Genomic DNA, 72,089 nt, shown 5'->3' with positions numbered 1-72,089 from the left:
TGCTTTGAGGTGCCTGCTGTACATGGTCCATGTCTCTGAAGCATACAGGAGGGCGGGTATCACTACTGCTCTGTAGACCATGAGCTTGGTGCTGGGTTTGAGATCCTGGTCTTCAAACATTCTCTTCCTCAGGCGACCGAAGGCTGCACTGGCACACTGAAGGCGGTGTTGGACTTCGTCATCGACGTCTGCCCTTATTGACAGTAGGCTCCCGAGGTATGGAAATTGGTCCACGCGTCCAAGGCCTCGTCATGGATTTTGATAATCGGTGAGCAGTACTGTGTGGCAGGGGTAGGTTGGTAGAGGACCTTTGTCTTACGGATATTTAATGTATGGGCCATGCTCTCGTACGCTTCGGTGAAGGTGTTGACGATGGTTTGGAGTTCGATCTCAGAGTATGTGCAGACGCAAGTGTCGTCTGCACACTGTATTTCGATGACAGAGGATGGGACGACCTTGGATCTGGACTGGAGGTTGATCAGTTTCCCATTTGTTCTGTAGATTAGCTCCACTCCAGCTCTGTCATGAGTAAGGACACATATGAGAGCAAGTTTAATTAAATACCACTTACAAAGAGTACCGTAGATTTAAAAACATACTCCGGAGAAATCCTCGCGACATGTGGACAAATGGAATGTACAGTTCAGCACAATGGCCAGTCAGTAAAGCTGCCTATTATTGTACAACAACAGGCCAACCCTCATGGGCAAAGACTGGTTGAGAAAGTTGAAACTAGACTGGAAAAACATCTTCAGTGTAGATGCTTCAAAGAAGCGACTCGACACAATGCTGAACAGGTATAAAAGTATGTTCTCAGACAGTAAGAACATAAGAACATAAGAAGTAGGAGCAGAAGTAGGCCATACGGCCCCTCGGGCCTGCTCTGCCATTCAATAGGATCATGGCTGATCCGAATCTAGACTCACATCTACTTCCCTGCCCTCTCCCCGTTACCCCTAATTCCCTTATCTGCTAGGAAACTGTCTATCTCCATTTTAAATTTATTTAATGTTGCTGCTTCCGCAGCTCTCTGGGGTAGCAAATTCCATAGATTTACTACCCTCTGAGTGAAGAAGTTTCTCCTCATCTCAGTTTTGAAAGGGCAGCCCCTTATTCTTAGATTATGCCCCCTAGTTCTAGTCTCACCCATCAGTGGAAGCATCCTCACCGCATCCACCCGATCAAGCCCCCTCACAATCGTATATGTTTCGATAAGATCGCCTCTCATTCTTCTGAACTCCAATGAGTAGAGTCCCAACCTACTCAACCTTTCCTCATACGTCAACCCCCTCATCTCCGGAATCAACCGAGTGAACCTTCTCTGAACCGCCTCGAGAGCAAGTATATCTTTTCTTAAATGTGGAAACCAAAACTGCACGCAGTATTCCAGGTGTGGCCTCACCAATACCCTGTATAACTGCAGCAAGACTTCCCTGTTTTTATACTCCATCCCCCTTGCAATAAAAGCCAAGATTCCATTGGCCATCCTGATCACCTGCTGCACCTGCATACTAACTTTTTGTGTTTCATGCACCAGGATCCCCAGATCCCTTTGTACTGTAGCACTTTGCAGTTTCTCTCCATTTAGATAATAACTTGCTCTTTGATTTTTTTCTGCCAAAGTGCATAACCTCACACTTTCCAACATTATATTGCATCTGCCAAATCTCTGCCCACTCACTTAGCCTGTCTATGTCCTTTTGCAGGTTTTTTATGTCCTCCTCACTCACTGCTTTCCCTCCCATCTTTGTATCGTCGGCAAACTTGGATATGTTGCACTCGGTCCCTTCCTCCAAATCGTTAATATAGATTGTAAAGAGTTGGGGTCCCAGCACTGACCCCTGCGGAACACCACTAGTTACTGATTGCCAGCCCGAGAATGAACCATTTATCCCAACTCTTTGTTTTCTGTTAGATAGCCAATCTTCCACCCATGCCAGTATATTACCCCCAATCCCATGATTTCGTATCTTGATCAGTAATCTTTTGTGTGGAACCTTGTCAAATGCCTTTTGGAAGTCCAAATACACTACATCCACTGGTTTCCCTTTATCCACCCTGTATGTTACATCCTCAAAGAATTCGAGCACATTTGTCAAACATGACTTCCCCTTCATAAAACCATGCTGACTCTGTCCTATTAAATTATGTTTATCCAAATGCTCTGTTACTGATTCCTTAATAATGGACTCCAACATTTTGCCAACCACAGATGTTAGGCTAACTGGTCTATAGTTTCCAGCTTTTTGTCTACTTCCCTTCTTAAATAAGGGTGTTACATTAGCAGTTTTCCAATCTGCCGGGACCATTCCTGAGTCCAGGGAGTTCTGGAAAATAATCACCAATGCATCCACAATCCCTACCGCCACTTCTCTCAAGACCCTAGGATGTAGGCCATCAGGTCCGGGGGATTTATCCGCCTTAAGTCCCATTATTTTACTGAGTACCATCTCCTTAGTGATTTTAATCGTGTTTAGCTCCTTCCCCCCCATTGCCCCCTGTTTGTCCAGTGTTGGGATATTTTTAGTGTCCTCTAATGTAAAGACTGATACAAAATATTTGTTCAGCGTCTTTGCCATCTCCATGTTCCCCACCACTAGTTTCCCGGTCCCATCCTCTAAGGGACTAACGTTCACTTTAGCCACCCTTTTTCTTTTTATATAGCTGTAGAAACTCTTGCTATCTGTTTTTATATTTTTTGCTAGTTTACTTTCATAATCTATCTTCCCTTTCTTAATTAATCTTTTAGTTATTGTTTGCTGGCTTTTAAATGCTTCCCAATCTTCTATCCTCCCACTCGATTTGGCTACTTTATATGCCCTGGGTATGATGCGCATATCCGCATCAAGTCCAACGTGAAGCCTGTATATTGTAAGGCAAGGTCCCTATGCGTTGAAAAGTCAGGTGGAGGAAGAGTAGAGAAACTGAGAGAGAACGGAGTGCTAGTAAAAACTGATGAAAGTGAATGGGCTACCCCGATTGTGGTAGTGCCCAAAGCAGACAAAACTGTATGCTTGTGTGGTGACTACAAAGTTACTATCAACCAAGCAGTTGACAATGAGCAGTACCCATTACCTACATCCCAAGATTTGTATGCAGCACTCTCTGGGTCAAAGATTTTCTCCAAGCTTGACATGTTGCACGCTTATGCTCAGCTGAATGTTGACAAAGAAAGTCAACAGTATCTCACCATCAACACACACAAGGGACTGTACTCATACACCAAACTGCTGTATGGTGTAAAGTCCTCCCGCAAACTCTTCCAGGCTACGATGGATAAGATTTTGCAAGAATTCCAAATTGCTTATGCAATCAAGATGATGTGCTGATCACAACAAGCAGCGAGGAAGAAAATCTAGAAGTGTTAGATTTAATGCTTCGAAAGTTGAATTCCCACAATGTCAAATTGAAAAGGAGCAAATGTGCTTTTGTGCCGCCCAAGGTTGTGCACCTTTGTTTGGAATTTGGCTTGCAACCAGTTAACGAAAAGGTTGATGCAGCCATCAATGCTCCAAAGCCACAGAACGTGTCTGAGTTAAGATATTTCCTGGGAATGGCCCAATACTATGCACGGTTCTTACCTGAGTTAGCGACCATGTTAGCTCCATTGCACGAGCTCCTCAAGTAGGATGTCCAGTGGAAGTGGACAAAAGCGCAACAGGAAGCTTACAAGGCTTGTAAGAGAAGTCTCTCTAATGATGCTCTACTTATGCACTATGACACAGAGCATGAGCTTGTTAGTGTGTGATGCTTCCAGTTACGGTGTGGGAGCTGTCATAAGCCATGTAATGAATGACGTTTACATCGCAAACCCTCACAAAGAGTGAAAGAAACTACGTGCAAATTAAAAAGGAAGCACTCGCCATAGTGTTTGGAATCAAGATCGGCAGAAAATTTACTCTGATAACTGATCATAAACTGCTCCTAGCAATATTGGGGCCCAAATCTGCCATCCCTGCAATGGCTGCATCGAGAATGCAACGTTGGGCAGTGTTGTTGTCACAATATGACTACACTATTGAATATCGCACTTCAAATCAAAATGCAATCACAGATGCGTTGTCCAGGACTTGTGTTGGGAGTGATGGTGAGACTTTCCCGTGAATGCAACTGAGATTGCAGATGTGACTCAAAAGGACTCAGTACTGTAAAGAGTATATAAAAACACTTTGAATGGATGGACTAATCAGTGTCTGGACACAGAGTTGAATCCATTCCATTACCGTCGTACTGAATTGTGAGCAAGGTTGTATCAAGTGGGGAAACAAAGTGGTGGTACCTACTTCTTTGAGAGATAGGATTCTGGCCGAACTTCATACTGAACATCCAGGGATCGTTAGTATGAAATCAATTGCAAGAAGCTTTGTTTATTGGCCTGGGTTGGACAGTGACCTTGAAACGTTTGCCAAAATTGCAGTACCAAACCACCCAAAACTCCACTACAACCCTGGTCATGGCCAAGTAGACCTTTTCAGAGAGTACATGTAGACTTCTGTGAGAAAGCAAATGATTATTTCCTGGTACTTGTAGATAGTCACTCAAAGTGGATTGAAGTGAAACACATGGGTTCAAATACTACAACTGAATGTACAATAGATGAGTTGAGGTCTATCTTTGCATGTCATGGCTTACCTGAAGAGCTTGTTTCTGACAATGGTCCTCAGTTCTGTTCTGCTCTATTCCAAGAGTTCATGAAATGGAATGGTATCAAACACTCTCTTGTTCCACCATATAATCCAGCTTCAAATGGAGCAGCCGAAAAGTCAATCATCAGAATAGTAAAAGAAGCTCTCAAAAGGCAAGTGTTGCAGGGTTGTTTGGGACTCAGCATGAAGCAACTTTTGGCAAATTTCTTGCTGAAGTACAGAACTAGTCCGTACACTACAACTGGATATACCCCAGCAGAACTCTTGATGAAGAGGAGATTGAGAACACAATTGAGTCTTGTTGAACCAAATTTGGCCTCAAGAGTTGACCAGAAACAGTTGAGTCAGGAACGTTATTATGATAGCAATCAGAAAGAACGCAATTTCAGACAAAACGAGTCTGTTCATGTTCTCAGTCCCCCTGGCAAGTCGAGTTCACACAAGTGGGATAAAGGAACCATAATAGAGGTTGGTGGAACCAAGAGATGTTTGGTTGAAATTGGTGACAGCATCCAAAGTGTTCATGTAGATCAAATGATCTCTGCTAGAGATGAACCAAGACGTGATCTCGAACCACTTGATCATGAACACATACATGAGTTTGACTCCATTCAGACTTCAGAAACGGAAGTACCAGGTTCAAACAAATCTGAGATAGAAACAGGATCATCTTTGAGTTCGGAACCAGAACAAAGCAGCCTGAAAATTGGTTCAACACCAAATCCTTCTGTAAGGAGATCAGGAAGGCTCTGCAAACCTGTTATTAAATTGGATTTGTAGTTCATTTGTAGCATTTTTTTTAATATGATACATGTAATGCTAGGAAAGGTGGGACCATAGCTTTGTTGTATTTGAGAGGGGAATATGTACATTTTTTTTTAAGGGGAAAGCAGTGTAATATATTATCACATGGTTTGTCACATGGTTTAGTATGAGCATGCTCAATTCGCCCTGGCCTAGTATCATGCACATTGACTAGCAACACATTGTGTCTCTGTCCTTTAGTTGTTCTATCCACATATATTACACACTTCTCAGAAATCTGGCTACATATTTGCTTTTCTATCTCTCTCTGACTGTTTGGGCATTTATAGTACACACCCAGCAGTGTGATTGCTCCTTTTTGTTCTTCAGTTCAACCCATATGGACTCATTTGGTGATCCTTCTAACATCATCCCTCCTCACAGCTGTAATTGTTTCTTTAACCAATATTGCAACCCCCCTCCCTTTTTAACCCCCTCTCTATCTCATCTGAAAACCCTGTAACCAGGAATGTTGAGCCGCCATTCCTGCCCTTTAAGCCATGTTTCAGTAGTCGCTATGATACTGATCCCGGCCATGTTGAGGTGCAACCCGTCCAGTTTGTACAGGTCCCACCTCCCCCAGAACTGGTCCCAATGCCTCAGGAATCTAAAGCCCTGCTTAATCTGCTCTCAGATTCCCAACCCCCTGCCAAGCTAATTTAAACCCTCCCCAACAGCACTAGCAACCCCTCCCCCCACCCCACCCCCAGAGGATATTGATCCCGGCCCTATTTGAGGTGAAACCTGTAATGATCAGTAACATGTCATTCTAGAATGGTACACTAGGTGGAGCTGTATGTTTAGTAAGGGGCTACCCACAAGGCAGTAGTCAAGATGGATGCCTGTACACTAGTCCACATGGCTGAATAAATGACTAGCTCAAGCTAGCTGTTCATAATGAAAACGTTTATTTATTTATGAACATAATATGGTACCAGAAGTGGTAATATCTGCTGAATATTGTGAAACATGACATGGAGAATTTGAAGCCACCGGAGGGTTGAAACTCACGTGGAATGTCAACTGCAATTGGTGGACTTTCAAACAACAATTCGAACTCTACATTGCTGCCATCGGGTTCGGTACGAAGCCAGACGCAAGGAAAATAGCGTTACTGCTCACAGTTGTAGGCCCGCAGGTGATAGAGGTATTTAATATGTTTGTATTTGATCCAGAGGAGGACAGAGAAAAGATGGACGATGTGCTAAAGATGTTTGATACACATTGTTCTCCCAAAAAGAACGAGACCTATGAGAGGTACGTGTTCCGTTCACGGACACAGCAACAAAATGAGACTTTTGATAGCTTTGTGACCGATCTGAAACTGAAAGCACAGACATGTAATTTCTCTGAACTGAAATCATCCACGATTCGTGACCAGATTGTGTTTGGTATTCATAATAAAAAGGTCAGGGAACGTCTGTTGAGAGAAACCAAACTAACATTGGAGGATGCTGTGAAAATATGCCATGCCAGTGAGCTAGATCAAAAGCACACAAAGACTTTCAGTGAAATTAATAATAATGCGACTGTAATGAGTGACTGTGCTGCTGTCGGTGCTGTGTTCTGCAAGGGGAAGAAACAGGGGCAGAACAGAAATGCAAAGCAATCGGAGGATGGAATTTTTAATTGTAAACGCTGTGGTTACCAGCACCAGTCATGACAATGCCCAGCGTTTGGGAAAATGTGCACAAAATGTAATGGAAAGAATCACTTTGCCAAACAATGCTTTTCAAAAGTAAAAACAAAGAAAGGGCAACAAGTCAATGTGATTGAGGACACTGATTTAAGTGAGACATTTTTTGTAGGAATGGTGTCATGTGACAATATAGAAAAGGATACAGAAAATGTGCAGCCCTCAGGAATGGACAATGCTGACATACAGTTAATGCAGTAAAAGAGGACAAATGGATAATGCCACTGCAGGTAAATGGAGCATTAGTTACATTGAAACTAGACACTGTGGCAAAAGCAAACTTAATCAGTATGAGTGACATTAAAAATATGAAAGAAAAGCCCAAAATACAGAAAAAGTCAGTACTACTGAAGAACTATAATGGACAGAAAATAGATAGCTTAGGTGTATGCAGACTTAAAGTGACAGTCAAAGACAAAGTGCATCATCTCATGTTTTCTGTTGTGGCTGAAGGACTTGATTCACTACTAGGTGACTAAGCTTGTGAGGACGTAGAACTGGTCAAGAGAGTCTACCGTATAAACTGTGCCATAAGCAGACCAGATGACTCGGTGGATTCTGTAGTGAGTAATTTCCAGGATGTGTTCAAAGGATTTGGAGTTCTACCATCCACTTACAAGATCCAGTTAAGGAGGATGCTCAGCCAGTGGTACATGCTCCACAGAGAGTTCCAGCACCCCTGCGTGACCGGCTCAAGAAAGAACTGGACAGAATGATCACACTAGGAGTCATCAGGAAAGTCAAAGAACCAACAGACTAGACTGGGTTAACTCCATGGTAAGTGTAAGGAAAAAGAACAATGATCTAAGAGTATGCATGGATCCAAAGGACTTAAATGCAAACATAAAACGTGAACATTACCAGATTCCCAAGCGAGAAGAAATCACCAGTGAAATGTCAGGTGCCAGATACTTTACAAAGCTCGATGCCTCACAAGGATTTTGGCAACTAAAACTGGATGAAGAGAGCACCAAATACTGTACCTTCAACGTACCATTTGGCAGGTATTGTTTCCTCAGAATGCCTTTTGGGATAATATCTGCATCTGAAATCTTTCATAGAGCGATGGAACACATAATTGAAGGTCTGGAAGGAGTTCGGGTCTATGTTGATGACATCATCATCTGGGGCTCCACACTGAAAGAACACAATGAGAGACTGACTAAAGTGCTACAGAGCATACGCCGGAATGGACTGAAGCTCAACAAAGCCAAGTGTCAGTTTGGCATCCAGGAAGTCACTTTCCTAGGAGATAATCTATCTGGTAAAGGAATGGAGCCAGATATGGAAAAAGTAAACGCCATACTCAACATGCCCCGACCCACTGACAAAAAAGGAGTGCTACGCATCATGGGGATGATAAACTTCATTGGAAAGTTCATTCCTAACTTGTCAGCCAAGACAGCCTGTCTGCGAGACCTGCTGCATAAAACAAATGAGTTTGCATGGACAAAAAGACATGAACAAGAGTGGATGAATCTTAAAACAGTGCTGACAACCATACCTGTACTCACCTTCTTTGACCCAACAAAGAGAATCAAAGTGTCAACGGATGCATCAAAAGATGGCCTAGGTGCGGTCTTGCTACAAGCAGAGGGTGAAGATTGGAAGCCTGTTGCCTCTGTCTCCAGGTCTATTACTGATTCTGAGTGTCGATACGCCCAGATTGAAAAGGAATGTCTAGGCTTGGTAGTTGGACTAGAAAAGTTCGATGGTTACATATATGGACTTCCCACCTTCACAGTTGAGACAGACCACTGCCCACTGGTTGCCACCTTAAAAGAAAATCTGAATGAGATGTCTCCAAGGATTCAACGAATCATGATGAAGCTGCAAAGATATGACTTTGAACTGATCTACACACCAGGCAAACACATAGTGTTAGCAGATGCACTATCCCGAGCACCCACAATGAGTCATGTGAGCTCTACTGAGGAAGACGTGGATGTTCATGTGAGTATGGTCACTGCTGCGCTGCCTGTGTCAGACACAAAATCAAAGCAAATAGCAGAAGAAACAGTAAAAGATACAGGCCTAGAAATTCAGTGGGCTTTGCGCCCAGTTACCGCCCAAAGAGGGCTTCTGCGCCAGTCTGCAAACTTTGGGCAAACTTCATTGGCACGCTAATTGCGGCGGTAGCCGTTAGCGCTGCGCCGCCACCGATGATGTCATCGGTGTGCACAGCGCCCCGGTACCGCCCCGACACCGGCCCGACCCCTATCTTCAGTAGCGGCCGCCTCTTCCGTGGCGGCCGCTAATAACATTCGGAGACCGGGTCCGTACAGCAGCCTTAGTGGGGCGCTTTAAGGTGGAGGTGCGGCCGGCCGCTTTTTCGGCGGCCGCCTTCCCGCACCTCCTTCCCCGGACTCCTCCACCCCCCCCCGCGGCATTGCCAGCTGGTTTCCGGGAGCCCGGCACTTCTCCATTGTGCTGGGCTCTTTTGCCGGCACTCGCGATCGGGGCTCCGGCTGCTGCAGGCACCTCCCCCTTAAGAGAGGGAGGAAGTCCTGCAGTACTGCAGCCTGCCGCTCCGCTGCGGGTGGCACTGCGGCCACTAACGCGCCGATATTCAGTTTCAGCGCCCTAAGCGGGGGCGGCCACACCCTTGAACAGCGGCCGTCCTCGACTTTGGGCGCTGAAACTCAATATCGGCTGGGCGCGAGTGGCTCCGTGCCCAGCGGTAAATTCTGGCCGCCAGCGAGCTGACGGGGCTATAGCTAATTTCTAGGCCATGGTGTTACAAACAGTAATAGAGAACATTCATCATGGTTGGCCAAAAGGTTCCTGTCCAAAGTACTATCACATCAGGTCAGAGTTAAGTGTCGCAAGTGGACTATTACTAAAACAGAACAGAATAGTCATTCCACAGGCTCTACGTCAAAACATGCTCAAAAGGATTCATGAGGGACACCTCGGAATTGAAAAATGCAAAAGGAGAGCAAGAGACATTGTTTATTGGCCTGGCATAAATAAGGACATTGAGAACATGATAGGCATATGTGAGACATGTCAGAAACACCAAAACAAACAAGCAAAGGAACCAATGATAGTAGCTGACTTACCAACAGCACCATGGCAAAAAGTTGGTATGGACCTTTTTCGTTTGAATGGTAAAGACTATCTATTAGTGATTGTGGTGATTATTCTTTATGTTTAGTAAGAAGTATTGTGATTGGTTGTTTGTTTCCTGCCTTGGGATATATGCTGTAATCTCATTGGTAGTTGATGTCATGTGATTTGTGGTGGCCATCTTAAATTCAGTTCTTTCCAGCCTTTAGTTGGGACTGGGTGTTGAAAGATGTGCTATAGGATTTTTAAGTTAATAAAGCCTAGATTAGAAAGGCAAATCTATTCTTTATTTCAATTTATTAACTTTATGTCAGAATGGAGTGATATCTTCAACCAGAACGATTCAATGCTGACCCTAATTCTGCAGGAGTGGATGATAAATGGAAACACTGGTATTGTACATTTAAAAACTTTTTGGGCATGTTGGATCAAGAGTCTCTAAATAAGCTGAATATGCTGATCAACTACATTGCTCCGGATGTGTATAAGTATATTTTGGACTGTAAAACTTACAAAGTGGCTATTTCTACATTGGAAAAGATTTTTGTTAAACCAAAGAATGAGGTATTTGCACGTCACCTTCTATCTGCCCGTAGGCAGCAGGTGGGAGAATCTTTGGATACTTATTTACAAGCACTTCGGTGCCTTAGTGTTAACTGTAATTATAAGGCCGTGACGGCTGAAGAATATAAGGAAGAATCGGTACGGGATGCTTTTATTAATGGATTACTGTCTAGATCAATTCGTCAGCGGTTGTTAGAAAATAAGACTTTGGATCTTAAGAGTGCTTTTGAGCAAGCTTCTACATTGGATGTGGCTCAGAGAAGTTCGGATTCTTATGCTCTTTTTAATCGGCCTGTGACTGTGGTTTCGGCAGTTCCGGATGAAAAGGAATTATGTGGACTTAATAAGAGTGGTTTACTAGATTCTGAAACAGTTTCTACTTCAGCGGCTGTTGCCTCTAGGATTCAGAAGTGTTATTTTAGTGGGAACGTCCGGCACCCTCGTCTGAAGTGTCCTGCTCGGGAGGCTGTGTGTAGTAAATGCGGCAAGAGAGGTCATTACGCACGTGTGTGTAAATCATCAGGTTCAATTACCTCCTCTGTGACTATTCAGCCTTTAGATAGGGCGTTTATTGCATCAATTTCTGCTGCATTTGCTCATGGCCTAAACAAAGCTATAGTTACAGCCCAAGTTAATGGGTTGGAAGTGAAGGCCCTTATAGATACGGGCAGTACCGAGAGTTTTATAAGTCTTCAGTTTGCAAAGGAGAAGCATTTGAAAATTTCGCCTGTTTCCTATCAGGTGTGTATGGCTCAGACGACTCTCACTTCACAAGTAGCTGGTTGTTGCCTTGTGAAATTGATTCTTCTAGGTAATACGTATACTGATATACGCCTATCTGTTTTGCCTAATCTCTGTGCGGATATTTTGATTGGTCATGATGTGCTTCAGTTACACGAGTCTCTCAGTCTTTCATTTGGAGGGACTAAGCCACCTTTATCTATTTGTGGATTAACCTCTTTATCCATTTCTCCATTATCACTTTTTTCCAATTTGATGCCGGATTGTAAGCCAATTGCTACCAAGTCAAGAAGGTATAGCAGTCAGGATAGAGAATTTATTAATTCTGAAGTTCAACGTCTCTTATTGGAAGGAATCATTGAACCTAGTTGTTCGCCTTGGTGGGCACAGGTAGTTGTCACGACTAACGAGAGACATAAGAAACGAATGGTGATAGACTATTCCCAAACTATTAATAGGTATACTCAATTAGATGCGTACCCTTTGCCTAAGATTGATGAGCTTATCAATAAAGTATCTCAGTATAAGGTTTTTAGCACTATTGACCTAAAGAGTGCTTATCATCAGATTCCTATTGTTAAGAAGGATCAACCATATACGGCCTTTGAGGCTGGTGGAAAGCTGTATCAGTTTTGCCGAATACCATTTGGTGTTACTAATGGTGTTGCTTGTTTTCAACGGGCAATGGATGCTTTTATAAGTGATAACTCTCTCTCTGACACCTTTTCATACTTAGATGACATCACGATGTGTGGCAAATCAAGGGTGGAGCATGATTCTAATTTAGAAAGATTCCTTCAAGCTGCGGAAAAAGTTGGTTTAACTTTCAATAAAGAGAAGTGTACCTTTTCGACCACTGAGGTAAATCTACTGGGGTATATTATCTCGGGAAACAAGATTAAACCAGACCCAGAACGTCTGCGACCATTTATTGATTTACCTTGTCCTACTAATTCTAAGGCTTTGCAACGAGTTGTTGGACTGTTTTCTTACTATTCTAATTGGATTGCAAATTTTTCACAGAAGATCCGGCCTCTTATTCGGGTTACGACATATCCTCTATCATGGGAGGCCAGGACGTGTTTTGATAATTTTAAAAAGGATATCCTTGGAGCAGTTGTGCATTCTATTGATGAGCAGGTTACTTTTGTGATTGAGACGGACACTTCTGATTTTGCAATTGGGGCTACTCTGAACCAAAATGGAAGACCTGTGGCCTTTTTCTCACGTACCTTGAACAATAGTGAAAAAAGGCATTCTTCAATAGAGAAAGAGGCGTATGCAATAGTAGAAGCACTGCGTAAATGGAGACATTATTTATCGGGGCGACATTTTACGTTGGTAACTGATCAAAAGTCTGTGTCCTTTATGTTTGATGTCAAACATTTTGGAAAGATTAAGAATGATAAAATAATGAGGTGGAGGATTGAGTTGGCATGTTACCATTTTGATATAGTTTATCGTCCGGGGAAGGATAATGTTGCTGCTGATGCGCTGTCGAGGGCTTATTGTTCTGTGATTCACGGAGATACGCTTATTAATCTTCACAATGCCTTATGCCATCCTGGGGTTACGAGGATGATACACTTCGTACGCAGTAAGAATTTGCCCTTTTCAGTTGAAGACGTCAAGCGGATGACTTCATCATGTTCTATCTGTGCTCGGTGTAAACCGAATTTCTTTAAGCCTCAACGAGCTCATCTTATAAAGGCTACTTCTCCTTTTGAACGTTTGAGCATCGATTTTAAGGGGCCTCTTCCTTCAACTACTCAAAACCGATATATATTTACTGTTGTGGATGAGTTTTCAAGGTTCCCTTTTGCTTTTCCTTGCGCAGATGTATCAGCTGCTACAGTTATCAAATGTCTGACTCAACTTTTTGTCATCTTTGGGATGCCTGCGTATATCCATTCGGATCAGGGAAGTTCTTTTATGTCTTCCCAGTTGAAGGAATACCTTCAGAGTCGGGGAATTTCTACTAGCAGAACTACCCCGTATAATCCCCAGGGTAATGGACAGTGCGAACGATACAATGGGGTGATCTGGAAGGCAGTTATGTTGGCTTTGACATCCCGGAACCTTAAGAATACACAGTGGGAAATGGTACTGCCTGATGCCCTGCATTCCATTAGCTCATTGCTTTCAACGGCTACTAATGTGACCCCCCATGAAAGGCTCTTTAACTATCCACGGAGATCTACTATGGGATATTCGGTACCTTCATGGCTTACTATGCAGGGACCTGTGATGCTTCGACGCCATGTTAGATTGTCAAAATATGATCCTTTAGTGGAGGAGGTGGAGCTGTTGGAGGCAAATTCCCAATATGCTCATATTCGATTCCAAGATGGGAAAGAAAGTACCGTTTCAATTAAAGACTTGGCTCCTTGTGGTGGCCAGCCCTCTTCTGAGGATATTAACAATAGTCATGATTCAGATAATGTGGATGCTGTTACAGATACTACGAATATTTCCAATCCGACTGCAGATAATTATACTTCTATTAGTCAGCCCTCGATGGATGTTCATGACCGTCCCAGTTTACCTCCTGATGGGATTTCTAATCCGGAAACCGTTGAAAATCGGGATATGGATAGCCTTCCTGCAGAAGATACTTCTGTGTCTCCTGGTGTGGGAGGGCAAGGAATTTCACCAAGGTTAAGAAGGTCGACATGAACAAGATATCCGGTCGACCGATTGAAAATGGACTTTTAAATTGATAGTAATGTTTTAAAATTGTTGAAATATTATATTATATTGTTTTAGTTGAGAGATACTTAATACTTATGTGCAATGTTACTATTTGTTGTTGCTCACTTAGTATTGTGTCATGTTGAACAGTTTTATTTTGTCTGTGCATAGTTTTAGTTGTAAATAATTAATTATAAATTGTAAAGGTTATTTAGATTGGAGTATATTTTAAAAGGAGGGTTGAATGTGGTGATTATTCTTTATGTTTAGTAAGAAGTATTGTGATTGGTTGTTTGTTTCCTGCCTTGGGATATATGCTGTAATCTCATTGGTAGTTGATGTCATGTGATTTGTGGTGGCCATCTTAAATTCAGTTCTTTCCAGCCTTTAGTTGGGACTGGGTGTTGAAAGATGTGCTACAGGATTTTTAAGTTAATAAAGCCTAGATTAGAAAGGCAAACCTATTCTTTATTTCAGTGATTGACTACGATTATAACTATCCTGAGATGGCGCTGCTCTCAAGCACATCAGCAAGCAGTGTCATAATGCATGTTAAATCCATCTTCGCCAGACATGGAATTCCCAGGATTGCCATTAGCGACAATGGTCCGTGCTTCAACTGTAAGGAGTGGCAACAGTTTGCAGCACATTATGACTTTCAACACATCACATCCAGTCCTCTGTATGCTCAGTCGAATGGTAAGGCAGAGAAAGGTGTTCAAGTTCTCAAACAGCTACTGAAGAAAGCAACAGAAAGCAAGTCTGATCCTTATCTCGCCCTGCTGAGCTACCGAGCCTCCCCTTTAGACTATGGTTCTTCACCTGCTGAGCTCCTAATGGGTTGCAAGTTGCGCACCACGCTACCCTGCTGTGCAAAAGAAAAGCAGAGTAAGGAGCTAAGACAGAGACTTCAACTGTTAAAGCAGAAACAGTCATCCAAAACTCTGAAACCATTGACAAGGGATGATGTTGTCAGGATTGAGGATCCAAATGCATGGAACAGGAAAGCTACAGTTCTTGAGGAAGTAGGACCAAGGTCATACACTGTTAGAACTGAGGAAGGACAGATTCTCAGGAGGAACCGCCATTCCCTCCTGAAAACACAAGAAACTATCCAAGAGCAAATCGATGACAATGCCGCAACTGAATCTTGTCACTCACCACCAGACCAATCTAACACAAACACACATTCAGGCTCTCATGAGAACACATCAGACTTACCTGTGCTGAGAAGATCCACACGTGAAGTACAAAAGCCTGATAGACTTAATCTTTGAGTACAAAGAAAACTATAATAAAAGAATGAAAAGCTTAGAGTTCATAAAGTAAAGCTTTGAAAATGTGTTGACTGTTGTGAAGATGTTTATGTCGTTATGATTGATTGATATTGATTGATATTGATTTTGTTTAACCTCTAAGGAAGGGGGATGTAATGATCAGTAACATGTCATTCTAGAATGGTACACTAGGTGGAGCTGTATGTTTAGTAGGGGGCTACCCACAAGGCAGTAGTCAAGATGGATGCCTGTACACTAGTCCACATGGCTGAATAAATGACCAGCTCAAGCTAGCTGTTCTAAATGAAAACTTCTATTTATTTATGAACATAACAAAACCCATCCGGTTTGTACAGATCCCACCTCCCTCAGAAGCTCAGGAATCTAAAGCCCTCCCTCCTGCACCATCTCTGCAGCCATGCATTCATCTGCTTTATCTTCCTATTCCTGTAATCACTCACATATGGCACTGATAGTAATCCAGAGATTACTACCTTTGAGATCCTGCTTACTAATCGTTTTTCTAGCTCCCTAAATTTTGCCTGCAGGACCTCATCCCTCTTCCTACCTATGTCATTGGTACTGATATGGACCACGACCTCTGGCTGTTCACCCTCCCCTCTCAGAATGTCCTGCAGCTGCTCAGTGACATCCTTAACCCTGGCACCAGGGAGGCACATACCATCCTGGAATCACGTCTGTGGCCGCAGAAATACGTGTCTGTTCCCCTAACTATTGAATCCCCTATCACTATTGCATTATTAACCTTCCTTCTCCCACCCCCCATACAGCTGAGCCACTCATGATGCCGTACCCTTGACTCTGGTTGCACTCCCTAGAGGAACTATCGCCCTCACCAGAATTCAGTACTGGTTAGAGAGCGAGGTGCACTTAGGGGACTCCTGCACTACCCGCCTGATCCTCCTTGTCTGTCTGGTGGTCACCTATTTCCTCTCTGCCTGCAAACTCTTAAGCTGCAGGGTGACCACCTCCCAAAACACGCTGTCTATGTCGCTCCCAGCCTCGCAGATGCACTGCCGCTGCTCAAGCTCTGAAACCCGGAACCCGGAACAGGATCAATATCCTCCGGGGGTGGGGTGGGGGGAGGGGTTGCTAGTGCTGTTGGGGAGGGTTTAAATTAGCTTGGCAAGGGGTTGGGAATCTGAGAGCAGATTAAGCAGGGCTTTAGATTCCTGAGGCATTGGGATCAGTTCTGGGGGAGGTGGTGTAGTGTATGTAACGTTCCACCTTTAAGAGAACTATTTTAAGGGTTGCACTACTTTATCTTGGCTACTGTATACTGTAATACCGGTGGTGACCACACCGGTATATAAGTGCTGTGTAAGGATTTATTGGGCAGATTCGCCCTGACCTTCGAATAGTAAAGTCCTGTTAAAGTTACTCTTGTAGTCTGTGTATTAATTCACCATATAACCCACAGACTTTACAGTGGCGACGAGTTCGATCTTACCCTGCGGCAGCGATACATCCGAGGCAGTTAACGAGCGTCGAGAGGAGGCACCCGCCCTCGTCATTCTGCTGAGAGAAGACTCGAGTCTGCAGAGCAAGGAAGAAGGAAGAATTCAGACACGAAGCCTTCCATCAGCAACAGGCAGTGATCGTCCCTTCTGCCACGGTGGTGAGTGAGCCGATCAGCCACGAGAAGCAAGTTGGCCACATTGACTGTGAGTAGGGGGAAAATAAAAAAAAAAGAACGGAGGAAGGGCGGTGAACTCGACCACGGTCGGGGGGGAAAGGAGCCGGACAGAAGTCGGGCCCAGAGGCGCTGAGACTGGGGCAGCGTGGGGCACGGAAGCCGCGGTGCAAGCGGGAACGCAGCCGGTGTGAGAGACCGGGCTACCAGCGGGAACGCAGCCGGTGTGAGAGACCGGGCTACAAGCGGGCTGGGAGATGCAACAGCGTCGTGAGACAGCTCGACCGTGACCGGCGAAAGGCCGGGCAGCTACCGAGGCCGCGAGGCGCTGCGACCGGGATCGTAAGGCGCGGGAAGAAATAAAAATAAGAAACCGCGGAGAACTCAGCCGCAGCCGGGGGAGGAAAGGACCGGACTGCGAGAGGGCTGGGAGGCGCGATTGGAAGCCGCTGAGGGAGAGACAGAGCCCGAGCGAGCGGGAGAGACAGAGCCGAGTGAGGGAGACTGAGGAGATTCAGCCAGCGGCTGGAACTGTTCGCCGTCAACGGGTTGTCCCCAGCGCCGGTTGCCCTGCTGAGAAAAGGGAACACAGAACGCACTGAAGCCGGCGCGCAGGCTGCGAACCCTGAAAGCCAGCGGTCGTCGCCCGAGGGAAAAGCTTACCCCTCCCGCCAGTAGGCGGAGAAGAAGACAGGAGCGGGAAACTGCCATTTTGAAAGTGGGCGGGGAAGAAGACAAGCGCGGGAAACCGCCATTTTTGGAAAAAAAAAGTTAAAGAAAAATTTCGTTGTTGTTTCTCAGGAAGATTGTGAAGATGCCTAAGCATGGCAACATCAACGAATTCGATTCTGATGTGGAAGATTGGACCACGTATGTAGAATGCATCGAGATATATCGTAAGGTCAATAAGATAGCAAATTATGATAAAGCTCTAACCTTACTAAACTCAATGGGTGCGAAGACATACGGGTTATTGAAGCATCTTCTATCACCAGCTAAACCGGCGGATCAGTCTTTCGCTAATATTGTTGCTGTCCTGAAGGATCATGTGAACCCCACACCGCTGATGTTAGCGGAACGAGCTAAATTTTACGGGAGAACGCAACTAAAGGAGGAAAGCAACGCGGAGTACCTGGTTGAACTGCGTAGCCTAGCAAAATACTGTCAGTTTGGGGTAAATCTGACAGAGGCACTGAGAGACAAGTTCATGTGCGGGATGTCGAAGGAAGGAACACAAAAGCGACTGCTCGAAGAGAACGATCTTACACTTGATAAGGCTGTCCTTATTGCAGCATCACACGAAGCCGCAGCGAGAGGCACGGCGGAAATGCAGCTGAAGACAGCGGTACTCAGTGTGGATCAAATGACTTCGGGTACAACGAAATGTTACCGTTGTGGGAAGACAACACATGACCAGAACCAATGCTGGTTTAAAAACCAGGAATGTAGAAAATGTGGCAAACTTGGTCACATAGCTAATGTATGCCGGTCAGGAAAGAAGACCAGCAACAATAAGTCACCGCAGAAGAAGTACAGAAAGGTACATAAGGTGACTGTGAAGAGTCCAGATGAACTGAATTCGGATTCAGACCCCAACAGCAAGGAACTGGGTAGTCTGAGGATTCACAATGTGAGTAAAGAAGCTGACCGACAAACTATCTGGGTCACACTGCAGATTGCAAAAGTCCAAGTGAAGATGGAAGTAGACACCGGATCGGCGTTGACGGTCATGAATAAACAAGATTACAAAAAGTTATTCAAACATATTCCCCTACGGGATACGGAGATAGTATTGCAGACATATACGGGGCATAAAGTATACCCCATCGGAAAGATAATAGTCAAGGTGAGACACAAGGGCAAAGATCACCAAGGAATGGACTTATATGTACTACCCAAGGGAGGTCCACCACTTCTGGGACGGGAGTGGATCAGGAAAATAAAGATAGACTGGCACTCACTAAACACAATGACGGTAGATTTCGGAAAGAAAGATGTCAAACCTGAACGGTTGTCCAGAATATTGGACGAGGCTAAAGAGGTATTCCAGCAGGGACTGGGAACACTGAGAGGAATTAAGGCAAAAATCAAGATTGCAGAACATGCAAGCCCAAAATTTTTCAAAGCCAGATCGGTACCTTACGCGATACGACCTGCTGTGGAGGCAGAACTGGAAGAGCTTGAATGTGCAGGGGTACTGTCGAAGGTGGACTGGAGTGAGTGGGCCATGCCCATTGTTCCCGTCATGAAGTCTTCATCAAGTAACAAGCCAGGGGGACCGGGGAAGGTCCGCATCTGTGGAGACTTCAAGATCACAGTTAATCCGGTGCTTCACACGGTACAATACCCGCTTCCGCGGATTGAGGATATCTTTGCTTCATTGTCTGGCGGGAAACACTTCACCAAGATAGACCTGGCACAAGCATATTTACAGGTGGAGGTCGAGGAAGAGTCACGCCAGTATCTCACAATCAACACGCACAGAGGCTTGTATCGATATAATAGACTGGTTTTTGGAGTAGCTTCGGCTCCAGCAATTTGGCAGAGGGCCATGGAGCAGGTCTTACACTCAGTGTTACTTGGACGATATCCTGATTACGGGAGAAGACGAGGAGGAACACCTCACAAATTTGAAACTGGTGCTCACCAGGTTGAAGGAATATGGCCTTCGAGTTAATCGCCAGAAATGTGAGTTCTTCCAGAAACGGATCTCGTACTGCGGTCATGTCATTGACCAAGAGGGGCTGCACAAGTCACCTGACAAGATCGAAGCGGTCGTGAAGGCCCCCACTCCGGAAAATGTATCACAGTTGAGGTCGTTTCTGGGGTTGATTAATTATTACCATAAGTTTCTGCCAAATCTATCCACGGTGCTGCATCCGCTGAGTGCTCTGTTGCGGAAAGAAGTACCATGGAAGTGGAGCGAGGACTGTAAGAAGGCCTTTCGCAGAAGCAAGGCGTTGATTACCTCTGAGGAAGTGTTGGCTCACTTCAACCCAACGCTACCTCTTCGTCTAGCTTGTGATGCTTCCCCTTATGGTATTGGAGCTGTACTCTCACACAAGTTACCAAATGGCTCGGAAAGGCCAGTCGCATTTGCGTCCCGATCATTGACCTCCGCTGAGCGAAATTATGCTCAGATAGATAGGGAGGCTCTCAGCCTTGTGTGGGGAGTAAAGAAATTCAATCATTACCTGCAGGGCAAGAAGTTTACATTGCTGACAGACCACCAGCCGTTGGTATCCATATTCAACCCTAACAAGGCCGTTTCCACTATGACAGCACAAAGGCTACAGGGGTGGTCCGTTCTACTAGGGGCACACCAATATGACATCGAATACAAAAGGTCCAAACAGCATGGAAATGCTGATGGGTTATCGCGCCTACCGTTGCCAGTGGAAGAAGAGGCGACTACAGTGGACCCAGTGGAGATGTTCCACTCAACCATGATGGAATGTCTACCAGTAACAAATTCCATGATCGAAAAGGAAACAAGAAATGACCCAACTCTCTCACGAGTCTACGGTTTAACGGTGGAGGGATGGCCAGTACATGGCGAACCAATACTGCCAGCATTTTCGCACAGAAGAGAACAGCTGTCAGTGTGCCGAGGAACCTTGATGTGTGGATCTAGAGTGGTGATTCCACCCAAACTCCAGCAGAAAGTACTAAAGGAGCTTCACGAGGGGCATCTGGGTGGAGTGAAAATGAAGAACCTAGCCAGAGCGTTTGTGTGGTGGCCAGGTATTGATGGAGACATCAAAGAAATAACCAAGAGCTGTCTAGGATGCCAGAAGGTCCAAAACGCGCCACCACAAGCTCCTCTGCATCCATGGGAGTGGCCCTCATCTCCATGGCAAAGGGTACATATCGACTTTGCTGGTCCATTTATGGACTCAATGTTTTTAATCGCGGTGGATGCACACTCCAAGTGGCCGGAGGTAATAAAAATGTCCTCCACCACCACGGAAAAAACCATCACAGTATTAAGGACCATATTTGCCAGGAATGGGCTGCCGGAACAGATCTGTTCTGATAATGGACCGCAATTTGTGTCCGAAGAATTCAGGAAGTTCTTAAAAAGCAATGGGGTCAAGCACTATACGTCCGCCCCATACCATCCCGCCACCAATGGATTAGCTGAAAGGTTTGTCCAGACCTTCAAGAAGGCCATAAAGGCCATGGGTAATGAAGACATAAATCTACAACATAAGGTAGATAACTTCTTGTTGGCGTACAGGAATGCAACACATGCGGTCACAAACCAAACTCCCGCCATGATGTTTTTCAATAGAAGAATAAGATGCCGGCTGGATTTGATTAAGCCAAACGTCAGAAGGGACGTAGAGAACCGGCAATTTCAAGGCATGAATGAAAGGCCAACTAGATCCTTTCAGATAGGTCAACAAGTTTTGGCCCGGGACTACCGTACCGAGAAATGGCAGCCGGGAACTATTGGAAAAAGGCTGGGACCGTTGATGTATACCGTGGACATTGGTGAAAGCATAATAAGGCACCATGTTGACCAGATCATAGAATCATCCACAAAGGCCCAACCTACTCCACAACTCTATACGTCTAATGTTGAAGCAGAGATACCCAGAGCATCTACCTCCGATCTGGTAATACTGGAATCCGATGAACCTGAAACGGTCCTTCAAGCCGAATCGACCTTGCCAGAAGAACCTACTACACCACCGAAAACGACTACACCACCGAGGCGTTATCTGGACAGAGTCCAGAAGCCTCCAGAGAGACTGAATCTGTGAACTGTTTCACGTAAAGTTGTATATATGTTAAGATGTTATATTAATGGGAATATGTATATATTGTTAACCTAAAAAGGGAGGATTGTAGTGTATGTAACGTTCCACCTTTAAGAGAACTATTTTAAGGGTTGCACTACTTTATCTTGGCTACTGTATACTGTAATACCGGTGGTGACCACACCGGTATATAAGTGCTGTGTAAGGATTTATTGGGCAGATTCGCCCTGACCTTCGAATAGTAAAGTCCTGTTAAAGTTACTCTTGTAGTCTGTGTATTAATTCACCATATAACCCACAGACTTTACAGGTGGGACCTGTACAAACTGGACGGTTTGCACCTCAACATGGCCGGGATCAGTATCATAGCGATTACTGAAACATGGCTTAAAGGGCAGGAATGGCGGCTCAACATTCCTGGTTACAGGGTTTTCAGACGAAATAGAGAGGGGGATAAAAAGAGAGGGGGTTGCTCCTCCAGCTGACTTCCTGCACATGTGGTTGTCAAGGACACGAGAAGCATCCTGGGCTTCCCACATGGCATAGGATGCGCATTCAGCAGGATTGAGGTGCCCTGCCATGCCTCTACTTATTAGGCTACTAACTAAACTTGTTAGGTAAAACCCACTGACCTAACTTAGAGAGAAAAAGACAAAGGTAATACTCACCAACCAATCACGCACCTGCTGCCCTGTGACATTACTCCTTGATTTTTTTGTTGTTAATTGGTTTCGTCGAATATATCTTGCTGCCTCCACTGCTGCCGGCTCCCGCTTAAGCATCGACCTAGCTCAAGTGGCCTCTATGGTTAGCGTTAGTCAGAAATATGGCAATGAGACTATTGTGTCTGTCCACACGCTACACATTGTCAGGGAAATAAGGTCAGGTTTCAGAAGGGCATGGGCAAGGAGCTGCTGCTCTCTGAGCTAATGCTCAGGGAGACCCCATAGGAGAACTAGAATATTTACTTCGTCAAAGAAAATATTTGAAAGTACTACACTTTGTTAATTCTAGTAATGATCCCGACTGTTTCCTCATGTAAAGGATTGATCTTTAGTGAGTGAGATTTTCAATTAAGAAATACAACGCAGGAACTGAAAAGCTTGTTTTTTTCAAAGCAACATGCGTGATTGTGATAGAAAGCTATTTCTATCCTAAATTCACATTAAATGACATGTCATGCATCGAAGACAGTTTTGCCACAAATTTTTTCACGAAGTTGCCACAGATCTCCTCCACATACTATTTCAAATGTTTACCCTGCCCCAGAAAGATGGAAGAATGTTGTAGTCTTTGTGCTGTAATATGTTGTGGCACATACTGGTAAGAAAGAGATTTATGCCTATAATTCTCTACATGCCGCGTTCCCAGTTTTAGCTTTAATGCCAAAGGGTGGTAGAAACAATAACTTAGTATTAAACAATAGCTGATCACATTGAGTGAAGTTATCAAAGTGGGAAATAAATTATCTTGGGCTCTTCTTGTATCCCATTCCAGAGACTTGAGCACAAAAATCTGACACTCGAGTGCAGTACTGAGGCAGTGCTGCACTGTCGGAGGTGCTGCCTTTCGGATGACATGTTAAACTGAGGCCCTGTCTGCCCTCTGAGGCTGACGTAAAAGATCCCATGGCACAACTTCGAAGAAGAGTATGGGGGTTCTCCCCGGTGTCCTTGCCAATATTTATGCCTCAATCAACATCACTAATACTGATTTTCTGGTCATTATCACATTGCTAATTGTGGGAGCTTGCTGTGTGCAAATTGGCTGTGGCGCTTCCTACATTACAACAGTGACTACACTTCAAAACTACTTCATTGGCTATAAAGCGCTTTGGAATGTCCTGAGGTCGTGAAAGGCACGATATAAATGCAAGTCTTTTCTTTCTTTTTTCTCTAAAAGACTCAAGGTTTAATTATCCAATCTGTGTCAGCTTCCTTTGAGAATGATGCAGATGTTAGAACCCCATCAGTGGTCCACAGCACATCTCAACTGCCTGGTAATCTTCTGTAGGCTCACTTCTGCTTCTTACAAATGCCTCATAGATGGTTTTGCCCAAGGGAATCCCTGGTCAGTAATAGTGTTGGGAGCAAAAAAATAATTTATAACACTGGGTACAAAGTCCAAGAGAACCTAAATAAAACATAAAAAAACAATGGTTAAGAAGTTCTGGTATTCTAGTAAATCTTTTTTGCACCTTATCCAGTGCCTCTATATCCTTTTTATTTTATTTGTTTTATTAGTTTATGGGATGTGGGCATTGCTGGCAAAGCCAGCATTTATTGCCCATCACTAATTGCCCTTGAGAAAGTGGTGGTGAGCCGCCTTCTTGAACCGCTGTAGTCCATGTGGTGATGGTACTTCCACAGTGCTGTTAAGTAGAGAGTTCCAGGATCTTGACCCAGTGACGATGAAGGATCAGCGATATACTTCTAAGTAAGGATGATGTGTGACTTGGAGGGGAACTTGGAGATGGTGGTGTTCCCATGCGCCTGCTGCCCTTGTTCTTCTAGGTGGAAGAGGTTGCGTCTTTGGGAGGTGCTGCCGAAGAAGCCTTGGTGAGTTGCTGCAGTGCGTCTTGTAGATGGTACACACTGCAACCATGGTACGCCGGTGGTGGAGGGAGTGAATGTTTAAGGTGGTGGATGGGATTCCATTCAAGCGGGCTGCTTTGTCCTGGATGGTGTCGAGCTTCTTGAGTGTTGTTGGAGCTGCACTCATCCAGGCAAGTGGAGAGTATTCCACCACACTCCTTACTTGTGCCTTGTAGATGGTGGAAAGGCTTTGGGGAGTCAGGAGGTGAGACACTCACCACAGAATACCTAGCCCTTGACCTGCTCTTGTTGCCACAGTATTTATGTGGCTGGTCCAGTTAAGTTTCTGGTCAATGGTGACCCCCCAAGATGTTGCTGGTGGGGGATTCAGCAATGGTAATGCCATTGAATGTCAAGGGAGGTGGTTAGACTCTCGCTTGTTGGAGATATTCATTGCCTGGCACTTCTGTGGCGCAAATGTTACCTGCCACTTATCAGCCCAAGCCTGAACGTCGTCCAGGTCCTCTTGCTTGCGGGCATGGACAGCTTCATTATCTGAGGGGTTCTGAATGGCACTGAACACTGTGCAGTCATCAGCAAACATCCCCATTTCTGACCTTATGTTGGAGGGAAGGTCATTGATGAAGCAGCTGAAGATGGTTGGGCCTAGGACACTGCCCTGAGGAACTCCTGCAGCGATGTCCTGGGGCTGTGATGATTGACCTTCAACCACCACAGCCATCTTCCTTTGTGCTAGGTATGACTCCAGCCAGTGGAGCGTTTTCCCCCCGATTCCCATTGCCTTCAGTTTTACTAGGGCTCCTTGATGCCACACTCAGTCAAATGCTGCCTTGATGTCAAGGGCAGTCACTCTCACCTCACCTCTGGAATTCAGCTCCTTTGTCCATGTTTGGATGAAGGCTGTAATGAGGTCAGGAGCCCAGTGGTCCTGGCGGAACCCAAACTGGGCATCAGTGAGCAGGTTATTGGTGAGTAAGTGCCTCTTGATAGCTCTGTTGATGACACCTTCCATGACTTTGCTGATGATTGAGAGTAGACTGATGGGGCAGTAATTGGCCAGATTTGGATTTGTCCTGCTTTTTGTGGACAGGACATACCTGGGCAGTTTTCCACATTGTCGGATAGATGCCAGTGTTGTAGCTGTACTGGAACAGCTTGGCTAGAGGCGCGGCTAGTTCTGGAGCACAAGTCGGGGCCAATAGCCTTTGCTGTATCCAGTGCGCCCAGCCATTCCTTGATATCACGTGGAGTGAATCGAATTGGCTGAAGACTGACCTCTGTGATGGTGGGGACCTCAGGAGTAGGCTGATATGGATCATCCACTCGGCACTTCTGGCTGAAGATGGTTGCAAACGCTTCAGCCTTGTCTTTTGCACTCGTGCTGGGCTCCACCATTATTGAGGATGGAGATATTCATGGAGCCTCCTCCTCCCGTTAGTTGTTTAATGGTCCACCACCATTCACGACTGGATGTGGCAGGACGTTGATTGTGGGATCACTTAGCCCTTCCACTTGTTAGCATGCATGTAGTCCTGTCCTGCAGCTTCCCCAGGTTGGCACCTCATTTTTAGGTACACCTGGTGCTGCTCCTGGCATGCTCTTCTACACTCCTTATTGAACCAGGGTTGGTCCCCTGGCTTGGTGGTAATGGTAGAGTGAGGGATATGCCGGGCCATGAATTTACAGATTGTGGTGGAAAACAATTCTGCTGCTGTTGATGGCCCACAGCCCCTCATGGATGCCCAGTTTTGAGCTGCTAGATCTGTTCTGAATCCCATTGAGCATGGTGGTAGTGCCACACAACACGATGGAGGGTGTCCTCAGTGTGAAGACGGGACTTCGTCTCCACAATGAATGTGCGGTGGTCACTGCTACCAATACTGTCATGGGCAGATGCATCTGTGACAGGTAGATTCGTGAGGACGAGGTCAGGTACGTTTTTCCCTCGTGTTGGTTCTCTCACCACCTGTCGCAGGCCCAGACTAGCAGCTATGTCCTTCAGGACTCGGCCAGTAGAGGTGCTACCGAGCCACTCTTGGTGATGGACGTTGAAGTCCCCCACCCAGAGTACATTCTGTGTCCTTGCTACTCTCAGTGCTTCTTCCAAGTGGTGTTCAACATGGAGGAGTACTGATTCATCAGCTAAGGGAGGGCGGTAGGTGTTAATCAGCAGGAGGTTTCCTTGCCCATGCTTGACCTGAAGCCATGAGAATTCTCGGGGTCCGGAGTCAATGTTGAGGACTCCCAGGGCCACTCCTTCCCGACTGTATATCACTATGCCACCACCCCTGGTGGGTCTGTCCTGCCGGTGGGACAGGACATACCCAGGGATGGTGATGGAGGAGTTTGGGACATTGGCTGAAATCAGATTAGAACTGTTCACAGTACTCCAAGTGTTAACCAAAGTTCTATACAATTTTAACATAACTTCTCTGCTTTTTAATTCTGTCCCTCTAGAAATGAATCCCAGTGCATTGTTCGCTTTATTTATGGCCTTATTAACTTGCATCGCTACTTTTAGTGCCCTGTGTATCTGTACCCCCAGATCCCTCTGTCCCTCTACCCCATTTAGGCACTTATTTTCCAAGGAGCATGTGGCCTCCATATTCTTCCTACCAAAATGTAATACCTCACACTTATCTATATTGAAGTTCATTTGCCAATTACACACCCATTCTGCAAGTTTATTAATGTCTTCCTGTATTTTGTCGCAGTCCTCCTCTGTTTAACACGCCCCCAATTTGGTGCCATCCGCAAATTTTTAAATTGTAGTTCCAATTCCTGAGTCCAAATATTTTATGGTGAACAATAGTGATCCCAGCACCGATCCTTGTGGAACACCACTTCCTACCATTTGCTAATCTGAGTAACTACCTTTAATCCCGACTCTCTATTTTCTGTTTTTTAGCCAGCTTGCTGTCCATTCTGCTACAAGTCCCCTGACTCCACGGCCGGAATTTTCCTGCTGCCGTGCGTGCAGGCTTGGAGGCGGGTCGGCAGTAAAAATAGCAGAAAATGGGAGCGCGTTGGGAACGTGCTGTCATCCCACCTCCTTGCGCCTTTAACTTAGTTTTCACTTGGTTGAACAACAACTGAGTAGGAGTTCTATATTCCTGAAATGGATTTCCCAATGCTACAAACGTTAAAACAATAGACTGCATTTACACATTGTGCACCATCGGAGACTGAGTATCTGTAAACTTCAGGTGCAACACATCACAAAATAGAAGATCACCAGCATCAATGCCAAGTTCCCAGACCCATGTCAAGATTTCTATATTCCAGCAAACTCTCAGTTGGTTGAGATATTTAACATAAGTGAGGTCATTGGTGGTTGGCTTGCGGATAAATTAGCTCTGACAGTAGGCAGCCTGCTCATCATTCCTGTGTGTTTTGTTTACTTGTACCCTCACATGTCACCTTTCAGTGTTGGGACAGTGATTACATGCTTAGGACTTACCCAGTGACTCAGCATTCCTATGTACAAATAAGCACATCACACCACTCATCATTTCTTGATGTTATTGTCTAGACACATTTGGAGAAACTATCTTATAATAGCTATTGACTATTTCTGGCATGTTTCCTACATTACAACAGTGACTACACTTCAAAAGTACTTCATTGGCGGTAAAGTGCTTTGGGACATCCTGAGGTTGTGAGAGGTGCTATGCAAATTCAAGTTCTTTCTTCCTTTCATGTTATGCCATACAGAACACAATTTCCCATTATCTTACTGATGGCCTTGCTCCTCATTCCCCTCAAAACGAATAACAGAGCACCCTTAATGGCTGAGTTGGTAAAAGGCATCAATCATCCTGTGTAAACTAAGCCATACAGATCAGAAGTTCCCAGGTCAGCAGTGTAAGTGCAGGGTTCTCAAAATTCCCGCACTCCCCAAATTATGGATCAAGGGACCCTGTTTTGGACAAGTTATTAAAAACAGGGTACCCAAAATGGCTTCTGTAACCTCGTGACCAAAAACCGACAGGATTTTTAAAACAGGGCTCTCTAGACAGGCAGACCCGGAGACGAAACTTAAAATGCAGGAATCTGTGAAAAGGACTCTCTGGAGCCAGGCAGCCAAAGTAAACACAGAATAGGCATTCATTTGACTTGAAATAGATCAAGCTACAATGGGCCTAGAATCGAGGCCATTAGGTTTCTGCATATTTAATCGGTAACAGCTCACAGTAGCCATCAAGTCAGGATGGGGACAATTAAGCTTCATCCATGACAAACAACCAGGACATCGGGGCCATTAGACCCAGAGACAACCACTCCACAAGTCGTTAAAATAAATGGCTGCAATCATTTAAACAAGCCCGCCAAAAGTAAGACAAATGGACTGACCTGATTTGGTGCGCAGATAAGGAGTTGAAGAACGGGTATAATTGTAGGCCCATCAGTGGCAATCGCTCTCTTATCGCTCTTATCTCTTGCCTGTGGCCTTAGCCTGCTGCCTCTCGCTCTCATGCCCGGCCTCATGGCGGGCTCTCTTCTCGCTCCCCGCGCCGCTCAACAATCAAGGATGCCCATTACACCGGGGCCAAACGCAGGAGGAGAACAAGACCCGAGTTCAAAACCACACAGGACACACAGGCCACAAACGGGCAGACGAGACGAGATGAGATGAAGAAGAAGGTAAACCGGTAAAGGCAGAGAAGGGCAGCAGAAAGACGCATTTGGGGACAAACGCCCAGTTATAAGCTGGTGTTTGGTGAATAAGTTGACGTTACAGTATAACCCCAATTTAAGAATAAACTGGCATTTGAAGCATGGCTAGCAAAATCATTTAGACGGTAAAGACTGCCAATCGACCCCTGACCGTAACATTACTGCCGATGACCGCCCGAGGGAGAAGAAGAAGAAAACCCATCGCGACTCGACGACGACGGTAGCTGAGGAAAAGGAGGGTGCTTCGCATCAACAACTTCAGTGCTGCGCCCTGAGACCACGTGGCAACGGGATACCCCAAAGGACAGCAAGAACAGACCCCAAAACTCAACCATTAAAGCAACAGGTTTTGGATTGGTGAGCATGAATTCCTGGCCCCTCATAGCTTAATCTAGTTAGGTATAGGGGGTGGGATAAGGATAAGGGGGTTGGTTAATGTAGTTGTTTTCCCTCGATGTGCCATGTGTTCCCCATTCCCATATAAGTGTAATTGTTTATGCCTGTATTTTTCATACCAGTAATTTTCATAAGATTGTTGTAATCTGCTTTTAATAAAATTTTGGTTTTCTTACACCAAACCACTTGTCTATTCGATTTTCTGCATCACCGCCTGTACCTAAGCCCGGTGTCTAGAACCCAGGGGTGTGGGAGCGATTTGAACCGCACAAAGGACAGTCAGAGGTGAAGCTGACTGGGCGCACGCCACCCCCTAAAGCAGCAGTTGGGGTGATACAGTTGGCCTTAGCGCCCAAGGCCTGGGGGTGAGGGGGGAGAATCAGGTCCCACTTCTAATTGTCTAATTGTCATCCAGTGACCTCTGGAAAGTATGTATGTGTGCTTGAGGATGTTGGGTGATCATGGGATTGGGCTAAACTCTGATGACCTCCATAGTTGAATAGCCTGCTGGCGTTCTTCATCTAAGATCATACATGAAAAATGGCTACCGGGGAAAGATACTATATAGTTGTCAGTGACCATGGAACTACACCCCAGCATGAATTAGCATAGTCAAGAGAGGAAATGAGAAAAAGGGAATAAATTGAAAATGAAAAAATGCTCCAACAGAGGATTAATAAATCAAACAATTACATCTGACTTTATAGGAGATGCATCCTCCATTCCATACATTCTGCTGCTTCCCCTTGCCCACCAAACCAAACCAAACCAACAGGAACAGTTTCTCTCTATCTACTCTGTCTAGACACATCATGATTTTTGTAGTGTATGTGCTTTGAAGAAGGAACTATATTCTGCAGCCCCTGTATACTGCAGTACCAGTAGTGACCACCCCTGTATATAAGCCTGTGCAGTAACCTTGTATAGTAGTTCCAGTTTTGTCTCCACTCAGTAAGCACCTGTTATAACCAACTCCTGCAGTCCGTGTCTCAATTACACACGGACGTAACACTGGCGACGAACAGATCCGAACTTACCTACAGTTCTGCACCACCTCATGGGGATCCATCCCTGAAGCGAAGTTGTTAGAGGTCGAGGCCAGAAGGAAGAAAAGAAAAAAAACAAACAAACAGAAGAAACGGGCATCGACCGTGGGCAACCGCCTCTGATTCATCAAATTCGAAGATTTGCAGGAGAGGCTGTCGAGAGCGGGGTTTGGTTATCCTGTCTATGGTGTTCCAGCTAATCGGGCTGGTGGCAGGTAGTACACTGATCCTTCCTGGGCTGCGGCGGGCTAGAGCTCGATCGGGTGGCTTTTCAACGGGGCCGAGCAGCGTTGTCGGGAAGAGGAGAGAGAGAGAGAGGGTGGAGCACACAGGGCGCGGCCGGTGTTACGAAGCCGGGCAGCATACAGACCCGAGAAGAGGGAGGAAAGTGTCCCACAGGGTTTGCTCTGACGACGGGAACAGTAATTAAAATAAAAGAAATTAGAAGCGCAGAAAGCCGCGAGGAGCTGCAGTTTGCCACGGGGACCGCGGAGAGCGGCGTTAGCAGCAGCGCGGGGGGGAAGTGCGCGAAGACCATAGGGCGTCGCCATCAAGGCATAAAAACGCCAGCAACAGTGCTAGCAGCAGCAGAGAAGACAGAAAGCACGGGAGGCGCCATCTTAATCCAGCGGGGAAGAAGGCAAAGCGCGGGAGGCGCCATTTTGTTCAATCGGGGAAGAAGGCAAAGCACGGGAGGCGCCATCTTAGATCTCCAAGATGCCGAAGACTGGCAATATCACTGCCTTCAATAATGAAATAGAAGACTGGACCACGTATGTGGAAAGAGTCGAAGTATGTTGCAAGGCAAATGAAGTAGCCGATGAGAAAAAGGCATCGGTACTACTAAACTTAATGGGCGCAAGAACGTACGGCCTATTGCGGAACCTGATCACTCCAGCCAAACCAATGGCGAAGAGTTTTAACGAAATTGTTGGTATCCTACAGGAACACCTAAATCCTACACCGCTGCTGATAGCAGAAAGATTTAAATTCCACAAGAGAAATCAGCATAAAGATGAGAGCAATTCTGATTAAATTCAGAGCAGGACTGGCAGATACCCTACGGGACAAATTTGTCTGTGGACTCCTGAGTGAAGGAACCCAGAAGAGGTTACTCTCAGAGAAAGAGCTGATGCTAGATAAGGCTTTCAGCGTGGCAGTATCGTACGAAGCAGCAGCAAGGGGAGCTGCGGAAATACAGCAAAAGCCACAGGAATACGGCACCCATGAAATTACACGGGGATTTAAAAAATGTTATCGCTGCGGCAGAACAACCCATGACCAGAAGGACTGCTGGTCCAAGGACAAAATATGCAGGCAATGCGGAAAGATGGGACACATTGCACGAGTTTGCAGGTCCGGGAAGAAGACTAATGACAACAAAAAGGCTACTAAGGAACAATACAGGAAAGTACAAAAGATGACGGACAGTAGTTCCGAAGACCAGAAGAGCGATAGTGAATCCAGGAACAAGAGACTAAGCTGTCTCAAACTTCACAACGTAATCACAAAAGAGGATCACCGAACCATTTGGGTCACCCTCACGATAGCAGGGTCCTAAGTCAAAATGGAATTGGATACAGGATCAGCCCTGACCGTCATGAATCGACGAGACTACGAGCGGCAATTCTCACACATACCCTTGAAAGACACATCCATCGTCTTGAAGACGTATACGGGGCAGAAAGTATACCCCAGAGGGAAAATAAGGGTGCCTGTCGAATACAACGGCAAGGAAATACAGAAATTGTATCTGTACATACTGCAAGATGGTGGACCACCGTTATTGGGACGTGAATGGATCAGAAAGATAAGTTTAGACTGGCACTCCATTCAGGCACTGACTGTGGCTGGTAAAAAGGATGACGACGTCACACCTGGTCGATTGTCAAAAATCTTAGCTAACGCTAAAGAGGTATTTCAACAAGAACTGGGAACTCTTAAAGGCGTAACCGCCTCGATAAAAATAGAAGAGAATGCAATTCCCAAGTTTTTCAAAGCAAGGCCGGTACCGTATGCAATTCGCCCAGCCGTCGAGGCAGAGCTGGAGAATCTGGAGAATGCAGGCGTGTTATCTAAGGTAGACTGGAGCGAGTGGGCGACACCCATCATTCCTGTCATGAAGAAAACGTTAAACAATAAGTCTGAGGAGCCAAGGAAGGTTCGCATCTCAGGGGACTTCAAGGTGACGGTGAACCCAGTCCTTCACACAGTACAGTATCCTCTCCCGAGGATAGAAGATATTTTCGCCTCACTATCTGGAGGGAAGCGTTTTACAAAAATTGACCTAGCACAAGCATATTTGCAGTTGGAGGTTGAAGAATCCTCTAGGAAGTATCAAACGATAAACACTCACAAAGGTGTTTACCAGTATAATCGACTGGTATTCGGAGTAGCATCAGCTCCGGCGATATGGCAAAGAGCGATGGAACAAGTCCTGCAAGGGATTCCGGGGACTCAGTGTTAATTGGACGACATCCTAGTGACAGGTGAAAATGACAGTGAACACCTTGCCAACCTAGAGCAGGTGCTCACTAGACTAAGAGAACATGGGCTACGAGCCAATCGCCCCAAGTGCGAGTTTTTTAAGAAACAGATATCGTATTGTGGCCACGTGATTGATGAAGAGGGGTTACATAAGTCCCCTGACAAAATTGAAGCGGTAGTTAAGGCTCCAGCGCCTGAAAATGTGTCGCAACTGAGGTCATTCCTCGGATTGGTGAATTACTACCATAAGTTTTTGCCGAATTTGTCCACAATTCTGCACCCACTGAACGCCCTACTACAAACTGGAGTAGCATGGAAATGGAGCGATGAATGTAAGCGGGCCTTTCAGAAGAGTAAAGACCTAATCACTTCAAGAGAAGTATTGGCTCACTACAACCCATCACTACCAATAACACTGGCGTGTGATGCGTCTCCCTACGGCATTGGAGCGGTACTGTCACATAAATTCCTTGATGGTTCAGAGAGGCCGATAGCTTTTGCGTCACGCTCGTTAACTTCAGCCGAGCGTAACTACGCCCAGATTGACAGAGAGGCCCTCAGCCTGGTGTGAGGGGGGAAGAAGTTCAATCACTTCCTGCACAGTCAGAAATTTCCTCTACTAACTGATCATCAACCTCTTGTCTCCATTTTCAACCCTCAGAAGGGCGTCCCGATAATGACAGCACAACAGCTACAGAGGTGGTCCCTTTTCCTAGGGGCACACCAATATGACACCGAGTACAAAGGAACTAAACAGCATGGGAATGCTGATGGATTGTCGCGCCTACCGTTGCCGACGGTGGAAGAAGCACCTGCAGTGGATCCTGTGGAGATATTCCACTCGACCATAGTCGAATGTCTACCTGTGACGAATGCAAACATAGAAAAGGAAACACAAAATGACCCGACACTCTCCAGGGTCTATGATTTAACGGTGAAGGGATGGCCAGCACATGGCGAACCACTGTTGCCAGCATTCTCGCCGAGAAGAGAACAGCTGTCAGTGTGCCGAGGAACCTTGATGTGTGGATCCAGAGTAGTAATTCCACCCAAATTGTAGGATAGAGTGCTCAATGAGCTTCATGAGGGTCATCTGGGAGGGGTAAAAATGAAGAACTTAGCCAGAGCGTTTGTGTGGTGGCCGGGAATCGATAGAGAAATCGAAGAGATGACCAAGAGCTGTACAGGATGCCAGAAGGTCCAAAACGTCCCACCACAAGCCCCTCTACATCCATGGGAGTGGCCCTCATCTCCATGGCAAAGGGTGCACATTGATTTTGCTGGTCCATTTATGGACTCGATGTTTTTAATTGCGGTGGATGCACATTCAAAGTGGCCAGAGGTAATAAAAATGTCCTCAACCACCACAGAAAAAACTATCACAGTCTTACGAACCATATTCGCCAGAAATGGGCTGCCTGAACAGATTTGCTCCGACAATGGACCACAGTTTGTGTCTGAAGAGTTCCGGAGGTTCTTAAAGAACAATGGTGTTAAGCATTACATATCCACCCCATATCATCCAGCCACCAATGGATTGGCTGAGAGGTTCGTTCAAACATCAAGAAGGCTATCAAGGCAATGGGTAATGAAGACATACCCCTACAACACAAGGTGGATAACTTCTTGTTTGCCTACCGGAATGCGACACATGCGGTTACCAACCAAACTCCAGCCATGATGTTCTTCAATCGAAGACGACGATGCCGCTTGGATTTGGTTAAGCCAAACATCAGAAGAGATGTGGAGAACAGGCAGTTTCAGAATATGAATGAAAGGCCGACCAGGAGTTTTAAGATAGGTCAACCAGTTTTGGCCCGGGACTACCGCACAGAGAAATGGCAGCCAGGAACGATCTGCACACGGCAAGGGCCTCTAATGTGTACCGTGGACGTTGGAGAGAGCATTGTAAGACGCCATGCTGACCAGATTCTAGAGTCACTGGAAAATGTCAAATCCACACCACAATCCGATACACCTGGTGATGAAACCGAAGTACCAATTGCATCTACCTCAGAATCAGTGATATTGGAAGCAGACGAACCAAACAACGACGTTGATCCCAAATCAACTTTGCCAGAAGAACCTGATACCCCAAAGAGGCGTTATCCAGACAGAATCAGGAAGCCTCCTCAAAGACTGAATTTATAATTGCTTAACTTCAGCTAATGTGTATAGCAACTGTAATTGTAAATATGTTATTTAATTATTAATCGAAAGTTATGTATTGTTTAGCTAAAAGGGGAGGAATTATAGTGTATGTACTTTGAAGAAGGAACTATATTCTGCAGCCTCTGTATACTGCAGTACCAGTAGTGACCACCCCTGTATATAAGCCTGTGTAGTAGCCTTGTATAGTAGTTCCAGTTTTGTCTCCACTCAGTAAACACCTGTTATAACCAATTCCTGCAGTCCGTGTCTCAATTACACATGGACGTAACAATTTTGAATACCTCTATCAAATCTCCTCTCAAACTTCTCTGCTCCAAGGAGAACAACACCAGCTTCTCTAGTCTATCCCTCATCCCTGGAACCATTCTCGTAAATCTTCTCTGCATCGTCTCTTAGGCCTTCACATCCTTCCTAAAGTGCGGTGCCCAGAATTGGACATAATACACCAGCTGAGGCCGAACCGGTGTTTTATAAAGGTTCATCATTGCTTTTGTACTCTATGGGGGGGATTTTAACTCAGGTGCGGAATGGTGTCATGTTATCTGAATTTCGTGTTTCCCACACGAATCTAAATGGATGTGGGAGATTGATGCAATTTTAACTTAATTGGCCAATTGATTTCCAACATGTGGGAAGCCTTTGCAACTGCGTTTTTCCTGACTGAAAGTCCCCTCCGATGACATCATCATTGCTGCTGCATTTAGGGTTTGCAACAAACCTTGCTTCTTCTGCAGACTGCCAACCTTTTGCCCTTTCATGCTAGAGGGACCTGGAGGCAGAATGACCAGCGAGAGACCTAGGTCTGCTCCCAGGTTTGATGATATGGCCCTGCAAGCTTTAGTTGAGGGAGCAAGAGCTCATAAAGAGGTGCTCTTCCCTTCTTCAGGGAGGAAGAAGCCTCCCCAGCAGACCAAGGCTGTGTGGATCCAGGTGGCAGAGGAGGTCAACTCATTATCAGTACCCCACAGAACCTGGATTCAGTGCAGGAAGAGATTTCATGACCTTCTGCGCACTGGAAAAGTGAGTATGAATTTCCCATCACCCTCAATCTGATCTCCATTGCCTTTCCTCACCAGCACTCAGCTTTAGCAATCTCTTCCTCCACATCCCACTTGACACTGACATCCATGCACCCTTACCCATTCCCTCTCTCTCTATGGTCACATTCACATAACTATTCGGCTATGCAGCCCTCACAATCCCTATCACTGTGATGCTATGAAAACAACTGACAACACACAGAGAGGGCCCTTGGTCTTGCCACCTCACTCCATCTTTGTCTCCTTCTAGGTATCTATGCTATGGAATCTCTACACTCACTCTTTCATTCTCACTCAACCTCCACTTGTCTCCTTCATTGCAGGAAAAGAGAGTCCACAATAAGCGAGAAAGAGCGAGGACAGGAGGAGGGCCACCCTCACTAGCCCACCTCACCCCCTGGGAGGAGGCGGTCCTGGAGATCGTAGGAGTGGAGGAAGATGCGCAAGTGGGGGACGGACAGACGGGTGCATCACAGCAAGCTGGTGACAGAATTGCATGAGTCGCTGATAATGATTCTGAAGCTCTAACAGATGGACTTATGATCATCTGCAATATGCAATGTGCATGTAACCTTGGCATCACATCTCTGACTCTCCTTTACTCCCCCACAGGACCATCGCAAGCAGCCATCCCCACTAGCCAGGAGGAACAACCTGAGCAGCCAGACTCCTCAGAGGAAGCAGCAACCTCTGAGAGTGCAGCATCAGCAGAATTCAGCGCACCTATCACCAGCGCAGATACTCACACCTCGGTGGGACCTTCGGGACATAGAGTAGTGTTGTCACCTGGTGTATCACAGCTCACAAGTGAGCATCAGCAGATTGTGGAGACAGGGACAGCAGTGGAGAGTCCTAGTCGGAGGGCGCAGCACTCTGCCAGCTTGGCTCAGCTGCATGTTGACCCTCTGCCTCTGGGTCCATCCATAAGATCAGAGGTGCTGGAACTCCAGGAACAGATGCAGGAGTCTCTGGCAGGTTTAGTCTCCAGGGTTGCTGCGAGTGTGGAGCGAATGGAGGAGTCAATAGCGAACATGAGCAGAGCCTTTGTAAAGTCATTGGAGCCTCAACGCATCACCATGGAAGGGATGGCAACCTCCATGGAAGAGATAAGTCGCCAGAGTGCAGAAAACATGGTGAGTGTTCATAATAGAATGACATCTCTGGAGGAGCGATGGTCATCTATTGAACAGAGAAACCAGACCTTCATGGAAGTCCTTCTGAGTAGGACTGCCAGTGCAGATATGGGTCCCCATGGCCCCCTGATGTGCAGCAAGGTGCTCTCAAGCCACTTCCAAGCACTGGCCCCTTCTGGCCTGTGCAGCTTCAGGTGGGCGAGCAGCAGCCTGGCGCTCCTGCTGCTGCTGCTGCTGTTGCTGGTGCTGCTGTTGTTCCTGGTTCTGCTGGTGCCGCGGCTGGTGTATGAGCTCATCTAATGCCCAGAAGGGAAGGAAATAAATGGCTCCCATGCTTCTGGTATATGCCTCAGTTGAGGAAGCACTGAGTGAAGGTGGCGAGAGGGGTTTCCCAGGAGGTCACACTGGAGATGGGTGTGAGGCTCCAACCTTCCACAGGTGTGGTTAAGCCTTCTAAAAGTTGCCCCAGACCTGAGACCACTAAGTCCTGCCACCTGCAAATCATGGCTGATCAAATCTCCTCTTTAATGGTTGACCTGCAGTTGATAGTCAGCTCGTAAAAATCAACATTTCATTGTGCAGTACACACGTCTGCTGCATATATGACAAATAAAATTTAATTGAATTGAATTGAGGTGTGTTTGACGTGGGAAAAGGGTTAAAATCGCAAGGGTCTTTCAAAATAGCATTATAGAGGCCATTTTGTGGTTGTTAACGGCCTTAACGACCAGTCCCGCCTGTTGGATGCGGGACGGAGTCAGGGCCATCAGACACGACTGAGTTAAAATTGCTCGGAGTTGGGAACCAGGCAGGGGGGGGGGTCCCGCCCGTCCCGCCCGTCCCGCCCACCAGTTTTTGCTACTTTAACCCCCCACACGCCTCTAAGCCCGCCTCCATGGCTCAATGAAAATCGAGGCCTATGCCTGTATTTATGAAGCCCAGGATCCTGTAAGCTTTTTTAACCGCTTTCTCAACCTGCCCTGCCACCCTCAACGATTTGTGCACATATACCCCCAGGTCTCCCTGTTCATGCACCCTCTTTGGAATTGTACCCTTTAATTTATATTGCCTCGCCTTGTTCTTCCTACCAAAATGTACCACTTTGCACTTTTCTGCATTAAATTTCATCTGCCATGTGCCCGCCCATTCCACCAACCTGTCTATGTCTTCTTGAAGTCTATCACTGTCCTCCTCACTGTTCACTATACTTTCAAGTTTTGTGTTATCTGCAAATTTTTAAATTGTTCCCCGTACACCCAAGTCCAAGTCATTAATATATATCAAGAAAAGCAGCGGTTCTAGTAACAACCCCTGGGGAACACCACTGTATACCTTCCTCCAGTCCGAAAAACAACCATTCACCACTACTCTCTGTTTCCTGTCACTGCCAATTTCGTATCCATGATGCCACTGTTCCTTTTATTCCATGGGCTTCAAGTTTGCTGGCAAGCCTATTATGTGGCACTTTATCAAACTCCTTTTGGAACTCCGTGTACACCACATCAACCACATTGCCCTCATCAACCCAGTGTTATTGACACATGCTGTTATTAATATACGAATCGGTCAGCAAGTTCAGGAGATTTAAGCGATACACCATAAGTTGTTCATGTCCAAGACTTGCTGGTCCATTTATGCTGCTCCACTGTTTGCTTCGCACAAACAGCATCTTGCCCTCAGCCTCCCGTTATTGTTAAGAATTTGCTAGATTTGCACATTAATTGCCCATTAAACTTGCCACAGAAAGTTAAGGATGACGTGATAATTGTTAATGCAATGTAAATCAACCTTTCTGGCCAGTACTTGCAATTTAAACTGTTCAATCTCATTCCTGCATGTAGTAAATTGTTTTTATAGAGATTATACATTTTAAATTATTTTTCTTACTTTTCCTTTCTGTCCCTTTTATCCCTCTTAAACAAATCTTTATTTCCCTCTATTTCTCTTTCTGTACCTGGTTCGACTTTAATTCACCCTCCTCATTCATCCTCTTTCTTTCTCAATCCTTAAATCTCATTGGTTAAGGCAGTACACTGTTGGCCATTATAAGCTCCCACTTTCAGCAAGTTATGGCGCAAAAAATGTGAGCTGAAGGGTGCAGGAAAAAGTCTAACTAACGGCGTACACTGTGAGATGTCCCACTCCAGCGAGATCCGCCCCATTAATTCCCTGGGAGTGTGTTAATACTTGCATGGGTTCCCATGGAGTGTATTTGCAGGGGTACACAAGATTATGTCAGTATATGCAGAGGTTGGGCTGGATTTTCATTCAGGTGCGGGTTGGTGTCAGGTAATCCGCATTTCGTGTTATCCACACGAATCTAAATGGATGTGGGAGATTGATGCAATTTTAACTTAATTGTCCAATTGTTTTCCAACGTGTGGGAACCCTTGGCAAATGAGTTTCTCCTGACTGAAAGTTGCCTCCGATGATGTCATCATTGCTGCTGCATTTAAGGTCTACAGCAAGCCTTGCTTCTTCTGCAGACTGCCAAGCTTTTTGACTGTGGAGTGAGAGGGACCTGGAGGCATGATGAGCAGCGGGAGACCCAGATCAGCTCCTCGTTTTGACGAGGTGGCCCTGCAGCCTTTAGTAGATGGGGCTGCAAACAACAGGGAGGTGCCCTTTCTTTCTATAGGGAGGAAGAGGCCTCCCAAGCAGACCAAGGCTGTGTGGATGCAGGTGGCTGAGGAGGTCAACTCCTTGGGAGTCACCCGCAGAACTTGGATTCAGTGCAGGGAGAGATTTCATGACCTTCTCCGCACTGGAAAAGTGAGTATGATTTTCCCATCACCCTCAATCTGATCCCCATTGCCTTTCCTCACCAGCACTCAGCTTCAGCAATCTCTTCCTCCACATCCCACTTGACACTGATATCCATGCCAACTTACCCATTCCCTTTCTCTCTATGGTCACATTCACATAACTATTCGACTATGCAGCCCTCACACTCCCTATCACGCTGATGCTTTGCAAACAACTGTCAACACACAGGGAGGGCCCTTGGTCTTGCCACCTCACTCCATCTTTGTCTCCTTCTAAGTATCGATGCTATGGAATCTCTACACTCACTCCTTCATTCTCACTTTGTTACAGCGTTGCGTAGATGTCACCCACTACCTCTCACGAAAGTCGGAGCCGCCTTTGGCACTGCTGCTCAGACATGTTGAGGTGCTGACCCTGTGTCTGTAGACCCTGTTTGGGGGGTATCTCCTGTGCCGACGGGCTTCCAAGCGCTGGCCCCTTCTGGCCTGTGCAGCTTCAGGTGGGTGAGCAGCAGCCTGGCGCTCCTGTTGCTGCTGCTGCTGTTGGTGCTGCTGTTGTTCCTGGTTCTGCTGGTGCTGCGGCTGGTGCTCGAGCTCATCTAATGCCTAGAAGGGAAGGAAACAAATGGCTCCCATGCTTCTCCTGTAAGATTCGAAATTTTCAGCAAAAATCACGCAAGAAAGCCGGATAAAATAAGACTGTTTATTGACCAAAGTAAGCTTGCACAGAAAAACCTTTGATAAAAGGGCATACAAAATGGCCACCGGGCCTCGTGATCAGTTTTCTGGACCATTTTATTTCTGTTACTGCAAGCCAGACAGGCTTGTGGATTGAAGACAGTAAGCCCGCGAAAGCCAGTATCTGGGAACCGAAACTCAGGGAAACAGCATACATATTCAATGGATTCTAAGTACAGGATGGGGCCCATCAAGATATGGGCGGACAATGCAAAAACACTTATACCCATTTATTGTACAAAGGAGAAACCGGTTAACAGCCATCAAGGAAAATCTCCGGACCGATCAATATGCGAACCGAGTCGCGATGACAATGTAAAAGACATTAAAAGACATTATCGGCCAGGAAGGCCAGTTAAGTTATCACCGGCTCCCGTTACAAGACAAAGCGCCCCTGCAGAGATTTCTGCCCGCCAAAATTAATACAAAGACAGGACTATGATTTGGCGGGAGATAAGACTGTCCCAAAAGAGTATAACTATGGATTGAAAGTCCATCTAAGTTACTTCTTCTTCTTGGACGACTTCAGACTTCTACTTCTTCAAGAAACAGCTTCTTCTACAAGGAACGAACGGACGAACGAAGGATGGACGGTGCCAGGATCGGCGCCTCTTCTACCTCGGTAGCTTCGGAATCGATGAAGACGCTTCGTCTTTTTAAAGACGTTTCGGACGGACAATTTCGGTGAAAAGACAACCTGGTCGGTGTTCAGCCAGACAAGGCTCGGCCACGACAAGAAGACGACGAGGGTGGCCCGGGTACTGGGGTCGGGAGATCATCGACGACCCAGGCCGAAGGAGAAGAAACCCTCTAGAAAACCGACGATCCAGGCCGGAGAGATTCTCCCATGTGCAGGCAGTTCTTCAACAGCCTGTAGCTGATGGTCTGCTCCATGAACCCAAATCCACAATAGTGGATCTCAACCTTGACGAGCGCTCATCGAGGCTGTGTCTACCCCGCCGCCTCGAGAGAGAGAGAGAGAGAATATCGACTGCGCCAGAAGTTTCCAAATCCACGTGACGACGGAAAGCGGTGCCAAAAGGCTGCGAACCCCCTTTTTCGCGATTTTGAGAGTGGTGAGCATGATCCCAAGTTCCCCAGGTCGAAACTTAGTTTAAGTATAGGGGAGGGAGTTAAGGGTAATCGTAATGTGTTTTCCCTTTTTCGATGTGCCGTGTGTTCCCCATTTCCATAGAGTCAAGTTCATAAATTTGTGCATGATTGTAGTTACTTTAATCTGTGCCTTTGACATGTATTTTGTAATGCTTCAAACTGTTTAAAAATAAAAGCATCCATTTCGTGCTATTCAGCCTGGTCTATTGAGTCCTTTCTCTGCACTACTGTTCTCTGCATCTAAGTCCAAGGTCTAGAACCGTAGGGGGAGTGGGTTGAACCACTCAAGGGTAATTATTGCACAAAGCCTGGCAGGAGACCAGAACGAGCAAGAGAAACCCCCTACACATGCTTCTGGTATATGCCTCAGTTGAGGAAGCGCTCAGTGAGGGTGGCGTGAGGGGTTTCCCAGGAGGTCACACTGGAGATGGGTGTCAGGCTCCAAACTTCCACAGCTATGGTTATGCCTTCTAAAAGTTCCCCCAGACCTGAGACAACAAAGTCCTGCCACCTGCAAATGATAGCTGATCAAATCTCCTCTTTAATGTTTGACCTGCAGCTGATAGTCAGCAATCCAATAGTGCTCCCGCCAGGTTTCACCATCGTGTTTCCCACCAGGCGTGTTTCACGTGGGAAAAGGGTTAAATTCACAAGGGCCTTTCAAAATAGGATTATGGAGGCTATTCAGTGCTTGTTAAGGGCCTTAACGACCTATCCAGCCTGTTGGAGGCGGGACGGTGTCGGGACCATTAGACACGACTGAGTTAAAGTTGCTCGGAGTCGGGAACCAGGCGGTGGGGGGGGGGCCCGACTGCCAGTTTTCGCAATTTTAACCCCCCGTACGCCTCCAATCATGCCTCCACGGCCCAATGAAAATCCTGGCCGTTGCCTAGGAATGTGTTGGCAGCTGCATTGGGGTCCTCCAGTGTGTAAATATTTGCAAGGCATCCCCTCGGGTGTATCAATAATTATAAGGAGTCCGCAAAATTGTATTAGTATGTGCGAGGGATCCTCTAAGGTGTGTCAATATTTGCAGCATGTCCTGAGATTGTACCAATATTTGCAGCGATAGTGGGGGTGCGTCAGTACTTGCAAGGATTCTTGAGATTGTGTCAGTATTTGCAGGGGTCCCCTGGAGTGTGTTAGTACTGGCAGGGAGTTCTCCATGCAGAAAAAATTGGCTGTTGTTAATGAAAAAGCCCCTTTACCACAGTGCCCTCACCAAAGAAAGCTCATTGTTACTGATTTCAGTCTATTGAATATAAGAACATAGAGAAGATTGGAGCGAGAAAAAGTAATTCGGACAATACTAAAGACGAATGCAACATTAAACAAGAAGACTTTAGAAAACTTGCAGAATGGGCAGTTAAGTGGCAAATGAACTTTAGCATAGATAAATGCAGGCGCCATTGACTGCACCCATGTGGCTTTGTGGGCCCCGTTTAAAAATCATGAGGTCTTCCGTTACCGCAAAGGCTACCACTCACTTAATGTGCAGTTGGTGTGCGACCACAGACAGCGAATTCTCAAAGTGAATGCCTGCTATCCTGGCAGCCTTCATCCTGCACTAGACCGGTGTGCCAGCACTCTTCCAGCCACCATGCCAAGCTCATGGCTGGCTGGTCAGAGACAAGGGTTATCCGCTCTCCACCTGGCTCATGACTCCCCTCCACAACCCCAACACTCCTGGCCAGCACTCATATAATGAGAGCCATGCCACTACCAGGAACATCATTGAGCATCGGGGTGCTCAAGCAACGGTTCCACTGCCTTGGCCGCTTGGGAGGAGCCCTCCGATACTCAGCTGGCCTTGCAGGACGCCCTTGACCAGCTGTGGGCCTGGAAGGCCTGGCTGTAGACTGCACCGCCTCAGCATGGGTGGCTGCATTCTGGACTGGCTGGATGACAGGCAACGAGAAGGACAATGACGGAGTGCCATTGAGGGAGCAGGAATGCTGTCATCCTGCGAGAGGACAGCAGGTTCCTGATCCACTGACCCACTGCCACTCCCCCGGGGCAGCACCTCAGCATCTCTAGCAATCTGCTGGAGCACAGATTGCTGGCCTGCTGCAACACCGTGAAAGCCCCAGTCGATGGTGGTAGACCCAGCCATGATGGCAGCAATCAAGTTGAGACTGCAGGAGAGCAGTCTGAGATTGAATGCCACCAAGCATAGACTGCATTACAGCACTAAGATGTAGCGTAGCTTCCGCCTGTGCTGCAATGGAAGCTGCCAGATCGCCCATCACACATGGCATCAGTTTTGGGTGGCCACAGTCTCTCTGGGAGTCTACCATCCTTTGCGGACTGGAAATGATGGTCTCTATGGTGTGCGCAAAGCTCAGTGCAATGTTGGAGGTGGACTCCTCCATGCTCCTTTCCATTGCCAAGAGGCTCTCAGGCATCCTTGCCATTGCACCTATCATCTCTGTGGGCATGACCATCACCCTTCTTCTAAAGGCCTCCCCATTGAGGTCCTCATCTGAGTCTTGCGCAGCAGAACTCGCACGCGAACTCGCCCTCTGGGGAACTGGTTCCCGAGCTACACTTTCCACCTGGTCTTGTTGCAGCCCGCTCGTCCCCGGTGCATCACCCTGTGCAGATCTCACTGCTATACTAGCCTCTAAAGAACGTGTAGTGCCAGTATCTGAGCCGGTGCCTGTGGGTGAGACATGCAGAGATGCAGTGTCTTCTTCCTCCTCCTCTTCTCCTGCCTTGCTCTCAACAGTGTCCTCAGGGACAGCGTGTTCAGGTGCTTGCTAATTATCTGAAAGCATAAAGGCACAAGATTTGGGTTAAGCTGAGGGGAGGGGGCAGGAAGGGAGAATTGCATGCATGCAGCATGATTAGCTGGGAAGTGCGAAATACTTGTGGGGTGAGGGTGAAGCAGGATGTGAGGAGAAGGGGTAGGGATGAACATACAGTTGTTGTCCCTAAGGGGTTAATGTCACCGGTGGCCACGGCGCCTACCACCTAGTGCCCAATAATCTGCAGCACTCAAGTCTCTAGCTCAGACAGTGGTTGGGTGTCAGCTTGTCCCCCGCCTGGGCGCTCCTGCTCCCTCCTGTTGAGTGCCACCTTGGCCTGCAAGGGAAAGGAAAGTGTGTGAGTGAGTGTGGAGCAATGTGTCTAGGTGATGTGCCTGCCATAGCTGAATAGCTGTCATTGTGTGCAAAGTGTGAGATGTGGGTGTGAGTGTTGGTAGGTAGAGAGTGTTGGTGGGTGAGTGCTGGGGGTGTGGTGCTTTGGGCAGTGTGTGAAGATTGTGATATGGATGGTGGTACGTAGCATTTGTTGAAGCATTAAAGAAATAAGGAAGGCAAATGGCATGTTGGCCTTTATTGCAAGGGGGTTGGAGTATAAGAGTAAGGAAGTCTTGCTACAATTGTACAGGGCCTTGGTGAGACCTCACCTGGAGTACTGTGCACAGTTTTGGTCTCCTTATCTGAGGAAGGATATACTTGCCTTTGAGACGGTGCAACAAAGGTTCACTAGATTGATTCCTGGAAAGAGAGGGCTGTCCTATGATGAGAGATTGTGTAGAATGGGCCTATACTCTCTGGAGTTTAGAAGAATGAGAGGTGATCTCATTGAAACATACAAGATTCTGAAGGGGATTGACAGGGTAGATGCTGAGAGGTTGTTTTCCCCTGGCTGGAGTGTCTAGAACTAGGGGGCATAGTCTCAGGATAAAGGGTAGGCCATTTAAGACTGAGATAAGGAGGAATTTCTTCACTTAGTGGGTTGTGAATCTTTGGAATTCTCTGCCCCAGAGGGCTGTGAATGCTGAGTCTTTGAGTATATTCAAGGCTGAGATAGATAGATTTTTGGACTCTAGGGGAATCAAGGGATGCGTAGATGGGGTAGGAAAGTGGAGTTGAGGTCGATGATCAGCCATGATCTTATTGAATGGTGGAGCAGACTCGAGGGGCCGTATGGCCTACTCCTGCTCTTATTTCTTATGTTCTTATGTTCTCACCCTAACCACCCGAGTGAGGTTGTTAAATTTCTTACTGCACTGAGTGTGGGTCCTGGGGACCACAGTGCTGCCCAATACGTGCTGGGCTACCTCCTCCCACATTGTGCGGGCCTCCTGCCACTTGCCGGGTACAGCACTGCCCTCCGTCTTTCCACTGCGACCACCAACACCTCCAATGCATGATCGCAGAATCTGCGGGCTCTCTCTCTGGGGCGTGGAAATGCCACCATTACGGCTGCTTGAGTCATCCGGCTCCTTCTCCTTGACCTGCTGCTGTTGGCTGAGATGGCTGCACAGCCAGCAATGCTGAGAATGAGGTTCTGCAGCATCAATGAACCTCCCCTTTAAGAACTGGAAAGAGCCTGTGGCAATGATGACTTGTGATTAGACTGCACCCGATATTGGTCAGTGCTTTGCGTTTAACGCCACTGAGGTAGGCCATTAGTGCTTGATTTAGCGCTCCAATGCTTTCTTTGTACAATGAGACAGAAGTTTGCGTGCAGTCTGAAACATTAGAGCCTGGCGCTATTTCTCAAACTTTTCAGAAGTTAGCGCCCATCCCTGGGCTAGAATGAATTTCTCTCCCTTTGCGTCTTAAAAGTTGGGCCTACCTTTATCTCCGGCTGTTTCGCTCACTCTCTTAGTTAAAGTCTTAATTCAAATGATTATTTATAGTTACATTCATTAGTTTATCTAGTTAAGTTAGAAAAAAAAACGCTAATACTCACCCACCAATCACCTACCTGCTGTCCTGTGACATAATTCCTTGTTTTTTGCTGATCTTTTGGAATTCGCTGGATTTGTACCGCCTCTGCTGTCGACTCCTTCCAGGTCCGGGCAGTCCTTGTGTCCTGCTCTGTTTATTCCCTGCCGTCTCTGCTGCCGACTCCTTCCAGGTCCGCACTGTCCTCGAGTCCTGCTTTGTTTAAGTACTGCTGCCTCTGATGCTGCTGACTCCTTCCAGGTCCCCTCTCTGAGCTCAGCTTGGCCAAGGGCCCCACCTCCTGCTCTCTTGACCCATTCCCATTAAGCTTCGTTCCTAGCCCCCTAGATAGCCCCACTCCTCAGGTACTGTCCTCCTCCCTTTCATAACTGCTGTCACCACCCCACACAAAAATTTACCCTCAGCCTCTCTGTCCATGAAAATAACTGCCGCCATTTCCAACCTCACTTACTTCTCCCAGGTCCTGAACGCATCGTCGCCTCCCTAATTCATGCCCACCTTTTCCACAACTCCTCTTGGATGCCCACGCTCAGCCCCCTATCAATCACCACCCACCCCTTCCAATCACCCCCATCTCTTCTGATCGCTTTCCCCATTCTTCCGACTCGAGGGCTGTTACCGGCGACAGAGCTATCTGAAATTGAAAAGCTCTGAGCCAGCAAGCTGCCTGGGGACAGAATACTTTTTAAATGGTGAGAGGCTTTCAAATGTTGCTGTTCAGAGAGATTTGGGTGTCCTCATGCAAGAAACACAGAAAGCTAGCATGCAGGCAAATGGCATGTTGGCCTTTATTGCAAGGGGGTTTGAGTATAAGAGTAAGGAAGTCTTACTACAAATTTACAGGGCCTTGGTGAGACCACACCTGGAGTACTGTGCACAGTTTTAGTCTCCTTATCTAAGGAAGGATATACTTGCCTTGGAGGCAGTGCAACAAAGGTTCACGAGATTGTTTTCTGGGATGAAAGGGCTGTCCTATGATGAGAGATTGTGTAGAATGGGCCTATACTGTCTAGAGTTTATAAGAATGAGAGGTGATCTCACTGAAATATACAAGATTCTGAGGGGGATTGACAGGGTAGACGCTGAGAAGTTGTTTCCCCTGGCTGGAGTGTCTAGAACTATGGGGCATAGTCTCAGGATAAGGGGTCGGCCATTTAAGACTGAGATGAGGAGGAATTTCTTCAGTCAGAGGGTTATGAATCTTTGGAATTCTCTGCCCCAGAGGCTGTGAATGCTGAGTCTTTGAGTATATTCAAGGCTGAGATAGATAGATTTTTGGACTCTAGGGGAATCAAGGGATACGGAGAGCGGGTGGGAAAGTGGAATTGAAGTCGATGATCAGCCATGATCTTATTGAATGGCGGAGCAGGCTCGAGGGGTCGTATGGCAAAGCGGGCTCGAGGGAATGTATGGCGGAGTGGGCTCAAGGGGCCGTATGGCGGAGCGGGCTCGAGGGGCCGTATGGCGGAGTCGGCTCGAGGGACCATATGGCGGAGCGGACTCGAGGGGCTGTATGGCGGAGCGGGCTCGAGGGGCCGTATGGCGGAGCGGGCTCGAGGGGCCGTATGGCGGAGCAGGCTCGAGGGGCCGTATGGCGGAGCGGGCTCGAGGTGCCATATGGCGGAGCGGGCTCGAGGGGCCGTATGGTGGAGCAGGCTCGAGTGGCCATATGGCCTACTCCTGCTCCTACTCCTGCTCTTATTTATTATGGGCTAAAAATTCGGTATCGCCGCGCCAGGTCTTTAGTGCCCGAAATTTTGCGCTCGCCCAGATTCCCGTAGCGCCCGCCTGAAATTCAGTTGCGCCGCCCCAAGACGGAGGCGGGCGCTATTGCAGGGTTTGGCCGCCTCGTTTGGGGCAATGAAAGTCAGTTTCAGGCGTCCAGCTGCCGCTGCGGCACCCGATGCGGTGCGGCAGGCTGGGGTACTGCAGGCCTCCTCCTTCTCTTAAGGAGGAGCTGCCTGCAGCCGTGAGATCGCCGCTGGATTCCCCCGGCAAATGAGCCCGGCACCACGGAGAAGTGCCGGGCTCGCGGGAGCCAGACACCAATGCCGCGGGGGGGTGGTGCAGGAGTCCGGGGAGGGAGGTGCGGCCAGGCGACCGCCGGGAAAGCGGCCGGCCGCCCCGCCACCTTTATGCGCCGGCCTCTCGGAGCTGCAAGGCACCGTTTTTCAAACGCTGTTTGCGGCCGCTACGGGCGAGGCGGCCGCAACTGTATTTGGCCATCGGCACGGAATAGCATTGGAACCGGGGCGCTGCGCACACCGATGACGTCATCGGTGCCGGCGCAGCGCTACCGGCTAACGCCGATGTTAGGGACCAACTGAATTTCAGGCGCTAAAAAACTTCCGGCGCAAACCACTCTATAGCCAATAAGTGGGCGCAAATGCGACTGAATTTCTAGGCCTATGTTCTTATATCCAGCAGGTGTCTGTAAATGAGGCCAGTGGCCCAATATTGATTGTGCCTCAGGCCTACCTGATCCTGCGCAGGGAGTGCTCCTCATGTGCAGATCATGCCGGCAGGCCACGCAAACCAATTTCCAGGCCATGAATGAAAGAAACCTCTCCTTACAATATCCAGAAGAGTTATATTCAATAGCACAAGTTGAAAAAGGCTGAATGACTAGAGACAGGATATTCCTCAACTGAGGAAAAAGTGCATTAGAAGAAAATTATAATTAGTGGATATCATTTACCCTTTAAATGATCATTTAAAGAATTATTTTTTCATTGATTGTACATAGTGACTAATTGACATGCACAGCTGCATTTAATTTTTAATACATGCAATCTTTCAAAGCATCGAGTTATAACATTGGATTTTACATCATGTTTACTCTTGGAAACAAATGCTGCTTACAGTTACGAAAAGAACTGATTATGATTTTAATGCAGTGATATTTCACAGCAATGTCTTACTGCAGTTTTTGAAGTTTGACTCTTTTGCTTTTTGTAATAATTTTCTCTTAGGTGCAGTTCTGAGCTCCCTCAATGCATCAGATGGTTAAGTCAATGAACTATATGCATCAAGAAAGTGGCAGGTTTGATACCTGGTTAGCTGAGGCAACTGCTTCAGCCTTACTCTTCAGGGCTTTATCATTGACCTCAGTGCTTCCAGAACTCTATCATTGACCTTGATGCTTCTGGGTTACTTCATGTAAAATAATTACTGCGTTTGACTGCACCCCGCCCCTCCCCTGCTAGATTCAGAATATCCTGCCTGATGCTACCCCAATAACCTGACTTGAGATAACATTTTCTTGAAGATATCATGGCCCCTAAAATTGAGAGGATAGAAATCCTGATTTCTTCCTGAGGGGCTGAGGGGATGTATTTGGTGGGGGAGTTGGGTGGGGGGGTGCAAGGGGGGGCAGGAATGTGAAAATCTTCCACCTACCCTCAACCTTGCATCAAGGGGGTATGTCTAGGCTTGTCTTGAGCACATAATTCATCTGCTTCAGTGCAGTCATGAGGGAATGCATTCTCTTTTGGATGAGAAATTAAACTAAGGCCTGTCTGCTCTCAGGTACACATAAAAGATCCTGTGGCACTATTTGAAAAATAGCAGGGGAGTTCTCTCAGTTTCCTAGCCAATATTAACCCAACAACCAACATCACTATAACAGATTATCTGATAATTTTTCTCAGTCAGGTTTGTGGGATCTTGCTGAGTGCAGATTGGCTGCCCCATCTTCCTACATTACCAGAGTGATTCCACTTCAAAAACTAATTCATTGGCTATGAAACACTTTGGGACATCCTGAGGCCATGAAAGGCACTATATAAATTAAGTTCTTACTTTCTGAACACCTCAATAGGCTTCAGTTGAACTTTCACCAACTGAGAGCTGGCATGGGCACCACAAAGGACTTTGGAAAGATTCAATAATGCACTACTGCATGAGAGAGAGGTTCGAATCAGCAGGTAATTTGAATTAAGTAACTTTGAATTAAAAGCAGATTGTATACGTGTGAAAATAACTTTTATCTTAATACGCTATTAATATTGTCAAATAATTACTTGCTGTGCTGAAGGTAGTTAGACATTTAGAAATGCCAATCTTAACTAAGACAAATATGCCACCGAAATAGACTTGGAAACAGTTATCAATAATTTGCAAACAAAAGCAAAAACAGCAGTGTGCTCTCTTGGAGTATTACAGGACTGAAATGATCAGAGAAGGGGTAGTCCTGTTTGTCAAAAGTATGGCACTACAAGAGGCAGAACTAGTGGGCAGCAGTTATAAAGAAAACTTCTGGCACTATTTTGAAATGTACTGAGATCCATCAGGAGAAGAAACACTGACATCTTGGTGAAAGGTCAGCAGTGATTTGTGAGTTACAGATTTTAGAACGAACTGCCATTTTTCAAGGTAACAACCCACTTTGGTAACCTATGGGCCTTTGAAGGAAATTACTTGAAAATGATAGAGTGGGAGAAAATTGTTTAGTGAGTAGCTGGAAACAGTTTAAGAAGCACTGGCGATTGTAAAACCGTGTATCTTGAACATTACATGTCTTTGTTCTTAGAACATGCTGTCAGCTTAAAAAATACTGCAAACCAGTCTAAGTTAACAAAATTCAGCAACAATTACTTTTATTTATATTGCGGCTGTAAAGTCTGTGAGTTGTTTAGTTAATTAATACACAGACTACCAGAGTAACTTAAAACAGGACTTTACTATTCGAAGGTCAGGGCGAATCTGCCAAATAAATCCTGACGCAGCACTTATATACCGGTGTGGTCACCGTCGGTATTACAGTATACAGAAGCCAACAAAGTAGTGCCACACCTAAAATAGTTCTTTTAAAGGTGAACGGTTACATATAATGGTTTTCTTAAAGGTAGACGGATACATACACTACAATCCTCCTTTTTTAGCTTACAACATACTTAGTCCCCCATTAAACATAACATATATTCAACTTCATGTAAAACAATTCACAGGTGTAATCTATGCGGGAAACAGTTTACAGATTCAGTCTCTGCGGGAACAGTTCACAGATTCAGTCTCTGGTCTTGACTCGGTCCGAACAACATCTCTGTGGTGTAGCCGGTTCACATTGCTAGCGTGACTCATCCAATAGTCTTTCCCTTGACTTAACAGCTTGAACTTCTGTCCTGCTGAACCAGCAGTGCTGACTTTTACAAACAGCTGGACTGCCTTGGTAACTTTTCCTACTTGCCAGCTGATTTGGCTCCCTTCGTAGGGCCCACGTACATGATCTGGTAGAAGTGATAATGATTTAGATGGTTATCACCTTCTGCTTCATCTTTTTCTTTTCTGCTTCTTGGAGACTCTCGGGGCTCCCTTATCAGCTGCCAGCTGTAGCGCCACCATCTCCCTATGTTCCTTAGACTTTAAGTGCTTCATCCTGATTTCTGCACTTTGGGAGTTTTCATCACAAGCTGGGCAGACCAAGTCCTCGTAATATTCCGTGTCACTCAACAGGTCATGGTAATATTCGGTGTCGTCCTGAACTAGTCTAGCGAGAGGGCCTGCTACTTCTTCCTTACCCAACTGGACGTTAGCCGACTGTTGTTCCCTCCCTAGACATCTTTCCTGAAGAGACTTCTTCATGCGTTCATATTCATCCCGCTCTTCCTGGGTTTCCTGCAAATCCTTCACTAATGACCTCATTTGTGATTTCAACACTTCCCCTTCCATCGGGGATTGATTGATCGGGCTATTCAATCCTTCTACTGGAGCAGCTATTTCAACATTCTGTTGTTCACATAGACGTGATTCAGCGTACTTTTGGCATCCCAGTAAAATCTGTGTTGCAACCTCAGCTATTTCCATAACTTTTGAGAGCTCCGAACTCCTTCCCTTTGAAGATTGACGCTCGTGTTCAGATTGTTCCCATTGCAGAGTCTTGTCCCTCAGCATATGAAGGAGTTGGCTGACCGTTAACTCTTCCACGGGAACACTGTGGATCAGAGTCTTCTCCATTTCATCCACCTTTTCCTCCAATGCTTTCACCTTCTTTTCCTCTTGTACTTTGGCTTTCAGCGCTCGGAGAAGTTGCGCCTTGATGCTCTCTAGCTCATGTTCAGGGGCCATTCTTACAGTCTCTGTGTTTCTTACAGTTTCCGTTTCTTCCACTGAAAGGATTCCCAGTTGAACCTGTTCTTCAAGTTGTTGAACCTCGGTCATTGCCGCCTCATATTTGTCTTGGGTTTCCTTCAATATTTTTATGAGTTCTTGGACATCTTGTCTTTCATGTTCTGCCATGTCTTTCACCTCTAATTTCTCATCTATGGATGGAACTTCTACCGATGAGTTTGTCTTGGCCTTGAGCTCATCAAGAATTTCCTGCAGCCTTTGGACTTCTTGCTCATGTTCAACCTTTAGTTGCTCATATGCTTCTACTGAAACTAGCTTTTCGGAGGTTGCCGAGTTAATCCCCTCCAGGATTGTAGCCTGGGCCTGTTCATACTGTTCCTTCAACTTCTCAAACTCTGCTTGTAAGGAGTCGTAGAGAAGAACGGGAATAAGATCCTGGCTTCCTGAAGATTCCTCTTCATTTGCTCCTTCCTGCAAATATTCTAACTCCTGAACAGCATAAGGGAGATGTGATCGGTAATTGGTCACAATGGCTCTATGGTCGCTCTCTGCTTGAGCTAGCTGCTTCTGTTGTCTTTCCAGATTCTCCCATTCGGTGTCATAGAACTTTTTCATTGTTTTCATCTCTTGTTCGAGATGGTAACTCACTTGTTCTACTTGCTGTCGTAATTTGAAATAAAGTTGAGTCCGAGCTCGGTGTTCGTCAGTCATGGATATGTCCGTAAACTGAACAGACTCAGAATTCTCTGTCAAACTATGTTGTCGTTGTTCGGTGGAGTTCTGTTCTGAAACTTTGTTCTTCTCTGGAGCATAAGCCTTTATGCATGCCTTCGTTCTTCCAACCTTAGTCGGCAAGTCCATTTTAGCCTTGTCTTTCATATTTGGGTTGGTCTTATCGTCATCCGTTTCAGAATCTGAGCTGATTGTCTGCACCGAGTCCTCACTCGTTATGGCTTTTAGATAGTGCCATTCCATGTCTATTTTCTTGATCCACTCCCGTCCCAGAAGTGGTGGTCCTCCCTCAGGTAGTACGTATAAGTTCATTCTTGGGTGTTCTTTACCCCCATCTCTCACCTTGACTCTTATCTTCCCCATGGGGTATACTTTATGCCCCGTGTATGTCTGCAATACGAACTTGGTATCTCTTAAGGGTATATGTGAGAATAGCCGGTGGTAATCTCTTCGATTTATGACTGATAGAGCTGATCCAGTGTCCAACTCCATTTTCACTTGGACTCCAGCTATTTTTAGCATGACCCAGATAGTTTGTAGGTCAGCTTCCTTACTCACATTGTGAATTCTCAGACTGCCCAGCTCCTGGCCGTTTGGGTCTGAGTCCGAATTCTGTTCGTCTGAACTCTTCTCAGCCACCTTGTGTACCTTGTTGTACTTTTCCTGTGATGGCTTCCTTTGGTTGTTGGTCTTCTTCCCTGACCGGCATACCTTAGCTATGTGACCCAGTTTGCCACATTTCCTACATTCCTGGTTCTTAAACCAGCATTGGTTCTGGTCGTGTGTTGTCTTCCCACAACGATAGCATTTTGTTGTACTCGAGGTAATTTGATCCACACTGAGTGCTGCTGCCTTTAGCTGCATTTCCGCAGTTCCCTTCGCTGCGGCTTCGTGCGATGCTGCAATAAGGACAGCCCTGTCAAGTGTAAGGTCGTTCTCTTCGAGTAGTCGCTTTTGCGTTCCTTCCTTTGACAACCCGCACACGAACCTGTCTCGCAATGCCTCTGTCAGATTCCCTCCAAACTGGCAGTGTTTCGCTAGTCTACACAGTTCGACCAAGTATTCTGCGTTGCTTTCGTCTTTCCTTTGCGTTCTCGCATAGAATTTGAATCGCTCCGCCAACATCAACGGTGTGGGGTTCAAGTGATCCTTCAGAACAGTCACAATATCATCGAAAGTCTGATCCGCCAGTTTAGCTGGTGCTAGTAGATGCTTCAAGAGCCTGTATGTCTTCGCGCCCATCGAGTTTAGCAAGGTTATAGCTTTGTCATCTTCTTCTATTTTATTGGCCTCACAATAGATCTCAATGCATTCCACATACGTGGCCCAGTCTTCTACCTCGGAATTAAAATCATTGATGTTACCACGCTTAGGCATCTTCCTCTCTTCCTGATAACACCACGAATTATTTCTTTAAATTTTCTTTTATTTTATTTTTCCAAGATGGCGGTTCCCGTGAAAATGGCGGTTTCCCGCGCTTATCTTCTCTCCCCGCCCACTTCAATGGTGGTTTCCCGCTTCTGTCTTCTTCCCCGCCTAATGGCGGCTTCCCGCGTTTCTTCCCTAGCGGGAGGGGTACACTTTCCCCACGGGCGACGGCCGCTGGCTTTCAGGTTCACAGCCTGCGCGTCGGCTTCAGGGCTTTCCCTTTTCTCGGCAGGGCAACTGGCGCTGGGTACACCCCGTTGACGTCGAACAGTTTCAGCCGCTGGGCTGGCTCTCGCTCGGTTCCCCTTGCTCGGGCTCTGTCTCTCTCCCGCTCGCTCGGTTCTACCGGCGCTGGGTACACCCCGTTGACGGAGAACAGTTTCAGCCGCTGGACTGGCTCTCGCTCAGTTCCCCCTTGGTCGGCTCTGCCTCTCCCGCTCACTCGGCTCCCAATCGCGCCTCCCAGCCCTCTCGCAGTCCGGTGCTTCCCTCCCCGGCTGCGGCTGAATTTATCTCTTCCCGCGCCTATGCTCCCGGTTGCAGCGCTTCGTGGCTTCGGTCGCTGCCCGGCCTTTTTGCCGGTCGCGGTCTAGCTGTCTCACGACGCCGTTGCGTCCCCCAGCCTGTCTGTACTGCGGCTTCCTTGCTCCACGCTGCCCCAGTCTCAGCGCCTCTGGACCCGACTTCTGTCCGGCTCCTTTCCCCCTCGACCGTGGTCGAGTGCACCGCCCTTATCCTCCGGTTATTCTTTTTACTTTCCCTTGCTCACAGTCACCGTGGCCGCCTTGCTTCTCGTGCTGATCGGCTCACTCCTCACCGTGGCAGAAGGGACAGTCAGTGCCTGTTGCTGGTGGAAGTCTTTGTCTCTAACTTCTTCTTCCTTTCTAGTTCTGCAGCCTCGAGTTTTCTCCCAGCAGAACGACGAGGGCGGTTGCCTCTTCTCGACGCTCGTTAACTGCTTCGGAAGTATTGTTGCCGCAGGGTATGATCGGACTCATCGCCACTGTAAAGTCTGTGAGTTGTTTAGTTAATTAATACACAGACTACCAGAGTAACTTAAAACAGGACTTTACTATTCGAAGGTCAGGGCGAATCTGCCAAATAAATCCTGACGCAGCACTTATATACCGGTGTGGTCACTGTCGGTATTACAGCATACAGAAGCCAACAAAGTAGTGCCACACCTAAAATAGTTCTCTTAAAGGTGAACGGTTACATACAATGGTTTTCTTAAAGGTAGACGGATACATACACTACAGCGGCCCTCTTGTAAAGTCTGTCTAAGAGTGCCTTACATGGGGACAAGGGGTGGGAGCTGTACATTGAGTACAAGGAAGGGAATTAAAGAGGGTAAACGGAAGATATGGTTAAACAGGTGAGGCTTTTTGAAGGCACCAAGACAAATTGGTTGTGTGAGAGGGTACCACAGGGCAGGCATTGGTGATTGAAAGCTTAACCTCCAATGGTGGAACGGAGGGGCCGTGGAGAAAGTCGTAATCTGGAGCAGAGGAACAGAAGGTACAGACTGGGATGTAAGGCTAGAAAAGATTACCCAACTTGGTGGGTTGAGACCATAGAGGTATTTGAAAATGAGGGCAAGGACCTTGAAGTTGATTCGCTGGGGTACAGGGAGTCAGTGGAGCTGAGCGAGGAGAGGGTTGAATGGTGTACAGGATCTTTGTGTGGGAGAGGGCTCTCTCAGAAAAGTTTTGGATTAGTTGAAGCTTGTGAATGGTGGAAGTTGGATGGGCCAATGAGTAGAGCATTCGAGAAAATCAATCCTCAACGTGATGAGGGTAAGATGAAGGTTTCAGCAGCAATTGGAGTGTGGTAACAGGTAAGTGAAGAAATGTCATGGAGGAGGAAGTAGATGATCTTGAGAATGGACCGAATGTGGGCAGAAAGCTCAGCACAGGGTCCAATAGAATGCCAAGATTGCAAACTGCCAGGATCAGTCTGAGCAAGCAGCCAGGGAGGGAGTTGGCACCTGAGCCATGTCGGTACTGGTGTGAGCCAAACAGGATGGCTTCAGTTTTGTAATGTAGAGCTGTAGGAAGTTACAGCTCCTCCAGAGCTTGATGACAGGCTGTTGGATAGTACATCAACACCCCTAAAGTCAACATTAGAAACAGAAAATTAGAGTTCAATGTCATCTGTCTCGATGAGAAACTGACCCTTTTCCTGCAGATAATGTCGCCGAGAAGTAGCATGCAGATGATTAAGTGGAGGGGAGCCAAGATGGAGCTTTGGAGCATATCAGAAGTGATTGTGCAGCATGGTAACAGAAACCATTAGACAAGTTGTAATTGATGATAGGTAGGTAGGAGTGGGATCATGAGAATGTAGTACTATAGATTGTGAAGGAGATCCTAGAGAAGAATGCACGGTTAACAGTGTCAAATTTAGTAGAGAGGTCAAGGAGGAACTGTGAGCCATGGGAGAAATCACATAAGCTACCATTGGTGGCTTTGACCAGGTTGGTTTCACTGTTGTGGGCTGGTCAGAATCTGGATTGGAGGGAATGGAATAGTGGGAGTAGTGAGAGCATGATTAGCTGGCAATAGTGCATTCGAGGATCTCAAAGAGGTTAGAGGGGGAGAAGGTGTTTTAATAGGAATGCAAAACAATGCTTAAAAAGGTAGGGCCAGGTTAACAACGTTAATGAGTATGAGGACGTTTGGTTGTCAGGAACTACATTAGAATTGAGTTAAGGGAACAAGTGGTGGGTCTCAGTGGAAATGAATCTGAAAAGGGCTGGGTTGGAGTCACAGGAATCAAGGAATGATGGGGCCAATTCTCTGATTGGGGACTCACGGTGAGGAGCAGTGCCTGCAGGGAGTGATGTTTGAGAATTCATGGACCCACAGGTTCTGATTTTCCTGGCCTGAGATCTCCCACCCAGCACTCCCTGCGATCACCATTCCTCACCAGAAGCATCTGATTAGGGAATCAGCTCTGACATGTACTTTAGAAATTATTTTATTTTTGCTAAAGTAGTATAATTTTGAAATTATACTTCAGCATTTAGTAGCTAGGATAGCACATTTCTAAATCTTGTGCTTTAATTAATAAAAGGAACTTCTCTGTTAGCACTGAAATGCTGCACCAGTATATTCTGACCTGTAGAAAGGAGCAGTTGGCTGTTTGTTCTCTACTATGTCCTGTGCTTATAAATAAAGTTTCTAGATGAGTGAGGACTGTGCTAAAACTCACAGCAAATGCACAGTTAATCTCAGCTGAAGAACGTTCACATTTTGAAAGACACAATTAAAACGGGCAAACCAGTCCAGAGTGAAACATTTAGCAGATAAGATTCACGATGGATTTATTCCTCTCTAACTATTATTGTCAAGTCCTTGGCATTTAACTGGATTTAGATAGGTTGATAATATCTGAAATAACTCCAATTATCCTGCTTTCCACAATTTACCTCAGGAAATGTACAATTCCTGTCAGGAAAAAAAAACTTGTAGATCACTGACTTATTTCTGTTTAATGCAAAAACAATTTAAATTTCACGATAAAGTTATTGTAAAGGGCACTTTGGTATTTATCTAACTTAGATATGTCCAAAGTAGAATTATCATACATTTCACAGATACGAAATGTCACACAGAACCATTTGTTTGTGTTACAAATAATTTGTGTTTTTATTTATAAAATACTAGCATATTTCCCAAGGCATTGCTCATGATAGGACAGATGTTATGCTATTTTATAAGCCCAGGATCACTGTATCATGTAACACACAATAGTCAAGATTTTTGACTGGAGGTAAGCCCAACCAGAAGCAGGGCTGAGAGAAGGACAGCCAGCCAACATGTAGGGTGTAGGGTGCTAATCCCATGTGTATTTCTGGGGCAAGCATCCCTTTGTTTGTGTTCAAACACTATATAATTTAAAATATACTAGTACAGTAAGTGACAGAATAAGCATTGACAGAGGCCTGGGAGCAGGTTGCCGGTGCAATTCTTGGTCGATAATGCATGGTGCAAAGGCCCTCAAAGAGAAAGGGGATAAAAATAGTAGGTGACCTGCAGAAGAAGAAAAAATGATCCCCCCAACATTTCCAACATGATCCCCCCAGTCCTCATCAATAACAGCAGGGTCCCAATCCTCATGGTCACCAGCAATCTCTGTTGAAGACAGTAGATTGAGCTGCCAGGTGCACGAAACTCAAAAGGTTAGTATGCAGGTGCAGCAAGTGATTAAGAAGGCCAATGGAATGTTGGCTTTCATTGCTAGGGGGATAGAATATAAAAATAGGGAGGTATTGCTTCAGTTGTACAAGGTATTGGTGAGACCGCACCTGGAATACTGCATACAGTTTTGGTGTCCATACTTAAGAAAGGACATACTTGCTCTCGAGTCAGTACAAAGAAGGTTCACTCGATTAATCCCGGGGATGAGGGGATGGACATATGAGGAGAGGTTGAGTAGATTGGGACTCTACTCATTGGAGTTCAGAAGAATGAGAGGCGATCTTATTGAAACATATAAGATTATGAAGGGGTTGGATCGGGTGGATGCAGGGAGGATGTTCCAGATGATGGGTGAAACTAGAACTAGGGGGCATAGTCTTAGAATAAGGGGCTGCCCTTTCAAAACTGAGATGAGGAGGAACTACTTCACTCAGAGGGTGGTAGGTCCATGGAATATGCTGCCCCAAAAAGCTGTCGAAGCTACATCATTACATAAATTTAAAACAGAAATAGACAGTTTCCTAGTAGAAAAGGGAATTAAGGGTTACGGGGAGCGGGCAGGAATTTGGACATGAGTCTAGGTTCGGATAGGTCATGGCCCTGTGGGTAGCGGAGCGGGCCCAGGGGTCGTGTAGCCTGATCCTGCTCCTGTTTTCGTGTGTCTAATGCTGTTAGATTCAGGAGATAGTCCTGTCATAGTGGATTGGCGGTTAGGATCAGATCAGCCATGATCTTATTGAATGGCGGAGCAGGCTCGAGGGGCCAATTGGCCTACTCCTGCTCCTAGTTCTTATGTTCTTATGTTCTTATGTTCTTATACCTTCTTCCTGGTACAAAAACTACAGGAAATGGCTTGGATTCCACGACAAATGTGACATATAGAAATCAGTGATCAACCTAAATAAGTCACTTTTCTGTTTAATCACCACTTCCTTCAAAGTATTTTACAAGTCTCATGTGAAATCTACCAAAATTTAATAATCCCAGAATAATACATGGGATAATTACATTAAAACTCACATTAAGAATGATGTCACCCGAGACGCTCACTGTCTTCATTTCAGGAGTGCTGTTAACTGTAATTAGCAGTTTCTATTTCATTGGGACTGCAGCTTACAGAAAAATATTTTTGATGGTATAGAATGATTAGGTTCTAATTTAATCTTGGTATTCAGTGATATCCACACACCAGCTCTTATCTCCTGGTTTATGATATCATCTCAATTTCAAAATAAATTCAGCATTATTTCTAACTCTTATCTATAACTTTACAAGAACGTAGAGCTTTGTAGTCTGCTTATAGGCCTAAACCTAGAGAATTATAAATAAAACTAAAATTCACAACATGAAACAGCAGGATCATAACTTGTCACCCAGCACCAGAGAACAGAATAAATTTTTACCTGATAATTATCATTATTACAATTGGTTGTTAACCTGCTAGAGCAATGTATCTGAAAAACATGAAAACGATTTAGTATTTATTTTTGAAATTAAAATATATCTTAAAACGATTTGATCTCAAATTCATTTTCTTTTCATTTTTCTTATCTTGTATAACATCCACAGTGTGAAAGTCCTTCAGAATATCAATTCAGAAATAAACTGGAATAGCACCAGTTCACAGCAAGGTTTCTCTTGGCCCTGTTTATCTTGTTCAATTCTGGCTTGGTCTCTAATCCCATTGACTCAATTTCTATCCCTACTGTCGTGTTTGCACTGTTTCAGACTCTGACTTTCTGTTTGTTTCCTGCTTTCATTACTTTGCAGCTAAAGCCATGTCTCCTGGGACCAGGAATCCTGAAAGCATTTCAGTGATGCCAGCCAGGTTATAGCAGCCACATACATTGGTACATTAGCCTTCTCCAAAGTGTGGAGCACTACTCTGCATGTGTAGGCAAGTATATGGTTAATGTGACAACATCATACATTGTGCATATGCCTCTGTGAGATATCTTGTGCTCTGCAGTTTCAGAGGAGACTGAATTGTCCAGCATGTGCAGCCAGTTTAACTTTTCCATAAACAAATTAAAATAACCTACTGGTTTGCTTTCCCTTGACTGAGCAAAGTATAGTGGTGGCACTGATGGATTTCATGATTTTGTGATGTCATGTCACATAATGAACTCTGGAGTATACTGTCTGTCTTCAGTGTTTGACTGGACCCAACACAATGTGAGTTCCTTGCCTTGGGCAAGTGTTGCTTTTTTACCAGCATGATTAAAGAGTGGTATTTCTCTACCAAACCTACACCTAATATTTAATGCCATATTTACTATTCAAATAAATTCTAAATGTGAAGTAAAATAGGGCTATTTGCTTTTGTCTTCAATCACTCAGGGACAGTGAAGTCCCCCAGTCTGAATCCACAAAAGCAGATTTACTCAGGTAGACATCAGTCATATTAGCTCCTTGAACCACCAACTAACACCTAACAATGGTACCACATATGCCTGCAGAATAACTGCTCCAATTTTCTCCTCCCCCGACAGCATTGGGGTATGGTTCCATGGGTGCTCATGGCCCTTGCCCAAGATACCATTGAACTTCCACAGTGAGTGCTTGTAGGCTATTCAATCATGGGAGGCATTACAGCTGCTCCCAATCCTGTCCTCACCAGTTGGTCATCCCATTAGGAGACACAGAATAGTGCTCAGAAGTGGAAATGAAGAGTCATTTTCTATTCTTTCTTGGGAATTTGAGGTCACAGTAGCGCTTCCATCATTGCACTGCATGAGAAATTTGCAGCAGGAGTTATTGGATGGCAATCAAGAGAGGGAACCCTGACTGATTTATCTCCCTTGAGCCCAGGGTGCCAAGAACAATTGTAGAGTTCCTACTATTGTCCTGGCTGAAATCAGTTAATTCAGTACAAATCAGGGATTGAACGCAATACTTTCCTGATCTGTATGGTTCAGCATCACGCAGTGCATTTATTGGGTGAATGCCCGATTGTCTTTCACTTCCTTCTGTGCTGGATAAATGCATGGTGTTTTACTGCCAACAGTAATACAGCACAACACCAGCCCCTTGTGGGAGTATCCTTTACACCATAGAAAAAATAGGTCTGTATTGATGGATCTATAACTTGTATTGTAGTGCTGAGTTTAATAGGACTTAAGACTCCGGGGCTGTCCACAAGCCAATCTGTCAGGGTCACTCACTGTAACTCTGTAAAGCTTACTCTTTGTTACTCTGTATTGTGCATTACACCTTCAATACAATGAATGTAATAAATGACATAGGAATTGTAACTACAGAACAATTGTAATGGATGCTTCACTCTTGCTTTTGTTTCAGAAAAGTAATAAATTACTGAAAACTCCTGTAAAAAATTTCCAGGCTTTTTCCCCTCTAACTTTCTCCTTTTCTCTTGAAGCCGTTGACTCTTTGTGTGGTATGGTTCCATGGTACTGGCCACCTTCCATACCTCACCGAGTGGCCATTATTCATGTATTAGGCTAGATCGCGAGTGTTATCATGTTATTCAACCATGGAGGACACTACATTTGAGCCTAATCCTATCCACTCATGTGCACCACGAGGGGACCCTGGACAGCAATCAGAAGTGGGCAACCTAGCTGACCATTCTCTCCCTAACCTGAGGCATTGAGCCCAATATTGCCACCCTAACTGAGATCTGCTAATCCTACTGAGGATTGGAGTTTGAACATTCTAGTCTCTATAGCCTAGTATCTCACTAGATCTTCGTATTATCTGTTAGGCCTTCGGTGAACTATCTTCCAGCAATTAGTTTTACATTCCCTGCATTTAGACAAGTCTTCAAGCTAGTTCTTTCCTGAAGATGCAAATTACTCAACAGTATTCCAGGCACAGGCAGCTGAATGTCGAGTACTTTCAACCCTCACTATTCATAATGGAAGAAACTGAACACTTCAAAATTTTACAGACGCATAAAGTGCTAGAGTGGAAATGATCTACAGCTGATGTCTAGCTGAGATTACATGAAAGCATCATAAATGAATACTTTTTTAGTTTATTAAATGTTGACTGCAGCATCTCTCCTCTGTCATATCTTATCCACACGAATCACCTACAAATTTAAACATTTAGAAGTTGCGATTAAACATAGAGGCCTAGAAATTCACTAGCCTTAGCGCCGCTTTTGAGGCGCTAGAGGGACTAGCGCCAGAGTTATGGCCAGTTTAAAAATTCCCTGGGGCCCTAAATCGGCGTTGCACCGGTAGCGCTGCGCCGGCACCGATGACGTCATCGGTGTGCGCAGCGTCCCGGTTGCCGTGGTAACCCGCTCGAACTCCGAAATTGAGTTGCGGCCGCCTCGCCCGTGGCAGCCGCAAGCAACGTTCTGGCAGAGGTGCCTTACTCCAGTTTGCGCCGGCGCATTAAAGGCCCCGCGGCGGCCGGCCACTTTCCCGCCGGCCGCCTGCCCGCAGCTCCCTCCCCGGACTTCTCCCCCCCCCCCCGGAACAGATGCAAGCCCGGCACTTGTCCGAGGAGCCGGGCTCATTTTTAAGCTGATTTGCGCGGGCCGCGGCCGGGTGCAGGCAGCTCCTCCTTAACGGGAGGAGGAGCCCTGCACGTCCCCAGCCTGCCGCACTGCATCGGGTGCCGCAGCGCCGGAATTGCGGCGCGAAACGGCAGTTAGCGCCGATGTACCGCCGCAAAGACCCTTCAGTAGCGCCGGCAGCCGTTTGGGCGCGGCGCCACTGAATTTTTGGCGCGCGCAGGGGACTTAGCGCCGGCACTAACTTCCGGCGCTAAAGCCCTGGCTAAGCCAAAACCCAATTTCTAGGCCAGAATGTATTTCTGGAATACCTAAGATGAATTCAGTACTGACCTCACTCAACAGAAATGCAATTTGCATTTCTCATGAAACTTGATCCGAAAGTAAAACCGATTCATTTTGACAAACATTGCAGATTATGACTAATTTTTACCTTCATCCTAGCTATGGGAAGGGATAGCAGTTAGGATCAGCTTTACTGACTTCGTTTATGCATAGCAATAAATAGTAAAAATGCACTAAAGTGATTGCCATCAAGGCTTTGACAGAAAAACAGAACCAGGTTTTCCTAGGTCATGAAATTAAGCTACAGTATCCATTTCACAGTCATGTGCCCATCAATTTCATCTTAATTCTATCAGTTTGAGCTAACTCACCAATGATCCCTCCATTTAAGTTGGGTTACAAGTGGTGATAAAAAGCAAGAAAATTCAAAGTAAATATAGAAAATGCACAACAGCTCTGCCAACACCTGAAAGAGCAAGATGACATAAAAACAGTTTTAACATCTCCTTCACCAGAATTGGATGTCACACAAAAACCTGGCAGCCCAGCTACATCTCTCTGAAAATGTAGAGGGTGGTTTCTGCCAAGGGAAGATTATACTCATCCAGTCTCCATTATTTGGGATAGTTCTGGCTCTATAAAGTTTCCTTGCAGTCTGCCAAGAGGGTGGATTTTGGATATCAGGTATATTAAATACCAACTCATTTAAAAGGTCATTTTCAGTAACCACTTAGTTACTAGAAAACTATTTATAACTTTAGTGAACTTTATTCTGTATTTTCCCCCAAAATGGGGTCACTAATTTACATCAGTCTTGCAGGACAGTTATATCATGGAAGTGGAGAGCATAACATCCCATCATCAGTACAGCTCAAAGCTAACTTCTCCTAGATACCCAAAACCTTGCATACTCCTAATTATAAGCTACTGCTTGGAACAGCTGAGACCATTCTATTATTGCCACAGTCATGCTTCTCCGCATGCTCCTAAATGAAATGATTAATCCTTTTAAAAGTAGGAAGTAAGGTGAGTACGGTCAATTTTTCTGAGCTTGGCTCATGCACAAAATAGAGGAAAAAGGGGGCAGAGACAGGATGGCAGATTTCTGCTCCTTTTCTGTCTTGGGATTACAGGACATTTCCCTGAGGAGGGGAGTGGCGTGCTTGAGCCTAAAGCTACACTAATGAGGTAGGAGGGACCTAATGGCACCTCCCACCACATGTTCCTGCAGACACACCAGACAGGTGCCCAAACAAAGATGCACTAAGAATTTGGGATTGCCTTGTGCCCAGACCCGCAACCCTTACTCCTGGATCAGAAGATCTGAGAGATGCAGGCAGCAAGGCTATGGAGGGAGCACCCAAAAGATAAGTGACATTATTTTTTTCAGATCCCCATGTATCTTCAGGACTGGATTTCTTTTGGTTGCTGCCTTTGAACAGTAGCAAGAAGATCTCTCTGAGCCAGCGGCAATAATGGCTGTTGATTTTCAGCCTACGATGCTGGGATCAGACATCTGCCAAGGGACAGGCCTGCACCTGGAGTTCAGGCCTACGATAATGACCTGAACCTGGAAATGCAGGTGGGTTCGGGTCATGTCAGGTGGAATGTACTTCGGAATCATTTCACCCGACTAGTGCCAGGATTGGGAGCGTGGCGGGGGGGGGGTGGGAATTAGGAAAATTGGCCCCAGTTTGTCTCCAATTGGAGTCATTACATTAAATATTTGGTACCCATTCCCTAGGAGAATGGGGTAACAGAACCTTACTCGAAAATAACTATATCATCAACATCAATCTACAGTATGATCCGCAGGACAGAGACTGAGGCTGCAATTTTATTAATGGAGGTGGGTTGAGTGCGGGCCCGCTGCTTGGCAGCTTTCGGACCCGCTCCCGGATGCCGCCGTCCAGCAGTTACGATTTTACCTTGATTGGCCTCGTTACGGCCAATGTGCGGGTCCCTCCAGGCAATTGCTTGGAGCATGTCAGATTCTCGCCGCTGATGGTGCGTTGTTTGAGTAAACATTTAAAGGGGCCATGTCCCCTTTGCAAAAGCATTAGGTTTTTTCTCTTAAAAGTGCAGGAATGGCAGCCCCAAAAACTAAGGCTGCACCCAGGTTCAAAGAGGGCTCCCTCCATGCTCTTTTGGAGGTCGTTAGAGGATGTCAGAAGGCCCTCTTCCATGGAAACGGAAGAAGGTGGCCTCCTTAGCAAGTTGCAGCCAAGCTGCCTTGGTTTGCTGAGGTGAGCTCGAGGTCTGTGTGCAGACGCACATGAGTTCAGTGTCGAAAAAGTTTTAATGATCTGCTGAGATCACCTAAAGTGTGGCCTCTGTGTTCTGGGAAATGGAAGTTCAAGAGTGAGGGCTCAGGGCGAATTCCATGTAGAATGTTGGTAGTGACACTGAGCGCAAACCACCGTTTATTGGACAGGTGATGCCTGGGGTTTTGAGAATGTCAGACTTATATTCATCTCCATGTGCCAGCCACCTGTGGTTAAAGCGTAACCGTATGCAAATCTGGCATGGATGAATGCATCCCTTGCCTGACTTCCAGCAATGTGATTGCCTGCTGCTGGATTGGCCATATCCAGCCCCGCAAGGCAGCGCTCTCCGTCCTCCTCCTCGTCCTCCTCCTTGTCCTCTTCCTCATCCTCTTCCTCCAAGGAGGCTGTATGCTGAGCCACTTGTTCATCCGGCAGCACTAAGCTGTGATGTTGTGCAGGGCACAGCAGACCACGACAATTCTGGACACCCTGGTTGGTGCATACTGCAAGGCTTCTCCAGATCTGTCTAGGCATCGGAAGCGCATTTTGAGCAAGCTGATGGTTTGCTCAATGATACTTCTGGTGGATACATAACTCACATTGTAGCGCTCCTCAGCATCATTTGATGGCCTCCTCATTGGTGTCATAAGCCACTTTTTCAGGGGATAGTCCTTGTCGCCAAGAATTCATCCGGAAAGTTGGGTTGGCAGATGGAAGAGCTGAGGCACAGTAGACTGGTGCAGGATCAAGGATTCATGGCAACTGGCAGGGTACTTTGCAGAAACATGCATGATGATCTTCCTGTGGTTACACACCAGCTGGACGTTCAGGGAGTGGAATCCCTTGCGGTTGACAAATACAGCTGGGTTGCGATGGGGTGCCCTAATGGCTACATGTGTGCAGTCTATGACACCCTGCACCATTGGCAAGCCTGCCATATTGGCAAAGCCAACCGAAAGCGCCGTTGCACTTGGGCCTTCCATGGAGAAATGGATGTAATTGTGCGTTTTTGCAAAGAGGGCATCGGTGACCTGAGTGATGCAGGTGTGTGCGGCCGACTGGGAAATCCTGCTGATGTCTGCAGCTGATGCCTGGAAGGATGCCGAAGCAAAGAAGTTTATTGCAGTGGTGACTTTGACAGCAACTGGTAAGGGGTGTCCACATGCTTCCCTGGACTCCAGGTGTTGGTGCAGCATTGCGTAGATGTCAGCAACTACGTCTCTCAAAACTCTCAAAACTCTCAACCTCCTTTGGCACTGCTGCTCAATTATGCTGAGGAACCTGATCCTCGGCCTGTAAACCCTGTGTTGGGGGTATTTCCTGCGGCGAGGTGCAGCCCTGCGCTGAGGCCCTCCACCCTGTGCATCATCAGGTGGGTGAGGAGGAGGTTGGCGCTCCTGGTGCTGTTGTGGTTGGTTGTGGTGCTGCCGCGGCTGCTCTTCCTCCGAATCTGACGACCTGGATGGTTCCCATCCCATTGCTATAGATTTCATTTGAGGCAAGAAGCTTGCAAGCACACACTCAAAGTGGCCTGAGATTATACCAATTAGGTAACACTGCAGATGGGTGTCTGCTTGAACAGCACAAGGTCAGAAGATTTTCAAAATCTTATCCCAAACCTCCAACAACAAAGTTATTGCATTTGAATGTCAGCCATGTTACAGGAGCGCTTTTAAAGTGCTGCACCAATGACTGCAAATCATGTCCTCCAGCAACTCATCTCCTTGCAGCTGGCCTGTTTCTGACAAGATGGGAAACAGGAGCCAGAAGCACGAAAATGTGAAACCACCATAAAAATAGAATTAGCAAGGCAGTTAACAGGCTGTTAACTGCCTTAACTATCTGTCCCATCGGTTCCAGTTGGGTCAGTTTGGGAGCGGCTGACCCGACACTCGCGAAAATCACGCGGGGGTGGGATGGAGGCGGGTTGGCAGTCTGAAGCCATTTTTTCTGATTTTCACTGCCGACCCAACTCCGAACCTGCCTCCTCAGGGCTATTAAAATCAAGCCCTACAAGTATATTTAATATATTCCCATGTTCAACTAAAAGACAGCTAATGGCAACAAATGAGAAGAAGAACATTGCCTGAAAGTGAGGTGGGCAATATTACTCTTTAATAAAAGTCAAACCTGAATACACAGAAAAATTGACAGAGCTGCAGAAAAACACAGAAAGTTTTTGACTAAAGCGTGTTCAGGATCTGGATTTTTTTCAAATTCATTCTCGGGATGTGGGTGTCACTGGCAAGGCCAGCATTTATTGCTCATCCCTAATTGCCCTTGAGAAGGTGGTGGGGAGTCACCCTCTTGAACTGCTACAGCCTGTGTGGTGAAGGTCCTCCCACAGGGCTGTTAGGCAGGGAGTTCCAGGATTTTGACCCAGCGATGAAGGAACGTGTAACATTTGCATATTGAATTATCATTGGCCCGCAGGCATCTGTAAGGTATACCTATTATATTCACATGTGATCACATGCTGAGTTGTCATTGGCCTGCAGGCATCTGTAAAGACTACTAGTGTTTTGAAGACCCAGGCTAGGGGTCCTAATGCCAGGCTTTTCCCCATGGTGCTGTATGAGTAAGATCACAGACCTAATCTATCTATATATATAAATGAGTTTGTCTGTCTGTCTGTGTGTATGCGCGCGGTAAACTCAAAAGTTATAGAGCGTACCTACACATATGTTATATCAAAAGAAAGCTTATGATTAGGGGAGTGTCATAGGCATGTTTATTTTTTGGTCAGACAAAAATTGTTCAGACAGTGTACAAAAAACGGACAAAATCCGCTCATTTTACCGCGCGCGTACACACAGACAGACAAACTCATTTATATATATAAATTATTTTTACTTTTTTCCGAACAACATGGGCTCAAATAAACGTGGCAGACTTGGACACAGCACTTCTGCTGCATGCCGAGATAAGGCTCGGAGAGCTGATGAAACTGATGAGCAGAGACAGGCTCGCCTTCAGGCTAACCAGGACAGAAATGCTGCTGCTGGATCAGCTGAGACTCCTCAACAAACTGAGGGACGTAAAGCTGCCAACAGAGCCAGAATGGCAACTGCCAGAGCCTCAGAGACTCCTGACCAGACTCAGGCACGGCAAGCTGTTGGCCAGGCGAGACATACCCAAGCCAGAGCCTCCGAGACTCCTGACCAGACTCAGGCACGTCGTCAGGCCGACACTATACGCATGGCCATTGCCAGAGTTGACATTTGGAATCATTCGCACAGAGCAGCCTTCTCCTATGAACCCACCATCAATCATGAAGCAGACCCCACAGTCATCATTGGCAGGATGACCATCATTTGCTCTCACTGTGGCGCTCTGAAGTGGGAAGGGGGAATTGATGGGGTATGCTGCAATGGAGGAAAGGTGAAACTTCCACCACTACCAGCTCCACCTGAACCCCTACACTCACTTCTGTTGGGCAGAACTCCAGCTTCAAGACAATTACTCACTCATATCAAGAAGTACAACAACTGTTTCGCAATGACCTCTTTTGGTGCAGAGTGCGTGAATCAGGATTTTGCCCAACTTTTAAAGTTCATGGACAGGTGTACCATACAGCTGGCTCCCTACTTCCTCTACCAAACGAAAGACCTCAGTTTCTCCAAATCTACTTCGTGGGTGATGACGAGGAGCAAGCCAATCGCCACAGGGAAGCTGCTGTTCACCCCGCACAACAACACCAAATCAAGCTTCAAACTTTGCTTGGGTTACAGGAGATGCTTCATCAGCAAAACCCATATATAAAGAGTTTCAAAACAGCCATCGAAAAAACAACAAATGAAGACCTCAAAGTTGTCATCAAAGCTGACAAGACTCCTGCAGGTGAACATGAGCGATGCATCAATGCTCCTACTACCAATGAAGTAGCCATTGTCATTGTGGGCCAAGAATTTGAACAACGGGACATTGTCTTGCATATGAGAGGTGGTCCACTCAAAAGAATTTCTGAGCTTCACAGGTCATATGATCCTATGCAATACCCGCTTTTGTTTTGCCATGGGGAAGATGGATACGATGCCTATAACAAGATCCCACATGTTGACCCCAAAACTGGTGTGCCACCTACAGCCCAAAGGCAAAAGATGGTATCTGCCATGGAATTCTATGCATACAGTCTGATGGAACAACAAACTGCTTCAAACCACCTGCTTCAGTGTGGAGGACTTCTCCACCAGTTCCTCACTGACATGTATGCAAAAATGGAAGGAGAGCGGCTTAATTGGTTCCGGAATAACCAAAATCAGTTGAGAATCACAGACTATATACACTTGCGAGATGCTGTGGCCAATGATGGCAACACTGAGGACATTAGTCAAATGGTCATCCTACCATCCACCTTTGTTGGAGGTCCTAGGTACATGCATGAGCACACACAGGATGCCATGACCTATGTCAGAAACTATGGCAGACCTGGGTGGGATATGTGTCGGTGCAGGCTCGATGAGCCGAAATGGCCTCTATCTGCACTGTGGGGTTTCTGTGATTTCTGTGATGACCTCTTTATCACCATGACTTGCAATCCCCAATGGCAGGAGTTCCCACCCAAAGCTGGTACTGCAAGGCATGACCTCATAGTACGGGTCTTCAACCTCAAAGTTAAAAAACTGGTCAAACTCCTGACTGTAGGCAAAATTTTTGGTGCACCTCATTGCTACATGTACAGCATTGAGTGGCAGAAGAGAGGACTTCCTCATGTGCATCTTTTACTCTGGCTTCAGGCAAAGATTCACCCCAATCAAGTTGATTCCTTCATCTCTGCAGAGCTACCCGATAAGGACAAGGATCCAATCCTCTTTGATGTTGTTGTAAAAAATATGGTTCATGGTCCTTGTGGGCGACACAACCCTTCTTCTCCCTGCATGAAAAACAATGAATGTACAAAATGTAATGTATATACCTTTAAGGGGGGAACTACTTTTTACAGCTCATGTATACTGTAGTACCGGCAGTGACCACACCTGTATATAGCACTGAGTAGTAATCTGTACAGGCAGTTGCAGTGTGAGCCACGTTGAGTAAACACCTGTTGTACCGTTCTCCGCAGTCTGTGTCTTATTATACACGGGTGCAACATTGGCGACGAGGCAGGTTCGACCCTACCTGCAACTCTGCATCACCTCCCGGGGATTCGTTCCTGGAGATCAGTGGATTGGAGGTCAAGGCCAGAGACTCGGGCGTCGACCACGGGCAACCGCCCAGTCATCCAGCAGAGACTCGAGAATTGCGGGGGAGGCTGTCGAGAGCCAGGCTTGGCTTTCCAGTCGAGGTGGTCCAGCGAAACGGGCTGTCAACATGTGCGCAGACCCTTCCCGGACAGTGGCGGGCTAGAGCCCGACCAAGCGGCACAGCAAAGGGCCGAGCAGCGTCGACGGGGGAGAGAGAGAGAGGGCAGAGCGCACAGGGCGCAACCGGTGTTCAGGGGCCGAGCAGCATTGGAGAGAGGGAGAGAGAGACGAGCAGAAACCCGCGATGCGCCGCCATTGCCATGAGGACCGCCGAGAGCGGCATTGGCAGCAGCGCAGGAGAAGCGCGCGAAACCTACAGGGTGCCACCATTGCCACGAGAACCGCCGGGAGCGGGGGAGGAAGGAAAGCGCGGGAGATGCCATTTTAAGCCATTGGGAGACGCCATTTTAAACCACACCCAAAATGCCGAAGAGTGGCAGTATCACCGCATTTGACAATGAAGTCGAAGATTGGACTACATATTAGAGGTGTACTGCAAGGCAAATGAGGTGTCAGATGACAAGAAAGCGTCGGTATTGTTAAATTTAATGGGTGCAAAGACGTATGGTTTATTATGAAATCTAGTAACCCCAATGAAGCCAATGGAAAAGAGTTTTGAAGACATAGTAACGATACTAAAGGAA

Source organism: Somniosus microcephalus, chromosome 8, assembly GCF_052327205.1.
Source record: "Somniosus microcephalus isolate GS21.2 chromosome 8, FLI_Smic_1.0, whole genome shotgun sequence".
In the NCBI taxonomy this organism is placed as follows: Eukaryota; Metazoa; Chordata; class Chondrichthyes; order Squaliformes; family Somniosidae; genus Somniosus; species Somniosus microcephalus.
This window is presented reverse-complemented; position numbering follows the sequence as displayed.